The sequence below is a fragment of the Engystomops pustulosus genome, chromosome 3 (assembly GCF_040894005.1).
Source record: "Engystomops pustulosus chromosome 3, aEngPut4.maternal, whole genome shotgun sequence".
Lineage (NCBI taxonomy): Eukaryota > Metazoa > Chordata > Amphibia > Anura > Leptodactylidae > Engystomops > Engystomops pustulosus.
In genome coordinates this window covers 226,013,280-226,085,368 of record NC_092413.1, presented here as the reverse complement: position 1 = coordinate 226,085,368, position 72,089 = coordinate 226,013,280, and the positions used below count along the sequence as shown (strand labels likewise).

At 46.6% G+C, this 72,089-nt stretch overlaps 1 protein-coding gene across 1 annotated transcript; it reads left to right on the top strand.

Annotated features, from left to right (window-relative positions):
* Positions 1-33,829: 33,829 nt before the first annotated feature.
* Positions 33,830-59,039, top strand: LOC140122988 (vomeronasal type-2 receptor 26-like). The gene is made up of 4 exons (XM_072144237.1): positions 33,830-34,603; positions 41,019-41,249; positions 56,472-56,595; positions 58,002-59,039. Exons 1-4 carry the CDS (start codon positions 33,830-33,832, stop codon positions 58,907-58,909), a joined length of 2,037 nt encoding a protein of 678 aa, XP_072000338.1. The 3' UTR covers positions 58,910-59,039.
* The last annotated feature ends 13,050 nt before the right edge of the window (positions 59,040-72,089 follow it).

Sequence of the window (72,089 nt, the reverse complement as noted above, 5' to 3'; positions counted from 1 at the left end):
AGAGTTCTCCTTTTCAGCAGGCCCTGATGCATACTCAGAGTCTTCCTCTGATGCCACAATTGTGACAATTCCCCGCGGGCTCTTCTCCAACGAATCCGTTCAGGCACTCGCTTACTAGAGAGATAGTCCATCATTTCTCCTATGGCGCGGCTATCAGCCTGCAGACTCATTCAGAGGTCTTTCTCTGCCAGTGGCGCAGACTCTTCTGGTGGGATAGCTGATACTGCTTCTGCGGGAAAGGAGTAAACTCTCTGGGCCTCTGTGCACAAACGGGGCATAGAACGCTGGCATCTCCACGTCTTCCCACTGAGCATCTGTGGAGGGTACCTCCCACTGGTCAGCGAGTTGGGACAGAGCATAAGCATTGTCGTTGGTCTTGCCAGCCCGGTACTTGATCGTAAAGTTGAAGTTGGCCAGCCTGGAAGCCCATCGCTGCTCCAGGGCTACAAGCCGGGCGGTGTTCAGATGAGCCAAGGAGTTGTTGTCTGTGAAGACAGTGAAGAAGGAGGCAGCCAGGTAGTCCTTGAACTTGTCAGTCACAGCCCAGACTAAAGCCAGAAATTCCAACTTGAATGAGCTGTAATTCTGGTCGTTCTGTTCCGGTTCTTGGAGGGAACAACTGGCGTAGGCTATGACCCTTTCAGTTCCATTCTGAAGCTGGGATAGCACAACTCCTAATCCCTGCTTGCTGGCATCGGTGTAGAGTATGAAGGGTAGATTTTAATCTGGGTATCCTAACACCGAAGGCTCAGTCATTCTTTGCTTCAGCATTTGGAAGGCCGCTTCTCGTTCTGCTGTCCATTCCATGGCCGCTCGGGACCGTTGGCCATCCTTAGGCAGTCCCCTTAGAAGTTCTTGTAGGGGAACAGCCAGCTGGGCAAACTTCGAGATGAATCTCCTATAGTAGCTGGCAAATCCCAGGAAGCTTTTGATGTCCAGGTTGGTGGACGGGGTAGGCCAGTCATGGACAGCTGCAACCTTCTCTGGGTCTGGTTCAATTCCATCCGCACTCACTACATGCCCCAGGTACTTTACGCTGGGCTGTAAAACTTGGCACTTTGATGGCTTGACCACCAACCCATGCTGGGTCAGGATTTGGAAGACTTCAGCCAAATGTTGGAGATGGTCCTCATAAGTCTTGGAGTAGATGATGATGTCATCTAGATATAACAGGACGGTCTCAAAGTTTCGATGACCCAAGCATCTCACCATTAACCGCTGGAACGTGCCCGGGGCATTGCATAGGCCGAAGAGCATGTTGTTGAACTCGAACCGGCCCATTGGGGTGGTGAAGGCCGTATTCTCTCTGTCTTCGGGTGCCATGGCCACTTGCCAGTAGCCACTGGTCAGATCCAGAGTAGAGAAGTATGCAGCTGACCCCAGGGCTGCGAGGGATTCCTTGATTCGAGGCAGCAGATAGGCATCCTTGTGGGTGATATTGTTGATCTTCCTATAGTCAGCACAGAAGCGAAGGTTTCCATCCTTCTTTTTCACAAGGACCAGTGGGGCAGCCCATGGGCTGTGACTCTCCCGGATAACATTGGCTGTCTTCATCTTTTGCACTTGCTTCTTCACCTCTTAGTAACGGGCTGGAGGTATGGGCCGGTATCTCTCCTTGATAGGAGGATGAGAGCCAGTAGGGATGGTATGTTGAATCAGCGTAGTCTGCCCAAAATCGAGCGGGTGTTTGCTGAAGGCCTGGTGGTGCTTCATGACAACATCCAGTACGCCTTGTACTTGGTCTGCCGGAGTAATATCGTCGTCTCCAATATTGAGCTCAAGCCACCAGGACTGCTCGGTAGGCTCATCATCATCTCTTTGTTTCACCTCCAGCTGTTGGGAGGCAGACATTGAGGTCTCCAGTAAGTCCTCAGGGTGGACGCTGAAGAGGGTGGCTACGGCTTGGTATCTTCTCAGATCCACGGGGGTGGCTAGAATGGGTAGGTCTTTGTCTGCTGGTAGGGATTCTACCATAGCCTGGTAGTCTTGACCTTGAACACCCATGCAGGCTCGGCACCATACCAGCGTCTCAGTCCCCAGTTAAAGACGGACAGGTTGTGGATCCTTGATCCGGACTCTGCAGATTTCTCCATTGGGGCCAGCAAACTTCTGTTGCGCCGCTAGGACTTGCAAGGTCTCCTGAATTACCTTCCGGGAATCACTGGGCACTGTTGGTAGAGAGATGTGAAGAGCCTTCAGCACTTCAGGGTAGCAGTTGCGGAGGACATTGGTACCCAGTACCAGGGAGAAGTTACCGTCTTTAGGCACTTGTGTCACCACTAGCCCTGTCTGGTTAACTCGGTGTCTCTGATGGTGAGTGTGGGTTCCCAGTATCCACGGATCGGTACAGTCTTCCCATTAGGAGCAATTATATTCAGATAAGCCTTGGGAGGCTGCGACAGGGATGCTCCTTTACGGCACTTCTCAAAGGTGGCACTGCGGATTGTGGACACTTGAGAGCCGGTATCTATTAAGGCTGGTAGGGTTACTCCATTTATGGTCACATGAACCATGGGGCGAGTCCCCACGAACCTTGGCATCCAGTTAGAGTCTCTGGGAGCTTCAAGGGTTTGTCGTTTAACCGACGACACTCATTCTCTTCATGCCCGTATCTACGGCAGTAATTGCACCACAGTCTTGGTTCTCTTTGGCTCCAGGTGTCCAGAGATTTCGCCATGGCTGGGCGTTGTTTGGCCCAGGAGTCTCGGGGATTAGCTGGCTGTAAGGAGCTATCAGGCGGCTTCTTCTTCTTGGAGTGCGCAGCCACTTCCAGCTGAGACATTCGCTCGAGCAGTTCGCTCATGGTGTCTGCCAGGGTGGTGACCTGCTCTGCTAGGATAGCAACTTCTGCTGACACTGGTGGCAGTGTTGCTGGTTGTGATAGAGGAAAGGGCAGAGCAGTATCTTCCAAATCCACAGGTTCAGACTCCTCCTGTGGTTCGGCAGGCAGGCGTTCTCCCAGGATGTCAATGGCAATCTCCTTTAACCCAAGAAAAGAAGCCTGGGCATGTTGAAGAGACAGCATTTTTAACTGGCATTTGTGATTTTTATCCAGAAGCCCATTAATGAATTGTTCCCACGGGGTTTGTTTGGAATCTTCCCACACTTTATGGTCAAGGTGGATGATAGCCTTCCATGTCTCCTGTAAGTAGAGGGCAAAGTCTCTGAGGGATTCTTGGGGCTTCTGTCTTTTCCCAAAGAACTTCTGCTTCAGCTCAGAGGCAGTACATTTTTCAAAGGTGGTGCGCAGCCTATTAAGGGATTGGGCCACATTCTGGCATTCTACTCGGGGCCAGGACTTGACTTTCCGGAGAGTGGGTCCCTTTAACTGCCCGGTTAGGATGCCCACTTTCTGTTGCTCTGTGAGTGGAAACAGGGTGAAGGTAGCTAGCATCTTGGCCCTGAATTCAGAAAAAGTGTGCAACTTTGCTTCATAGTAGGGTAACCAGGGAGCCCCAAAATGGTAGGGCATAGTCAGGGGCATAATGGTGGTGGCATTGGCTGCAATAGGACTGGACGGGCTCTCTGGAGGATTCAGCATGCTCCGATACCCTGATGAGGGCCCAAGGGATTACACAAGGTCCGTTGCTATGGGCGATGGGTAGATTGGAACGTGGGTACTTTAAGACACAGTCACTATTCCCTGGGAGGTGAGCCAATACCCTAGCGTCGGAAACAATCACTACCCCGCTTTAACTTCCCCAGCGGACTCACTCAGGATCAGCCGCGGTGATGGGACAGCTGCGGTACACGATGACCTCCTTTCCCGATGTCCGGCAGGCAGTAGAGGATCGGCGGCGGTCAGCGGTGCTCTCCTGCTGCAGGACACGTGCGTCGGCACCCCGGATTATGCACACGCAGCTGGCGGATTCAGATGCGGCCTGCGCCGAAAATTCAAGATGGCCGATTAACCCTCTTCGTTGCCGAGCTGCGATCACTCCGGCTCCTCCTCTACGGGACATCGCGCCACACACGACGGGGCGGAGTTCAGTGCATCTCTTGTATTTTTGGCAGGTTTTGGCAGGCTGGAGTTCCATGCTGCGCCACAATACGCTGAGGTAAAATGCTCCAGGCGCTGCAGCGCCGGATGTAGCAGAGCTGGTGAAGTTTAGTTGCAGAGATTAACCTCCAGAGTGCTGGAGCGGGGCTCGACAGCACGTGGCAGCAGTATAATACAGTCACAAAGTCACTTGGGCCTAAACCCGAATGGCAGCAGGGTTAGGCAGCACAGTAGTTTTGTAATAAAGGACAGTCTATAGTGCCAGCATAAGGCACAGAAGTAGAGATCCTGTTCGTGACGCCACTTGCAACATCCCCCACCGGGGCCTAGCATTTTCTTGGGACCTGGAGTTAGCCTGGGCCCAGGATACTGGAGTGGCTGGCGGTTGCAGCCTAGGCACGCTAGTGTCACAGTGCTTTGTATGGGGACCGGAGGGCTGTCCCACAGCCTGGCAGGTCTCCACCAGGTGGTGAGTGCAAGAAATTAGATGAGGGAGAGGCGGTGGTACTGGTTCTCTCTGGGGCAACCCTTAGAGTCTGTAGTATGTGTCCCTGGATGGTGGATGAGGGAGCCCTTAATGGTGATACAGCCGTAGAAGGGACCAGACGGAGGCAATGTTGTGCATAAAAGTAACTTACAGTTCTTTACTCGAACCAACAGCAGCAACAGGCCAAACGATTCTGTACAGAGGCAGATTACTGGAGTGATCTCGGAGATCTTAGAGAGGGAACCTCAGGAGTTTGGTCACCAGCCTGGATGCAGGTGCAGGCTGGGATGTAGCTGTGTCCAATGCTGGAAGCTTCAGCTTTAACCCTGAGTATTGTTCAGTACCAGCCCTGAAGGTGGACTGATACCAGGTCCCTCACTCTTCCCTCCTCTTCTCAGGAGGTTCTGGAACTCTCCTCTCTTCACTCTGTCTCTTCTAATTCCTCTCCTGACTAAGGGTTTTGTTAATCCCTGGTCAGGTGATCACACTCTCCAATCACACTCCAGTTACAATGGTGGAACATCATTGCCTGATAACATTAAATAATATTAACCCTTGCCTTTCCAGGCAGTATCTACCGCTGCACAATTACCTCTGTATGTACTAAATGGTACAAGGGGCTTATTCGCAACTACTCCTCTGCCCATGCATTGGCAGGGATGTTGCAGGTGTCAGGCTCCTGTGATGTCTGGGTGAGGGGTGTCAGGTCCTTTGATGTCTGGGTAAGAGGTGTCAGGTCCTGTGATGTCTGGGTGAGGGGTGTCAGGCTCCTGTGATGTCTGGGTGAGGGGTGTCAGGTCCTGTGATGTCTGGGTGAGGGGTGTCAGGTCCTGTGATGTCTGGGTGGGGGGTGTCTGGTCCTCAGAGTTCACCTTTTTCCTGGTGCATGTAAGTGCATTGTCCGTGTATAATGCACTGTGCTGGGAGTCACTAAGATCGTGCGTCCGATATCCTGCATATGTCGCTTCCCCGCTCAGGTCCCTGGAGTTCAACTTCTTCCTGGTGCATGTAAGTGCATTGTCCGTCTATATTGCGCTGTGTGGGGAGTCACTTAGATCCTGCGCCCAATATCCTGCATGTGTCTCTTCCCCGCTCAGGTCCCCGGGGTTCACCTTCTTCCTGGTGCATGTAAGTGCATTGTCCGTCTATAATGCGCTGTGTGGGGAGTCACTAAGATCGTGTGCCTGATATCCTGCATGTGTCGCTTCCCCACTCAGGTCCCTTGAGTCCACCTTCTTCTTCCTGGTGCATGTAAGTGCATTGTCCGTGTATAATTCCCTGTGCGGGGAGTCACTAAGATCGTGCACCCGATATCCTGCATGTGTAGCTTCCTCACTCAGGTCCCCGGAGTTCATCTTCTTCTTCCTGGTGCAGGTAAGTGCATTGTCCGTGTATAAGCGTGACACTTAGAAAATGAGACCCAATATATTAGAAAGTTCTCATAGTTTCTGTTGGTTCTTGGTGTTCACTTGATACACGGCATCTGCTACGTTTTGGAGTCGCGGCTCCTTCTTCAGGACACACCTGACTCCACACTGTGAGGCCGATTGGTTTTCTGGTTATGTCACACGTGATGTGAGATTATAAAAGCCTCGGTACTAATAGAAGCCAATATTCTTCTCTGTGGCCAAGAAAATAAGGAAGCGCTTATGTCCGGCCATGTCTGGTGTCCGGGTGTCCGGGACATTCAACGCTGGAGGTACTAATGCACTTTCCATGTATACAGACGTATTATCAGGAAGCGTCAGCACTGGTCTCCTTGGAATCTGTATGTGCAGGAGATATCAGTGTGAAAGCCGCTCATTGAGGTAGAGAAGCCACGTGACTCATGTATCATAAATCCATGTTGTGTTCTCTCTTCCATTAGGACGAAGAATGAGAAGATCTGTGTTTTTTCTTCTCCTGATACATATAATTTCAGCCGTTGTACTTTCGGAGGTTCCTCAGTGCAGCCTGAAGCTGATCAGTGATGTGGAGTCTACCTCAGGTCCAGGAGATGTGACCATTGGAGGGATCATAGAACTGTCCACCTCCGCAAAGGCTTCTAATATTTCTCACTCCTCGCAGGAAGTATTACAGTGTGACTGGTAAGTCTCCCTTAACCCCTTGAGAACACGGCCAGTGGATATGGAGTTTAATATAAAGGGGGGGGGGGTTATGTTTTTAAATGGATATTTTATGTCTTATTCCTACAAATATTTATGCAGATAAATCCACAATGGGATCACATGACTATATCACACATTAGGGCTTATTTACTAAGGGTCCCGCAGCCGCATTTTCGTTGGGTTTTATGACTTTTCGGGCATGGAGCTGGGGATTGTGTCGCACGCAAGTGGTGCATCAGTGCCAGCTTTCATGTGACAGAAATCTGGGGGGGGGGGGAATTAACTTTGAATTTGTGTCGCAAGATTAAGCACTCCGGGACCTGAGCGGGGAAGTGACACATGCAGGATATCGGGCGCAGGATCTTAATGACTCCCCGCACAGTGCATTATACACGGACAATGCACTTACATGCACCGGGAAGAAGAAGGTGAACTCCGGGGACCTGAGCGGGGAAGCGACACATGCAGGATATCAGGCGCAGGATCTTAGTGACTCCCCGCACAGCACATTATACACGGACAATGCACTTACATGCACCAGGAAGAAGGTGAATTCCGGGGACCTGAGCGGGGAAGCGACACATGCAGGATATCGGGTGCAGGATCTTAGTGACTCCCCGCACAGCACATTATACACAGACAATGCACTTACATGCACCAAGAAGAAGAAGGGGAACTCTGGGGACCTGAGCGGAGAAGCAACACATGCAGGATATCGGGTGCAGGATCTTAGTGACTCCCCGCACAGCGCATTATACACGGACAATGCACTTACATGCACCAGGAAGAAGAAGGTGAACTCCGGGACCTGAGCGGGGAAGTGACACATGCAGGATTTCGGGGGCACAATCTTAGTGAATCGCGGCAGCTGTGCATTGGAGTTGGGAACGATAAGTAAATCTGCCCCGTTATGTTACCCTGGCTAGGACGTTAATGTTGTGTGATAATTTTATACATTTGTCACCCTGGCCCACACATAATTCCGATGTTACCAGACCAAAAATGGTTCTAGCACAGCTGCAGAAAGCCAAGGACAGCACTTCCAATGATACCAGTATCATCCTGCTTGCTTCTTCCTAGCTAGAGATCTGGCTTTCCCTCACTCCCCTTAATACAAGGTGCTCTTACATGTATTACAAGTAGCAATCCCAGCCAATCAGGACACAGAATCTCAGGCTGCAGCATCTCCTCAGCAACACACATGTGACCATAACCTGAAGTCATTTCCACATCCTCACATCCATCCTAACAAGCATTTCAGCTACACTGACCTGTCCACACACATACTTCCCCCTCACCCAGACATCACAGGAGCCCGACACACATATCTACCTATGCACTGTTATACAGATGGACTAGTTATCAATTAGTCTTATGACTATTATAAACACTTACCTGCTAGGCTGCCCGGCAGGTGCCATCACTCTCCCCTTATCCCAGGACAGTGCGCGAGGGGAAGTACAGAGAACAGAGGAGACAGAGCACACACACAGGTAAATAGGCTGCATCCTGTGTACCATACAGCTGTTAAAGGGGTTATCCGGGTGTTTAAAATTACTTATGGCCAGGCTGGGGTGGGCTATTTAAACATAATAAACATGTACTTACCTCCCCTGGCACCACTGCGGTCCGTTTGATCTGTGCCCCTGCAAACAAGCCGGGCACAGGGAACTTCCGGTCTGCGATGTGCCCGGCTCCTCCCATCCGTCCCTATCTCTCAGTGTTGTAAGCACTGAGAGATGGTGTCGGATGGGAGCTTCTGGCCGGCCAGAAGCTCCCTGTGTGTCCTTGTAAACAAACCTGGGCACGGAGGAGAGGGACCGCAGCACGGGACATCAGCAGCGCCGGATGAGGCAAGTAGATGTTTATTATTTTTAAATAGCCCTCCCCATCCCAACCATAAGTAATTTTTAACACCCGGATAACCCCTTTAATAACAATTAGGCACTAACAAACTATCACATCTGGAACAGTCCGTACGATCAGTCATATTCTCACTATAATATCTCCATACTAGAGCACATTTGGCGATACTTAGTATAAGCCACACACTACTCAGCATAAGATATACACTGATATTGGTAACTCCTGACGTCCCGACATGGGCAGTCCTCGAATTACTCAGGTTGTGTGCGCAGGCGCCGAGCACTCGCCCCCTCTCAGCACACACATATAAATCAGACACGACTGGCAGAGACGATGATGTCCAGAACTTGTGCAACATGCCTGAGTTTAACCCTGTAACTAACAAGTAACATTTTCTTATTCCCTTCCCAATGATAACAAAAGTCCTTATTATGACATATCTTTTACACCGTCTGACCTCACCATGGAGAGACCTCATCACTACATGTACACACGCGCAATACGGCCCGATAGCTCAATACAGCTGCTATGAATTATCTCACTATGATTTTTTCTGACTACTTCTAGAATATGATTATAAGTGTATTATTAGCTTTTGGATTTTAATATGAATTGGAGCTTTTTATAAATAACAGTTTTACTACATTTACATATTTTTTACAAGCTATAACTACTGTATATACTTGAGTATAAGCCAACCCCGAAAACCTATTGACTTGCGTATAAGCCGAGGGTGGGAAATGCATTGGTCACAGCCTCCCAGTATATTGCCAGCCGGCCCCTAGTAGTATATAGCCAGCTAGCCGCCAGTAGTATACAGCCAGCCCCCTTTAGTATATAGCCATCCAGCCCCCAGTAGTATACAGCCATCCAGCCCCCAGTAGTATACAGCCAGCCCCCTTTAGTATATTTCCAGCCAGTCCTCTTCAGTATATAGCCTGCCCCCTGTAGTATACAGCCATCCAGCCCACAGCCAGCCCGCTTTAGTATATAGCCAGCCAGCCCTCTTTAGTATATAGCCATCCCCCTGTGGTATACAGCCAGCCAGTACCCAGTTTGAGCAGCACTTATAAAAAATAAAGTTATATAATCACCTTTAGGTGGTCCCGATGCTCGGAGCTACTGCTCTTTTGTCTTCTCTGCGATGCTCTGGTTCTCATGGCTCCTCTTCTGTCTAAGGTAACAGCCGGCAGAGCGCATGGACAGACGACAGAAAAGGAGCCGCAGGGACCGGAGAATCGCAGAGAAGACAGAAGAGGAGCCGCACCGACATCGGGGAGCCGCGCCAGGCATCGAGGGCACAAGGTGAGTGTGTACTTTTATTTTTTTATTGACTCGTGTATAAGCCGAGGTGAGGATTTTCAGCACATTTTTTGTGCTGAAAAACTCGGCCTATACACGAGTATTTAAGGTATTTTAATCCGATCGCATGCGCCAAAATCCCGGCAGAATTTGGCGCAAAATGGAAAAAATTAGGAAACCTGGCGAAAGTGCGGCCGCGGAGCCCTTAATAAATGAGCCACTATAATTTCTGTTGGTCTAGCTCTTAGGTTACACGGATATTCGTCTCTGTACATTTTTATCTTATACACAGGCCAATAGTCCTTATCTGTTTTCCATTTAAGGCATCTGTACTGATTTGTATTTCATAGTTTCATAGTTTATACAGTTGAAAGAAGACGCTTGTCTGTCAAGTTCAACCAAGGAAGGGATTGGATAAGGAAGGAATATAGGGAGAACGGTTCTATATAACATAACCATCAATGTTATTTAGGTCTGAAGAGGAATCTTAGTTATCGCTTGTAATTATTTTATTTATTTAGATATCACTTTTAGCCTGTACATTTATTTTGTATTTTGGACCTGACAAAGGCGGCTGCCAGCTCCCAAAATGCGGTGTCCATTATTTATTGAGAAATTAAACATCATATGAAATGACCAGATAGTGCGTCCGTATATTTCTGGCATTTTCTTTCTTGTCTATATAAGATTAGTTAGAGTAGACACTTAAGGCAAAACAGCCCCTTTTCTATAGTAGGCACTGTGAGGGCACCATTATTATATTTGCTACTGTGGGGGCACTGTGATTATATTGACTACTTTGGGGACACTGTGAATATATTGACTACTCTGGGGCACTGATATCATATTAGCTACTGTGGGGGAACTGATACTATGTTGGATACCGTTAGGGCACTGTTACTTTATTGGCTGCTGTTGGGCACTATGACTAAATAGGCTGCTGTAGGGGCACTATGACTATATTGATTACTTTGGGGACACTGTGAATATATTGACTACTCTGATGGCACTGATATCATATTAGCTACTGTGGGGGAACTGATATTATGTTGGATACTGTGAGGGCACTGTTACTTTATTGGCTGCTGTGGGGCACTATGACTAAATAGGCTACTGTAGACACTGGGTATATTGACTACTCTGGGTGCATTCCGGTGCTCAGTGGATCCTCAAGGACACTACACGTGTGTAGTATGGATCAAAGGATTTTTATTTCAAGCATAAAACATATAGGTGCAACGTGTTTCGGCTCAGTATGTATGCCTGACGAAGGCTCACATACTGAGCCGAATGTGTTTCACCTATATGTTTTATGCTTACAATAAAAATCCTTTGGTCCATACTACAAACATGTAGTGTCCTTGAGGATCCACTGAGCGCCGGAATGCCCCCTATCTCACTTGTTGGGTGCCTCCATTGAATCTCTGCAACCCCGTTGACTGGAACGGGACCTGCAGACTCCAGGGGACCACTGGCTGCCGGTGTGCACATCAGTCTACTTTACATGCGCATATGCTCATGTTTTCAAGGTGAGCACTTTTCCTGCTTTATCACTTTACACCACGCCAGCAAGACGTACCTCACCAGGTCAGCGCACCTGTCTCTCTCTCTTTTTTGTCTCCTCTATACATCTCTTTGGCCGATTGGAGACATTCTGATAATCTCAGAAAGCAGCATCCCTCCAGACCCTCTAATCAATATGTTGGACACCGTGAAGGCACTGTTACTATGTTGGCTACTGTGGGGACACTATGACTATATAGGCTACTGTCGGGGCTCTGTGACTGTATTGGTTACTGTGGGGACACTATGACTACATAGGCTATTGTGAGGGCACTATGACTGTATAGGCTACTCTGGGGACACTATGACTATATAGGATATTGTGAGGGCACTATGACTATATAGGCTACTGTTGGGGCACTGTGACTATATTGGTTACTATGGGGGTATTGTTATACATGGGCGATGTTATTATATTGGATTCTGAGGGGACATGATAGTGATCACTACCTGAGCAACAGAACAGTCATAAATTTATGTTAAGAAGGTGTGAAAAATTTTGGTTGCTATGTAGAGATGAGCGAGCACTAAAATGCTCGGGTACTCGTTATTCGAGACGAACTTTTCCCGATGCTTTTTCGAGTAACGAGCCCCATTGAAGTCAATGGGAGACTCGAGCATTTTTCAAGGGGACCAAGGCTCTGCACAGGGAAGCTTGGCCAAACACCTGGGAACCTCAGAAAAGGATGGAAACACCACGGAAATGGACAGGAAACAGCAGGGGCAGCATGCATGGATGCCTCTGAGGCTGCTTAATCGCACCATTATGCCAAAATTATGGGCAACAGCATGGCCATGACAGAGTGACAGAATGAAGCTAGATAGCATCTAAAACATCCAATAATTGACCCTGACACTATAGGGGACGGCATGCAGAGGCAGCGGCAGCAGCGGCAGGCTAGAGAGTGGCATGGCGACATACCCTAAATGGACTCAGGCTTCAAACCAATGGGTGGCAGAGAGGAACCAAAGGAGGTGAGCAAGAAGCGCTCAAATAATATCGGTACATGATAAAAGTTTGCCAGTATATTTTGTGGATTACACAGCAGGGTGGCGACAAAGTTAACATGGAAGCCATGAAAACAACCCAAAATTCTGCCTGACACAGCTCGTTTGATAAGGGGACCATGTATGGAGGCAGTGAACTAGTAGTAGATTAAAGGTGCTGCAGTTCAAACTATGTTAGTTGGATCTTGGCATGGAGCTGGCGCTCCGCTGCCAGGCGAGCTTTCGCCAATCCAAGCCCCTGTCTCTAGGCTACTCCCCAAACAGCACTTCTAAGAACCTTTTGTATAAGATCAAGTGTAGTAGCGTTCTTATAAGTTTGGGATATGGCGGGTGAGGGGAATGTAAACATCTGCGCAAGAAGCGCTGAAATAATATCCGTAAATGAAAAAAGTTTTCCAGTATATTTTGTGGCTTACACAGCACGGTGGCGACAAAGTTAACAAGTTTGATGTGGAATGCCCTGTAATAGCTCTTGGGCGGTGTGCCTTTTATCACCTAGGCTCAGCAGTTTGAGCACCGCCTGCTGTCGCTTAGCGACGGCACTGCTGCTGTGCCTAGAGCTACCGACTGATGGCGCCATGCCCACGGATGGTAATTCGGAGGAGGAGGAGGTGGAGGAGGGGTGGGAGGAGGAGGAGGCATAGTAGGCCTGAAACACCTGGACCGAGGTAGGCCCCGCAATCCTCGGCGTCGGCAGTATATGACCAGCCCCAGGGTCAGACTCGGTCCCAGCCTGCACCAAGTTAAGTGTAGTAGCGTTCTTATAAGTTTGGAATATGGCGGGTGAGGGGAATGTAAACAGATGCGCAAGAAGCGCTGAAATAATATCCGTAAATGGTAAAAGTTTGCCAGTATATTTTGAGGATTACACAGCAGGGTGGCGACAAAGTTAACAAGTTTGTTGTGGAAGCCATGAAAACAACCCAAAATTCTGCCTGACACAGCACGTTTGATAAGGCGGCCATGTATGGAGGCAGTGAACTAGTAGTAGATTAAAGGTGCTGCAGTTAAAACTATGTTAGTTGGTTCTTGGCATGGACCTGGCGCTCCGCTGCCAGGCGAGCTTTCGCCAATCCAAGCCCCTGTCTCTAGGCTACTCCCCAAACAGCACTTCTAAGAACCTTTTGTATAAGATCAAGTGTAGTAGCGTTCTTATAAGTTTAGGATATGGCGGGTGAGGGGAATGTAAACATCTGCGCAAGAAGCGCTGAAATAATATCCGTAAATGGTAAAAGTTTGCCAGTGTATTTTGTGGATAACACAGCAGGGTGGCGACAAAGTTAACAACTTTGATGTGGAATCCATGAAAACAACCCAAATTTCGGCCTGACACACCTCGTTTGATAAAGGGACGATGTATGGAGGCAGCTATATGGACGACTTTTGGAGGTAGCAATGGAGACAACGTGTGGAGACTGCTATGGAGACAATTCAATTTGGATAGTGCCTGTATGTGGCAGTCCAAAAAAGTTTTCAAACCAGAGGAGCAGGTAGGTGGCCCTCCATAAAAATGGAATAGATTGAGTGCCTGTATGTGGCAGTCCAAAAAAGTTTTCAAACCAGAGGAGCAGGTAGGTGGCCCTCCAGAAAAATGGAATAGATTGAGTGCCTGTATGTGGCAGTCCAAAAAAGTTTTCAAACCAGAGGAGCAGGTAGGTGGCCCTCCAGAAAAATGGAATAGATTGAGTGCCTGTATGTGGCAGTCCAAAAAAGTTTTCAAACCAGAGGAGCAGGTAGGTGGCCCTCCAGAAAAATTGAATAGATTGAGTGCCTGTATGTGGCACTCCCAAAAATTGTTTAAAACAGAGGACCGGGTCGGTGGCCCTCCAGAAAAATTAAATGCATAAAGTACTATAGCTAGAGCCAGTGGGCCCTGTCAAAAAATAGCCAGTTTCCTCTGCTTTACTGTACAAAGAGGAGGAGAAGGAGGAAAATGAGGAGGAGGAGGAGTGGATAAATTATTCAGGTTGAGCTTCCTTCACCTGGTGGAGATTGGAAATTAGGAGAAATCCAGGCTTTATTCTTCTTGATAAGCGTCAGCCTGTCAGCGCTGTCAGTCGACAGGCGTGTACGCTTATCGGTGATGATGCCACCAGCTGCACTGAAAACCCGCTCGGACAAGACGCTAGCGGCAGGGCAGGCAAGAACCTCCAAGGCGTACAGCGCCAGTTCGTGCCACATGTCCAGCTTTGAAACCCAGTAGTTGTAGGGAGCTGTGTGATCATTTAGGACGATGGTATGGTCAGCTACGTACTCCCTCACCATCTTTCTGTAAAGATCAGCCCTACTCTGCCGAGACTGGGGACAGGTGACAGTGTCTTGCTGGGGTGACATAAAGCTGGCAAAAGCCTTGTAAAGCGTACCCTTGCCAGTGCTGGACAAGCTGCTTGCTCGCCTACTCTCCCTCGCTACTTATCCCGCAGAACTACGCCCTCTGCCGCTAGCGCTGTCAGAAGGGAAATACTGTTTCAGCTTGTGCACCAGGGCCTGCTGGTATTCATGCATTCTCACACTCCTTTCCTCTCCAGGGATGAGAGTGGAAAGATTTTGCTTGTACCGTGGGTCCAGGAGAGTGAACACCCAGTAATCGGTGCTGGAATAAATTCTTTGAACGCGAGGGTCACGGGATAGGCAGCCTAGCATGAAATCTGCCATATGCGCCAGAGTACCAACGCGTAAGAATTCACTCCCCTCACTGGCCTGACTGCCCATTTCCTCCTCCTCCAACTCCTCCAACTCCTCTTCTTCTGCCCATACACGCTCAACAGTGAAGGACTCAACAATGGTCCCCTCTTGTGTCTCGCCAACATTCTCCTCCTCTTCCTCCTCATCCTCCTCCACCTCCACCTCCTCCGATATGCGCTGAGAAACAGACCTAAGGGTGCTTTGGCTATCAACAAGGGAATCTTCTTCCCCCGTCTCTTGTGAGGAGCGCAAAGCTTCCGACTTCATGCTGACCAGAGAGTTTTTCAACAGGCCAAGCAGCGGGATGGTGAGGCTGATGATGGCGGCATCGCCACTGACCATCTGTGTTGACTCCTCAAAGTTACTCAGCACCTGACAGATATCAGACATCCACGTCCACTCCTCATTGTAGACTTGAGGAAGCTGACTGACCTGACTACCAGTTCTGGTGGAACTTGACATCTGGCAGTCTACAATCGCTCTGCGCTGCTGGTAAACTCTGGATAACATGGTCAGTGTTGAATTCCACCTCGTGGGCACGTCGCACAACAGTCGGTGAGCGGGCAGTTGGAGGCGGCGCTGCGCTGCCCTGAGAGTGGCAGCATCTGTGCTGGACTTCCTGAAATGCGCACAGATGCGGCGCACCTTCGTGAGCAAATCAGACAGATTGGGGTATGTCTTGAGGAAACGCTGAACTATCAGATTTAACACATGGGCCAGGCATGGCACATGTGTCAGTCTGCCGAGTTGCAGAGCCGCCACCAGGTTACGGCCGTTGTCACACACAACCATGCCTGGCTTCAGGTTCAGCGGTGCCAGCCACAGATCAGTCTGCGCCGTGATGCCCTGTAATAGTTCTTGGGCGGTGTGCCTTTTATCGCCTAGGCTCAGCAGTTTGAGCACCGCCTGCTGTCGCTTAGCGACGGCACTGCTGCTGTGCCTAGAGCTACCGACTGATGGCGCCATGCCCACGGATGGTCGTTCGGAGGAGGAGGTGGAGGAGGGGTGGGAGGAGGAGGAGGCATAGTAGGCCTGAAACACCTGGACCGAGGTAGGCCCCGCAATCCTCGGCGTCGGCAGTATATGACCAGCCGCAGGGTCAGACTCGGTCCCAGCCTGCACCAAGTTAACCCAATGTGCCGTCAGCGATATATAGTGGCCCTGCCCGGCAGCACTCGTCCACGTGTCCGTGGTCAGGTGGACCTTGTCAGAAACGGCGTTGGTCAGGGCATGGATTATGTTGTCTGACACGTGCTGGTGCAGGGCTGGGACGGCACATCGGGAAAAGTAGTGGCGGCTGGGGACCGAATACCGAGGGGCGGCCGCCGCCATGAGGCTGCGAAAGGCCTCGGTCTCTACTAGCCTATAGGGCAGCATCTCCAGGTTTAGCAATCTGGAGATGTGCACATTAAGGGCTTGGGCGTGCGGGTGGGTTGCACTATATTTGCGTTTCCGCTCCAGCGTCTGGGGTATGGAGAGCTGAACGCTGGTGGATGCTGTGGAGGATCGTGGAGGCGACGATGGGGTTTTTGTGGCAGGGTCCTGGGCAGGGGGCTGACTATCAGCTGACACAGGGGAAGGAGCAGTGGTGTGCACGGCCGGAGGTGAACGTGCTTGTTGCCACTAAGTGGGGTGTTTAGCATTCATATGCCTGCGCATACTGGTGGTAGTTAAGCTATTAGTGGTGGAACCCCTGCTGATCCTGGTTTGGCAAATGTGGCACACCACAGTCCGTCGGTCATCCGGTGTTTCCTTAAAGAACCTCCAGACTTCTGAAAATCTAGCCCTCGCCGCAGGAGCCCTCGCCACGGGAGCTTCACTAGTTGACACATTTGGCGCTGATGCACCAGCTCTGGCCCTGCCTCTCCGTCTGGCCCCACCACTGCCTCTTCCAACCTGTTCTGGTCGAGGACTCTCCTCCGTCTCAGAAGCACTGTGTTCACCCGGCCTCTCAACCCAGCTTGGGTCTGTCACCTCATCATCCTCCGATCCCTCAGTCTGCTCCCCCCTCGGACTTCCTGCCCTGACAACAACTTCCCCACTGTCTGACAACCGTGTCTCCTCATCGTCGGACACCTCTTTACACACTTCTTCCAGTACGTCAACAAGGTCATCATCACCCACAGACTGCGACTGGTGGAAAACCTGGGCATCGGAAAATTGCTCATCAGCAACCGGACAAGTGGTTTGTGACTGTGGGAAGGGTCCAGAAAACAGTTCCTCAGAGTATGCCGGTTCAAATGGCAAATTTTGCTGGGAGGGGGCAGACTGGGGGGGAAGGAGGCTGAGGTGCAGGAGCTGGAGGAGTGCCGATTTCGGTGACATGGGTGGACTGCGTGGAAGACTGACTGGTGGACAAATTGCTCGAAGCATTGTCGGCAATCCACGACATCACCTGTTCGCACTGTTCTGGCCTCAACAGTGCTCTACCACGAGTCCCAGTAACTTCAGACATGAACCTAGGGAGTGTAGCTCTGCGGCGTTCCCCTGCTCCCTCATCAGCAGGTGGTGTCTCACCCAGCCCAGGACCACGGCCTCTGACCCCTGCAGTAGTTGGACGCCCACGTCCCCGCCCTCGTCCTCTACCCCTAGCCCTCGGGTTAAACATTTTGAAAATGAGAGTTATAACTTTAATTTTTTTTTTTACTTTTTTTCGTGTTTTTTTTTTTTTGTGTGTTTTTTAGTTTTTAAAACCAAACGATGCAATCCTATTGCTATGGCTATTTTCTAGCCAAGTATGAAAGCACACTGCTATGCCAGATGAGATGACACCGAGTTATTAAAAAAATAAACGTAAAATAAAAAAGGAAATGGCAGACTGTGCCTAATTGAAATCCAACCCCGGGCCCTAATAAATTTTCCCACTTCGGTCTTTGCGATGGATATGTGCGTCACTAAGCGCAAAACACAGTGGTCGCAAGTCTCACTCCAAATTGCTCACAATTTGCTAGTAGATGCACTGCAGCAACTACAGCCACCAGCAGATCAACCAGAAATCAAATATATATAACGCTACTGTAGGCGTAAGTAAGCCGTTTGGATTCTCCTATGGCTATTTTCTAGCCAAGTATGAAAGCACACTACTATGCAAGATGAGATGACACTGAGTTATGAAAAAATAAACGTAAAATAAAAAGGAAATGGCAGACTGTGCCTAATTGAAATACAACCCCTAATAAATTTTCCCACTTTGGTGTTTGAGGTGGATATGTGTGTCACTAAGAGCTAAACACAATGGTAGCAAGTCCCCCTGCAAATTCCTCACAATATGGTACTAGCTGCACTACTAGTGCCAGCAAGCCCAGCCACAAGCAAATAAAAAAAAAAAGTATAACGTTATTGTAGCCCTAAGAAGGGCTGTTGGGTTCTTGTAGAATCACTCCTGCCTAACACTATTCTAATAGAACAGCCTAACGCTTTCCCTGACCAGCAGCAGCTCTCTCCCTAGCGGCATCCAGACACAGAATGATCCGAGCAGCGCGGGCAGCGGCTAGTCTATTCCAGGGTCACCTGATCTGGCCAGCCAACCACTGCTATCGACGTGTAAGGGTACCACGTCATGCTGGGTGGAGTGCAGAGTCTCCTGGCTTGTGATTGGCTCTGTTTCTGGCCGCCAAAAAGCAAAACGGCGGGAGCTGCCATTTTCTCGAGCGGGCGAAATACTCGTCCGAGCAACGAGCAGTTACGAGTACGCTATTGCTCGATCGAGCATCAAGCTCGGACGAGTATGTTCGCTCATCTCTATTGCTATGTCTGCAGAGAAAAATCATAGCTGGAAGAATCTGACATGACAGCAAGGGGGGAAAAATGCTGACTCATCATCTTCTCCTATGAGAGGAGCTACATGGAGACGGTGTAGTGCTGTGTCTGATTTATCACCTAACATCAGCATCATAAATCTGGGGCAGTATAAGGCTGTCTGTCTCACTCTGCTTGTTTCTGGTGCTGTTATTATGAAGTAACCTTGTTTCTGGTAAGGTTTCTGGTAACATGTATTAAGCTTGGTTCTTGTTCTCTATCTATGTAGTGATCTTGGTTCTGGTAAGGTATTCGTGTGGTAAGCTTGGTTCTTGTCTTGTATTTATGTAGTTATCTTGGTTCTGGTAAGGTATTCTTGTGGTAAGCTTGGTTCTTGTCCTGTATCTATGTAATGATCTTGGTTCTCGTAAGGTATTCGTGTGGCAAGCCTGGTTCTTGTCCTGTATCTATGTAGTTATCTTGGTTCTGGTAAGGTACTCTTTTTGGTAAGCTTGGTTCTTGTCCTGTAACTATGTAGTTATCTTGGTTCTGGTAAGGTATTCTTGTGGTAAGTTTGGTTCCACTGGTGTATCTATGTAGTAAGGTTGGTTTTGATGGTATATGTATGTAGTAGGATTGGTTGTGGTACTGTCCTAATGTTTAGTTATGTTATAGTTAATACACAATTTTTGTTATATTACTGTTTTTATGTACTAAACCTATTGGGGGTGGGTACAATCTATATAGCCCGGGGTCTGTGATAGTCATAAACTTATTCTACAACTACCACTACTACCACTACTACTACTACTACTACTACTACTACTACTACTACTACACATCATCAACATAAGATGTTATATTACTGTGTGCGGGGAAGTAAGGCCCAACATAATGTGCCACTAAGGGGGCCCTGAAATTCCTAATTGTTGCCTTGACAATGGAAAGCCACCACAATCATCACGTAGGAAGATGGGGGTGGCAAGGGTTAGCTCTTTGGGCTCGCTATCCAGAATGGCGTCCTCTATGCTCGCATACTGGCACTGCGTATGCGGGCAGCCATGCGTCTAGACCCACCAAATCAAGCCAACATGGGGGACTGTTTTTCACATGGTGAAAGCAGGGAGATGTTTATTTGCTTCTAAGAAAAACTACTAAAGTAGTAGCGATACAGATAACACTGACCCATCATTACATCACTACTGACAATAGATGAGGTCACAGCTTATCTCCTCCTCCCTGTACAATGACCTCTATATAGATAACACTGACCCATCATTACATCACTACTGACAATAGATGAGGTCACAGCTTATCTCCTCCCCCTCCCTGTACAATGACCTCTATATAGATAACACTGACCCATCATTACATCACTACTGACAATAGATGAGGTCACAGCTTATCTCCTCCCCCTCCCTGTACAATGACCTCTATATAGATAACACTGACCCATCATTACATCACTACTGACAATAGATTATGTCACAGCTTATCCCCTCCCTGTACAATGACCTCTATATAGATAACACTGACCCATCATTACATCACTACTGACAATAGATGATGTCACAGCTTATCTCCTCCGCCTCCCTGTACAATGACCTCTATATAGATAACACTGGCCCATCATTACACCACTACTGACAATAGATGATGTCACAGCTTATCTCCTCCTCATCCCTGTACAATGACCTCTATATAGATAACACTGACCCATCATTACATCACTACTGACAATAGATGATGTCACAGCTTATCTCCTCCCCTCCCTGTACAATGACCTCTATATAGATAACACTGACCCATCATTACATCACTACTGACAATAGATGATGTCACAGCTTATCTCCTCCCCTCCCTGTACAATGACCTCTATATAGATAACACTGACCCATCATTACATCACTACTGACAATAGATGATGTCACAGCTTATCTCCTCCCCTCCCTGTACAATGACCTCTATATAGATAACACTGACCCATCATTACATCACTACTGACAATAGATGATGTCACAGCTTATCTCCTCCCCTCCCTGTACAATGATCTCTATATAGATAACACTGACCCATCACTACATCACTACTGACAATAGATGATATCTGTAGAGTTCAATATGTATGGGAGACTCTAAAATGAAAAGGTCATAACAGGATCTCCCCTGGGTTTATAGATGATGAATAAATATTTGTCTGTGAATATGGTTCAGTTGGATGTAGAGGAACTGAGGTCCCGGTTTCTTTCACTCTCAGCAGTGTTTGGGTTTCTGTTCTGCTCATTTGTCTTTTTTAGTAAATCTTATCATTTGTAATAAGTCATATGTATAACTCCTTCATAGGAAATCTCTCCACTTAGCGAGACATCTCCTGGTCTTCATGTTTGCCATAGAAGAAATAAACAGAAGATCTGACGTCCTACCCAATATTACCCTGGGATATAAGATCTATGACTCCTGTGTATTAGAGCATAAAGCTGTACAGAGTGCACTGAGTATACTGTCAGGAGCAGGAGAAGCCGTCCCCAACTACAACTGTGATGACAACAACAATGTGGTGGCTTTTATTGGACACTTAATGTCTTCCTCCAGCCTGTCCATAGCGGAGATAACTGGGATCTATGGATATCCTCAGGTAAGATACATCTCCAGCCTGTCCATAGTGGAGATAACTGGGATCTATGGATATCCTCAGGTAAGATACATCTCCAGCCTGTCCATAGCGGAGATAACTGGGATCTATGGATATCCTCAGGTAAGATACATCTCCAGCCTGTCCATAGCAGAGATAACTGGGATCTATGGATATCCTCAGGTAAGATACATCTCCAGCCTGTCCATAGCGGAGGTAACTGGGATCTATGGATATCCTCAGGTAAGATACATCTCCAGCCTGTCCATAGCGGAGATAACTGGGATCTATGGATATCCTCAGGTAAGATACATCTCCAGCCTGTCCATAGCGGAGATAACTGGGATCTATGGATATCCTCAGGTAAGATACATCTCCAGCCTGTCCATAGCGGAGATAACTGGGATCTATGGATATCCTCAGGTAAGATACATCTCCAGCCTGTCCATAGCGGAGATAACTGGGATCTATGGATATCCTCAGGTAAGATACATCTCCAGCCTGTCCATAGCGGAGATAACTGGGATCTATGGATATCCTCAGGTAAGATACATCTCCAGCCTGTCCATAGCGGAGATAACTGGGATCTATGGATATCCTCAGGTAAGATACATCCCCAGCCTGTCCATAGCGTAGGGTTCCGGGATCTATGGATATCCTCAGATAAGATACATCTCCAGCCTGTGCAACATCCCTGCCAATGCGCATGGCAGAGGAGTAGTTGCGAATAAGCCCTTTTTGACACCCAGTACAGATGGAGGTAATTGAGTAGCGGTAGATACTGTCTGGATAGGCCGGGGTTAAGCTGATTTGACTGTTAATGTTTTTGTCCAATGATATGCCTCAATGCACTTAATTGTGAACTGGAGTGTGATTGGGGAGTGAACCACCACCTGACCAGAGGGAGGAACAAAACCCCTGGACAGGAAATGACACGCGGTCTTAGGTTCCAGCTTCTGTCAGGGGGGAATCATCTCTTAGAGCACATGCTCTTACTACAGGCCTCCTAGGCCTCAGCTCTCACTACAGAGTGTCAGTCCACCTTCAGGGCTGTTATTGAAGATACTCAGGATTAAAAGCTGCAGCTTCCAGCATTGGACACAGCTACATCCCAGCCTGCCCCTGCATCCATACTGGTGAACAGACTCCAGTGGTTCCCTCTCCAAGAGCACTCCCAGTATCCTAAACCTGTAAGGAATAGTTTGGCACGTTGCCTGCTGTTGTTGTTGGATCAAATAAAGAACTGTAAGTTATTTTTGCACAACGTTGCCTCCGGCTGGTCCCTGCTACAGCTGTAACATCAAGGGTGCCCCATCCACCAGGGACACATTCTACAGACTCTAAGGGCTGATCCAGGGCGAACCAGTACATCAGCCTCTCCCTCTACATCATTTCTTGCCAACACCACTTGTTGCAGACCTGCCAGGCTGTAGGACAGCCCTCCGGTCCCCATACCAAGCACGGTGACACTAGCATGTCTAGGCCGCAACCGCCAGCCACTCCGGTATTCTGGGCCCCCGCTGCCTCCAGGCCCCAAGGAAAGGCTAGGCCCTGGTGGGGGATGGTGCAAATGGCGTCACGAACAGGATTTCTACTTCTGTGCCTTATGCTGGCACTATAAACTGTCCTTTATTGAAAAACTACTGTGCTGCCTAACCCTGCTGCCATCCGGGTTTAGGCCTAAGTGGCTTTGTGCTATTTTTGACATTTACTGCGTTATTCTGCTGCCACATGCTGTTGAGCTCCGCTCCAGCACTCAGGATGTTAATCCCTGCAACGTGCTCTGCTACATCTGGCCCTGCAGTGCCTGAAGCGTTTACCTCAGGATATTGTGGCGCAGCAAGTAATTCCAGCCAGCCAAAACCTTCACTGGCGGGAAATCCAGATGACTCTTCAAGCTCCACCCATGCAAGGATGCCGCCTCCTGAGGTGCAGGAGAAAATAGAGCCCACTACAGCTCCTGGTGGGAAAGGCTTGGACTCCACACTGTGGCGAAAAGCGGACTGCCCTGCCTCATCGAAGTTCTTTGGACTTTGAACACAGAGGTCAACACCATGTTCGGTCCTAGGCCTCTGCCCTCAGCTGAGGCACCGGAGTTCTTAGAAGCCTTGGAGACTGTCATCATGGTCTCCGCACAGGACCTACCTACAGTCAGTGACGGAGCGCCATGCTCCACTCGGGTGGTTCCTGCTGCCTCTCCCAGCTACAATGCTGGTACCGCAGGCCCACGTGGAGGCGCCACGGGGGGAGGCCCCGACTCCTGCCGGGCCAGCGTCTGAGCCTACTACAACTCCCGCCAAGTCAGTGCCTGGGCCTATTACAGCTTCCGAACATCCTGAGGTTCCTGTTATGGTTCCCACTCCTCCAGCTGCTCCTGTTCCAGTTCCGGCACCTGGCCGACCACCTGCGAAGCCTGAGCCTGCTCCGGAGAGATGACCTCCGCCGGCATCTCCGAGACACTGACTCGGAACAGAGACGTTTGGAGAAGGAGGCCCCGCGGTTCATGGCAGGCCGATCCAAGGAAGGCGCTTGGGTCAAGCAGAACCGGACCACTGGGATGGTCTGTTACTTAGACCGGCAGCGGGGCTTCGGCTTTGCCACCCAGGACTACACCGGGCGGGAGGTCTTCATTCCCCGCCAGTCCATTAAGAGGCCTGATCTACCGGAGTGGCTTCACAACTTGAAGCCAGAGGAGTATATTGAATTTTCCCTGCAGAAAGGACCCCGCGGAGCCTGTGCTGCTGGTGTCATCCGGATCCCGCATCCAGAGGAGGACCGCTACCAGCCATGTGAGGATTTTTTTGAGGATGATGAGTGGCCAGAGTCTCCGACTTCCTCTTCTTCACCTGTGGTAAGCCCCCAGGCTGTGTTAATGCTCCGTCCACTGTCATCGTGAACACGGATCCCATTGCTATCCACGAGCCGGGCATGGTACAGGGGAGCACCCCCACCACATCTTCTGCAGGGAGTGCAGCTGGATCCAGAAGGGTCCTCCTTGGCGGAGGATGGTCCGGCTGATGAGCTTTACCTGGAAGCTCCGAATGAAACATCACCAAGGGCAGCCACCTACCAGCAGGGTGATGACCCGGCCCCAGAAGATCTGGAGCTGGAGGGAGGTGCGGCACTGTCGCAGGCTCCTATCTACTTGTTCTTTGACCCCTCAATGGTCCCAGGCTCTGCGGAGCCCCCGGCTGGAACAGCCGACATCCCGGAGGACAGTGCCCCTCCCCCTGAATGTCAGGAGGACTAAGAGCCTGTAGTTCCTGAAGCTGCCACCGGGTGTCCCCAGCCAGCTCCTGTTGATTCCCCTACACAAAATCTTGCTCTGATTCAAGATCCTGCAGTTGCCAAACAGGAAGATACAAAGTAACACCTGATGGGCTGTAGCCCTTACCAGGTACCAGGTATCTATTGTAGATATTGTATATATATGACATTTTCTGCTACTCCTAGTAGGGCTGAGTGCACCCATATACCTCATAGAACCAGAGACTTTCCTGAGACTCTTTCCCTTATTTATTATACAGTTAAGAGACTTTCCTTCAACTGCTCATCATTGTTATATGCTATGTCTAGCTGATGCAGAGATCATCCACAAAGGATTCTGTCCCTCCACGGAAGAGGAGACCCTGTGTTTATCTGCACTTTTCCCCACATCAAAGGCTGTGCTCAGAAGATGGACCATACGCTACAAGGAGAAGTTGCCATTTACTTTATTTTGCACTGGATGCTCTTCATTTGCAGGAATGGACATTTTGTTTGCATACCCTATGCCTTTTTCTCCACAGGAAAAGGGACATTTTGGCACTTTGCTTATGCTACCATGAGTAGTCAGTTTCAGTAATGTTTGTGACATTCAAGCAATTTACCCATTGGGCTGCAAAAGCCGATGTGTATTAACATGTTTGCACAACTGTTATTTATTGCCAGTGAGTTTGCACTTAACCATTTTCATAGGCTTTGCAGGACTGTAGTGAGACTGTGTTGGACCGTCTTATTTGAAAATCCTGACCGCAAGCTCACACCTAGAATTGGAGCTCCGTACAGTGTGGTAATCTGTAAACCGTGGGTCTTTAGGGTACCGGGGGTGTTCAACTTAGAAACACCTGGATGCCATACACACAGGGTAAGACTGTCAGACTGCAGGTAAAATGTAATGTATGTATTGCGTGTACTTAAGTGTATTACTATTTGTTGCCAAGGAAGAGGAGTTTTCGAACAAATGATCAGGCCTTGGAGACTGGAGATTACCCGTGACAGTACCCCCCCTCCCTCCCTACAGCCTCCCCCTCTTCCTGGGCCTGAGAAATCGCTGAAGCAGGCTTTTGTCCAGGATGTTATCCGCTGGCTCCCACAATCTCTCCTCAGGACCAAATCCTTTGCAGTCTACAAGAAAGAACTGTCTACCTCTCAACGTCTTCATATCCAGGGTCTCCTTGACCTTGAAGACATTGGTGGAATCTGCCTGTAGTGCTGGAGGAACTTGCTGGGTGAAGCGGTTGAAGATGACTGGTTTGAGGAAAGAAACGTGGAAGGAGTTGGGTATGCGTATGCCAGGAGGCAGCTGCAATTTGTAAGTGATTTGTTTATGCTACTGAGGACCTCAAATGGACCCAAGAACCGGGGTTCCAATTTGTAGCTAGGGATCTTTAGCTGGACGTATTTGGAGGATAACAAGACCCTGCCACCAGAAGCTAAGACAGGAAATGGTCTGCGTTTTTTGTCCGCTTGACGCCTGGTCTGAGCAGAAGCTTGGAACAATTAGGTACAGACTTGTTCCCAGATAGCTTTTAGATCCTGTACCAAGTCCTTCACAGCAGGAACATCACGAGACACGGGTAACGGAAGAGGAGGCTGTTGGTGGAGTCCATAATTAATAAAGAAAGGAGGAGAGCTGGCAGAAGAGGAGTCTAGGGAATTGTATATGAATTTCACCCATGGCAGAAGAGAAGCCCAGTTGTCCTGACGGGCGGACACAAAGTAGCGGAGGTAACAACCCAAAGTCTGATTCACCCTCTCCACTTGGCCGTTGTGGGTGATAGGAAGAAAAGTCCAATTTCACCTGCAGTTGGCTGCACAGAGATGTCCAGAATTTGGACATGAACTGAACACCTTGATCTAAAACAATGTGCTGGGGAAGACCATGAAGACAGAAGATGTGCTGGAAGAAGAGACTGGCAAGACGGGGAGCAGAAGGCAAACCTGGTAGAGGGACAAAATGGGATATCTTAGAAAAGCGGTCAGTTACCACCGAGATGACGGTATTACCAGATGATGGTGGCAGATCTGTAATAAAGTCCATAGCCACATGAGACCACGGGCAGGTAGGCATGGGTAACGACAACAGAAGACCAGCAGGTTTTTGTCGTGAGGGCTTATTGCGAAAACAAGAGGCACAGGAATCCACAAAATCCTGAATGTCCTTGACCAAGTCAGGTCTCCACTAGAATCAGGAAATGAGGGCCACAGAGCACTGCACCCCAGGGTGCCCAGTCACACGAGAAGAATGTCCCCAGGTCAGGATCCTCTTTCGAAGACCAGGTCACGCATAAGTCTTGCTGAGAGATAGTTGCCTGAGGTCCACCGGCACTGCAAGCACAAGCCTCTCTGGAGGAATAATATGTCTTGGAGCAGAGTCCTCCCCCATAACATTGGAAGCACGGGACAAGGTGTCAGCCTTGATGTTTTTCTCGGCAGGACGAAAATGGATCAGAAAGTCAAAGCGAGAAAAGAAGAGGGACGGGGGTTCAATCGCTGTGCCATCTGTAGATACTGAAGGTTCTTGTGGTCCATGTAAATGCTGACTGGAAATCGGGCTCCATCCAGCAGATGGCCCCATTCCTCCAAGGCAAGATTGATAGCCAGTAGCTCACAATCTAAAATAGATAAATAATTTCTCTCTGCGGAGGAGAAAGTTTTGGAGAAGAAGCCACAGTTGAGCGTTCGGACCTTAGGCCCTTTCTGGGTAAGGACCGCGCCAGCTCCCACGGAGGAGGCATCAACTTCCAGAAGCAACGGATTTTAGGTATCAGGTCGGGTAAGAACTGATGAAGAGGAAAAGGCAGTCTTTGATCTCATAAAGGCCTCCTCTGCTGCTGGAGAACAGACACAAGAATTGGCCTTGTTAGCGCCACCATTGGAGCTACCAGAGACGAGAAATGTGGGATAAATTGTATATAATAATTTGAAAATAACGACCTGGGAGAAATGGAGAATAGGATGGTTTGTAGACCCTCATTTCCTATCTCTCCACTGATAGTCAGAGAGAGAAACACAAAAGGAACACAGGGGCACCTTCCTCATGTAATACCGTTAGCAATGATTTTGGAATAGGTAAAACAATTTTAAGTGCTCACCTGGTGGCACAATATCATGTGCATAACATAGATATCCCTGGCGTCAATCTTCGTTGTCTTCCTACCTATTTCCGTCCAGGTGGATCGGCAGGTAGTGAGGTATACAAGGTTGTGGTTCTGAGCTCCAGAACGGAGTGGCTCGAAGATGCGCTCAAGGGAATTAAGTCCGCATAGGATTTAAAAGTTCTTTTTATTAGTTGCTACATGTTTCAGTACAGGACTTCATCAGGCAGGTTCAAGTCCTGAACCAAAACGCGTAGCAACTACGGTATTAAAAAGAATTTTTAAATCCTATGCGGACTTAATTCCCTTGAGCGCATCTTCAAGCCACTCCGGTCTGGAGCTCAGTACAACAACCTTCTATAATAATTTGCAAAGCCCAGAAATCTTTGAATAGCACGCAGTCCCACTGGGCATGGCCTCTGACGAACTGCAGATAAAGGCTTGCAGATGTATCAGAAATTATGTAGCCGAGGAATAGAAGGCTCTTCTGGCATTTCTCCAGTTTGGCGTAGAGATGGTTAACCCTGAGGCGGCTAAGCACTTGCCGTACGTGGGACTGGTGGGACTCGAGATCAGCAGAATACACAAGGATGTCATCCATGTATAGCACAACACAACTGTATAACAAGTCCCTAAAGACATCATTAACAAACTCCTGGAAAACTGCTGGCGCATTGCAAAGTCCAAAAGGCATAACTAAGTATTCAAAATGCCCATCATGGGTGTTAAAGGCGATCTTCCACTTGTCACCCTTCCTGATGCGGATGAGATTGTAGGCCCCACAAAGATCCAATGGAAAAGACATAAAAAAGTTACAGAGAGTCAGTTTATCTGGACATCAAGATTTGTTCAGGATCTTTTCAGCAGTTTGCAGCGGATAACCCGGGTCTAGGGGAGGCAACATAAGAAATGAAAAAAGAAAACCAGCTCCCGCTTTTAGTAAAAATACTTATCTTCCAGCTTTATTTCTCAGTTAAAAAGCAGATACATGGTAGGCAGAAGCACAGGGAAAAATAGGGAAACAGAGCGCAAGACTACTGCGAGCCTACGCGTTTCGATAGAAATATCTTACTCATGGCTTGGTGTGCATCACACCTAGCAGAGATTTAAAAGACCCGCCTATGGGAACACTTGAGATCCATAACCAATCAGCTTGGATCATCGAGTCTCATGTTTTCCTTTGGATCAACTTCTGTGGTTCCCCAAAACACCAATACACTTATTCAAAATACAGTGAAAAATAATTTATGCACTTTTTATCAAAATATTACCAATGTGTATAGGTGGTGTTAGGAATAGAACTTACCATAATGCACATGTAAGTAAACGTGCCCCAACATGTTTAATAAAAACAAATCACATCTTTTTTTTTATTTAAATATGTGGGATACAAGTTTTCAAAGAAAAAAATCCAAAAAGTTTCTCTGTTTAAGAGTTTTCTTTTGTGATCGCCTCCTCTGTTTGGTTTCAGTACTCATTTAATTGCACAAACTGTAAGTGAACTGGTATCAACTTTGTGTGCATCGCAAAAATGTTTAGAAGCTGCCGAAATATTAACTGCATTATTGTTTGTAATGTCAGATAAATGTTGCCTGATTCTTGTCTTTCCAATTTAGTTGAATTTGGAAAAGACTCTCGTAGATGGACAAACAGCTCCGTGATCAGCGGCAGAGGATAGCAATTCTTATTGGTGACCTTGTTAAGACCGCGATAGTCTATACAAGGGCAGAGAGAGCCATCCTTCTTGGTGACAAAAATGAAACCTGCGGCCGCTGGAGAGGGGGATTTGCGTATGAAGCCTCTTGGTAGATTCTCCTTGATATACTCAGACATGGCGGTAGTCTCAGGTACCGAGAGCGGTTACACCCGACGCCGTGGAGGAGAAGACCCGGGCAGCAGGTCAATGGGGCAATCATAGGGACAATATGAAGGAAGAGCCTGAGCCTGTTTCTTGGAGAACACATCTGCAAAGTCCAAGTATGGGGCGGGAAGCCCCTCCAGAGGCTTGGGAGACAATGTAGAAGTCCTGACAGGTAACAGATGAGGGATATCCAGTGTGAGGATCAACGCAGGAGAATCTCCCCAGAAGACCAGCCCAGCACAGGGTCATGATGCTGCAACCAGGGGAGACCAAACAGGAGAGCGAAAGTGCTTTGGGGTAGCACAAACAAAGAAAGTCTCTTTATGTAATGCACCAACTTGCAGGAGCAGGGGTTCCTTGAGAAACCAGATGGGCATGGAGAGAATCTGGCCACTGACTGTGGCAATGGACAATGGTTTATCAAGACGACCCACCAGAAAATGATGCTGGGAGACCAGGGCAGCATCCACAAAGTTTGCTGTAGAGCCTGAACCTAGGAAAGCAGAAACCTGGACTTGGGTGCCGCTGCCAATCCCGAGGTCCACAGGAATAGTCAGACGTGGTGAAGCTTGGCTCACACCTAGGGGCGCTTCTCCCAAGAACTCTAGGTGCTGGAGTTTCCCAGACGTTGGGGACTGACAGGACAAGTCCCGATAAAGTGCTCTGGACTGGCACAGTACAGGCAGAGGTTCTCGTGACGTCATCTGGAATGCTCTTGTAGAGAGAGACGAATTCTGTCCACTTGCATAGGTTCCTCAGCAGATGTTACAGGCGGAGGCTGGAGCAGGTTTTGAGAGGCAGGTGCAAGGGAGAAAATGTTTAACACAGGCTTGAGGGTGCTCGGAGCATAGTTCCTTGGCGCGCTTCTTAAACCGTATTTCAATCCGAGTGGACGGTGTGATAAGACCACTCAGAGTTGATGCAGGTCACGAGCCGCTAGAGCATCTTTGACCTGCACAGATAGTCCTTTCTTAAAGGAGACGATGAGGGCTGCATCGTTCCAGGCAAGTTCAGAGGCCAGGGTGAACTGCATACTCTCCCACAAAAAAGTTGCCTTGGCGCAGGTTTAACAATGCAGCCTCAGCAGAGGAGGCCCGTGCAGGTTCTTCAAACACAGACCGGGTCGTCTCTGTCCCACACCAGGTCATTCCACAGGTACGACTTGCTTGCAGTGGCAGCCAGGGTCGAGGTACCTTAGCAGGAGACAGTCTCCTGGTCAGATTCAGGCACAGGGTCAGGGCAGGCAGCAGAGATGCAACGTCAAGTCCAATCCGGGTTCAGCAACGGGAAGTCCAGGCCAGGAACGGGAACACAGGATCAGGAACGCAGGAATTCTGGAGCAGGAACACACAGGAATGCAGGAATATCGCTGGGGAGCTTTCTCTAAGGTGTAGGCATAAAGATCCGGCAGGGAGTGCAGGGAGAGGCAGATTTAAATAGAATCCTGGGAAATGCCCAGCGCCAATTAATTGTTAGCTGGCCCTTTAAATTTTCTGAAGCCGGCGCACGCCCTAGGTATCAGGGATGCATATGCACCGACCGCGGATGAGGATCCGGAACGGGGATAGGTGAGTGGGGGCACACAGTGGGACACGGGTGTACCCACGATCCGAGACAGGGATTGCTGTAGCACCCGTGACAATTTTTATGTTGTGTGTACTGTATTTTGTGTCTGTTGTGCAAATTTGTATGTTGTGTGTACTTTATTTTGTGTGTGTTGTGTGTACATTTGTATGTTGTGTGTAGTGTATGTGAATATACTGTATGAACTGCATAAATGTGCATTAAGTGTATATATTTATAGATCTGTACACATACATATAGTGCAGTGATGGCTAACCTATGGCACGGGTGCCAGAGGTGGCACTCAGAGCCCTTTCTGCGGGCACTCGGGCCATCACCAGAGATGACTCCAGGTATCTTCCTGCAGTCCCAGACAGCCCAGGACTTGCTGGGCACAGAGCTATTTTAAGGTGACAGCTCCACCTGGGACTATTTTCTGCTATATCGGTGCCTCAGGAGCTGGTATCAATGAAAACTGTGACAGAGCAGGGAGTATAAATCACAAATTAAATTTCTGTGTTGGCACTTTGCGATAAATAAACGGGTCTTTGTTGTAGTTTGGGCACTCGGTCTCTAAAAGGTTCGCCATCACTGATATAGTGGGATATTTCATTGTGTTGTTTTTTTCCTTTCCTTTCTGTTTATTGGAATACAGGCGGTCCCCTACTTAAGGACACCCGACTTACAGACAACCCATAGTTACAGACGGACCCCTCTGCCCACTGTGACCTCTGGTGAAGCTCTCTGGATGCTTTAAAATAGTCCCAGATTGCAATAATCAGCTTAAAATTGTCTGCAATGAAGCTTTATTGATAATTCTTGGTCCTATTACAGCAAAAAAATTTGAAACTCCAATTGTCACTGGGGCAAAAAAAAAAAATTGTCGGGAACTACAATGATAAAATATACAGTTTCGACTTACATACAAATTCAACTTAAGAACAAACCTACAGTCCCTATCTTGTATGTAACCCGGGGACTGCCTGTATATAGAAAAAAAACACATCAGGCTGTTTTCACCAGCGGGTGTGTACTGAGAAGCGGGTACTAGTGATTATGGGGGCAATGCACAGGACTGCTGCTGTGGTCCTGCTGGTCCCCGTGTATATGTAAATCAGTACATATGTAAATTAGGGATCTCTGTAAAGAGTATATGAAAGATTTAAAGGGGGAGACCATTAAATATGTAACTTCATTTTAAATATGAAATTGATGTTTCTGATGCGTTTCATGTCGCATTTGCACAAAAGGTTGACTTTATGCACCATTATTTTCAGCAATGAGTGACCCGTTCTTCCATTGCTGTGGATCATAAATCGTCTTCTGGAGATCTTGTAAGGGATTGTCAGACATCTCATACACTAAACTGTTACTGCATTAACTGCAGATTTAGCAGCAGGAAATGCAGGTAATACACTCCATGTGCAGGGATTCTCATGGTTTTGGGGGTGGAGCAGAATTTTGAGTGCAGGGGTCTCAAACACATTTTTGCTATTGGGCCCGACCTTTTCTAGTCATGTCCCTGCACCAGCCTTCTTGTAGGAGAGACTATTAATATGAGATGGGATGTGACATTGGGCACCACTGACGCTGAACTAAGAGAGGCGAGGACAGGGGTGGAATAAGACAGCGCTAACCATTGTGTATGGAGGTCCAGGATCACTGCAGCTCTGCCAGCTGTAACTTCCCCACTCATCGCATATTCATAATCTATGCTACAGAAAGGGTAAACCAAGTTTGTAACCCATAGTTTGTAGTTGGAAACCCCTTTTCACTTCCACCAACTTTATGCTAAGGTTCTGCAGTGCACATGTAATGGCCTCCTGGACGGGATGTTTTTTAATAAAGTAGTTACAGTTGGCTTTCTGGCTAGAAGCTAAGTTGATCCTGGGGGTCACCATTTGCTGCCTAAGCAGCAGAGCCCCTTTTTGGCTCCTAGTCACCAGCCCCTAACCACTGGACCAGGGATGAGGTAGGTTCCCAATGTCAGGATCCACATCCAACCAATCTACAAATGGTAGATGGAGTCTGCCGGGAGAAACGTTTGCACCTCTTACCTGCTGCTTTGTTGGACTGTGTGCCTTTAGACTGATTTTTTGCTGAAGATCCCTGTCACCTCATGTGGCTGCTGCCACTAACACCACGGGCCTCCCCCTCACCACCTGTCCGGGGACCGCTCAATGCTGCTACACCAGGTGTGCCCCAGGAGGATCCCTTCACTACATCCCGACCTCCCCCTCTTCTTCCATCCCCTGACTGGCCCTGACCGGCATGACATGAACCTGGTACTAGTCCACGTTATGAGCAAGGCACTCAACTACCTTGGAATCAAGCACCCACACTGTGGTCAGGCCTCGGTGGGGGTCATTGAACATGTCAGTTATAAGAGGGCTAGAACACTAAGCAAATACCTTTTGAACAAATTTTGATGCAATGACAGATATGTGTAAGGAAGGGAGTCCCATTCAGATGTCTTATATGGGGTCCATCTTAGACTAGTTACGCCCTTGGCCTTGGAAATGATGTAATGTAGAAGGAACACAGCTGAAATAACAATTCAGATAGAAAATTAGTTGGTGATTTTTGTGATGATTTTCTTCTACTATGGTAAAACCATTTTTGTTGATAATTCTCTCCCCACAGATCAGTTATGGAGCGATGGAGTCTATATTTAACGACAAGCTCCGCTTCCCTTATTTCTATCGCACAGTCCCTGAGGAGTCCGCGCAGTATGAAGCCCTGGCTCTTCTTCTGAAGCATTTTGGCTGGAGCTGGGTGGGGATGGTGACAGCAGATGACGAGAGCAGCCGACGCGCCAGCATGGAGCTCTACAACGTCATCACGCGGAGCGGCGTCTGCGTAGCTTTCAGAGATTTCGTGAAAGATTTTGATTCTTATTTTACATGGAATACATTACATCACATCCAGAAGACGGATTGTGATGTGGTTATATTTATTGGTAACTCGTACGGCCTACGGTCATTGTTCATTATGTTGAATGATATTAACAATCCGAGGAAAGTTATTATCGTAATCTCACTCATCTTTCCAGAAGATTTACTGTTTATGATCACAATGCACGGATCTCTGCAGCTCACCCTCCAAAAAGGAAGAATTCCCGCATTTCAAAAACATTTAAACACAGCCGGTCCATTCAAATACCCGAACATGACGATACTCTATGATGTATGGGAGGACTATCTGTCTTGTTGCTTTGTACATTGTAAACGTTCACTGAAACCATGTGGTAAAAGAGACGACCTCGGTAGGTTGTATCACTCTCTCTTTGAGGTAGACAATTTCCGTCACACCTTCCGAGTTTATTCTGCAGTGTATATTGTGGCTTACGCCCTACATGATCTCATAGATTTATACAAAGGGCAAGAACGACCCGAATTATCTAGAACCCAAATCTCAACAAATGCCTGGAAGGTGAGATCTCCGGACGCTTCACATTGCAAAACTTCACTGAAGTTATAGTGTATAAAAGTAACTGATGGAGATAAAATGGTGATTGCCGAATTATGTCCAACCCTCCAAAAAACAATTCCGTGTATACTTGAGTATATGTCAACCCGAGTATAATCCGAGGCCCCTAAATAACTGGAAAAACTTATTGACTCAAGGAAAAGCCTAGGGTGTGAAATACATTGGTCACAGCCTCCCCGAGTAATGAAATGCCCTGCAGTGACCCCCCCCCCCCACTTTTGGAACTCCCTGCATCCAGCTGCCCCTATTGATGAATGATCCTGCAGCCTATAGGGTATAAAAAAATACTATACTCACCTTCCAGTGATGCCCGATGCTCCCTGCGTCTCCTCTTCCTTCAGCTCTTCTTCAGTAAAAAAGCGGACACAGAGGCGTCCCTGAGCTCTACCTGCCGGCGCACAGTATGGACGCGTCTATGAGCGCTTTGTTACAGATGAAGAGCTGAAGGAAGAGGAGCCGTGGGGAGCATCAGGCAGGCAATTATAGAAGTTTCTTTTTTATACCCTCGCGTATAACCCGAGGTGTAACACATTTTTTTGTGCTGAAAAACTCGGCTTATACACGAGTATATACGGTAAGTATATACGGTAAGTAGGTATTATATACCTATATACCTATATTCTTTATATTCCATGCAGTGTCCTGGGAAGCTAGAATGATGAGGCATGGAGTATGATGGAGCTAATACCACCTTGGCTACAAGATTCTCACCTGTCCCTAGGGCAAATGTTTCCTCCACCCCCTCTGTGTTTCCTCCGTGTCCCCAGATCCCTCTGTGTGTGTATTTTATGTATACTTCATAGCCAGGCTTGTCATAAATCAGGAATTTCGATTTCTTGTCACTGAATCTATGATCAGAATCCTCCGAGGTTCCTAGGGTTTCAAGCACCATGGATTCTGGAGTCAGGAAGCCAACAAAATAGGTGTCAGACAATGAGCTCAGGATTTCATGGGGGTGTTTGGTATTATTGGACCTCATGCTGAAAGTATCTTCTTACATGACCCCTGGTAGAACATATGGCATGATTAGGAAATATGTCCCCATCTTCCCCACCTTGATCCAGGTGCAGCCACGCCCCTTCTCACATGACATAGGGGCGGGTAAGATAGTTATATAAAAAGAGCCTTCACCAGAATTCACTAGGGGTCAGTTTCAGAAAATGCAACCAAGCTTTGCAGAGCTGTCCGAGGACTTATTCGGTTTCTCCTCCGGGGATCACTTTGCCAGGCTGTTATTTTATCCCTATTTATTTTTACTGTTTTGCTTTTATGTATGTCTGTTTATTTCACTATTTATTGTAACCTATAAACATTGCACTTTTGTATATTAAATTGTCCTATAGTAAGTTTTACCTTGTGGCTCTACACATCCCCAGTACTTTTGGAGAGTTGGATTCCCACTAAGCTGTGTAACCCTGTGAATGACTGTGTAGCTATAAGCTGTATGTGTCCAGGTACGGCACATAGAGGAGTCTGTATCTGGGGGTATGTGGGCAGTCCTGGTGCAGACGCCGCGTTACCACATAATTTCGGTTGGTGGCAGCTCTGTGTAGTAGCGTTCCATAAGCAGGTAAGTGGCAGGGAGATACAAAGGGGCACATTTACTTACCCAATCCAGCGAGTTCCCCGAAAGTGCAGTGTCCAACAATAATGCACTGTGCGGCGATTACTCGATATCCTGCATGTGTTGCTTCCCCGCTCAGGTCTGACAGAGTTCACCTTCTTCTTTCTGGTGCATGTAAGTACTTGATCTTGTGACACAATTTGAAAGTTAAATCCCACGCTCAGTCAGAATTAATCGGATCGTCCGACAGCCGCCCCTCCCGCCACTGATATGTGTCGCATGGAAGCAGCGCAGCTGTGCCAAAAACCGATCATGTGCGGCCAAATCCCAGCGCAGACACTTCTTATATATCTATTCAAGCCGTGTAATCCCCAAAAATGGTGCACAGTCTGGTGAAACTGCACAGCGCGACCCTTAGTAAATGAGCCCCACAATCTAAAGTCACTTATAATTATAGGCCCACTACAAAAAAAAACATTTGTACCACACAATTAGGAAATAAACCAGCAGTGGTGAGCATCAGGAAGTGCCCAGTCCAGTAGGTGAGGATGGACACAGGAGTCTGATGAATATAGGTGGTCACTGACCCTATTGTGCCTTATACAGGAACTGGTCCCAAAGGTGGTACCTAATTAGACTTTGTACTGCCCTGGTAAGCGTAGGAGCTATCACCAAGGCCATGGCCAGCCCTATGCTATCTCTTTCACTACACAGTGGTGTATACAGGGTAAAAAGCAGCAGCTGTTCATCATACCGCCGGGACTATTACTAATAATCATCATACTGGGGGCACTATTGCTAATAATCATCATACTAGGGGCATTATTACTAATAATCATCATACTGGGGGCACTATTACTAATAGTCATCATACTGGGGGCACTATTACTAATAGTCATCATACTGGGGGCTATATTACTAATAATCATCATACTGGGGACATTATTACCGATAATCATCATAATGGGGGCAGAATTACTAATAATCATCACACTGGGGGCACTAATACTAATAATCATCATACTGGGGACACTATTGCTAATAATCATCATACTAGGGGCAATATTACTAATAATCATCATACTGGGGGAACTATTACTAAAAATGATCATACTGGAGGCAATGTTAATAATAATCAGCATACTGGGGGCACTATTACTGATAATCATCATACTTGGGACATTATTACTGATAATCATCATAATGGGGGCAGTATAACTAATAATCTGCATACTGGGGGCACTATTACAAATAATAATCATACTGGGGGGCACTATTACTAATAATCATCATACTGGGTGCAGTATTAATAATAATCATCATACTGGGGGCACAATTACTAATAATCAGCATTCCGGGAGCACTATTACTAATAATCATCATACTGGGGGCACTATTACTAACAATCATCATACTGGGGGCACTATTACTAATAATCAGCATTCCGGGAGCACTATTACTAATAATCATCATACTGGGGGCACTATAACTAATAAATATCATACTGGGGGCACTATTTCTAATAATCAGCATCCTGGAGGTACTATTTCTAATAAAAAGCACACCGGGGGCACTATTACTAATCATCATACTGGGGGCTATATTACTAATAATCATCATACTGGAGGTACTATTTCTAATAATAAGCACACTGGGGGCACTATTACTAATAATCATCATACTGGGGGCACTATTACTAATAATAATCATACTGGGGGCACTATTACTAATAATCAGCATTATGGGGGTACTATTACTAATATTCAGCATACTGCAGGCACTATTACTAATAATCAGCATACTGGGGGCACTATTACTAATAATCAGCATTATGGGGGTCACTATTACTAATAATCAGAATACGGGGGTACTATTAATAATAATCAGCATTCTGGGGGCACTATTATTAATAATCATCATACTGGAGGGCACTATTATTAAAAATCATCATACTGGGGACACTATTACTAATAATCATCATACTGGGGGGCACTATTACTAATAATCAGCATATTGTGGGCACTATTAATAATAATCATCATACTGGGGGGCACTATTACTAATAATCAGCATATTGTGGGCACTATTAATAATAATCATCATACTGGGGGGCACTATTACTAATAATCAGCATACTGGGAAGCACTATTGCTAATAATCATCATATTGGGGGGCACTATTACTAATAATCATCATACTGGGGGGCACTATTATTAAAAATCATCATACTGGGGGCACTATTACTAATAATCATCATACTGGGGGGCACTATTACTAATAATCAGCATATTGTGGGCACTATTACTAATAATCATCATACTGGGGGTACTATTACTAATAATCATGATGCTGGGGGCACTATTACTAATAATCATCATACTGGGGGCACTATTACTGATAATCATCATAATGGGGGCAGTATTACTAATAATCTGCATACTGGGGGCACTATTACAAATAATAATCATACTGGGGGGCACTATTACTAATAGTCATCATACTGGGTGCAGTATTAATAATAATCATCATACAGGGGGCACAATTACTAATAATCAGCATTCCGGGAGCACTATTACTGATAATCATCATACTTGGGACATTATTACTGATAATCATCATAATGGGGGCAGTATTACTAATAATCTGCATACTGGGGGCACTATTACAAATAATAATCATACTGGGGGGCACTATTACTAATAGTCATCATACTGGGTGCAGTATTAATAATAATCATCATACAGGGGGCACAATTACTAATAATCAGCATTCCGGGAGCACTATTACTAATAATCATCATACTGGGGGCACTATTACTAATAAATATCATACTGGGGGCACTATTTCTAATAATCAACATCCTGGAGGTACTATTTCTAATAAAAAGCACACCGGGGGCACTATTACTAATAATTATCATACTGGGGGCACTATTAATAATAATAATCATACTGGAGGTACTATTTCTAATAATAAGCACACTGGGGGCACTATTACTAATAATCATCATACTGGGGGCACTATTACTAATAATAATCATACTGGGGGCACTATTACTAATAATCAGCATTATGGGGGTACTATTACTAATAATCAGCATACTGCAGGCACTATTACTAATAATCAGCATTATGGGGGTCACTATTACTAATAATCAGAATACTGGGGGTACTATTAATAATAATCAGCATTCTGGGGGCACTATTATTAATAATCATCATACTGGGGGGCACTATTATTAAAAATCATCATACTGGGGACACTATTACTAATAATCATCATACTGGGGGCACTATTACTAATAATCAGCATACTGGAGGGCACTATTACTAATAATCAGCATTATGGGGGTACTATTACTAATAATCATCATACTGAGGGGCACTATTACTAATAATCATCATACTGGGAAGCACTATTGCTAATAATCATCATATTGGGGGGCACTATTATTAATAATCAGCACACTGGGGGCACTATTACAAATACTCATCATACTGGGGGAACTATTACTAATAATCATCATACTGGGGGCATTATTACTACTAATCATCATACTGGGGGGCACTATTAATAATAATCATACTGGGGGGCACTATTACTAATAATCATCATACTGGGGGGGGGGCATTATTACTAATAATCATCATACTGGTGTGGGGCATTATTACTAATAATCATCATACTGGTGAGGGCTCTATTACTAATAATCATCATACTGGGGGCACTATTACTAATAATCATCATACTGGGGGCAATATTACTAATAATCATCATACTGAGGACACTATTACTAATAATCATCATACTGGGGGCACTATAACTAATAATCATCATACTGGGTGGCACTATTACTAATAATCATCATACTGGGGGCACTATTACTAATAATCAGCATACTGGGGGGGCACTATTACTAATAATCAGCATACTGGGAAGCACTATTGCTAATAATCATATTGGGGGGCACTATTATTAATAATCAGCACACTGGGGGCACTATTGCTAATAATCATCATACTGGGGGGAACTATTACTAATAATCATCATACTGGGGGTATTATTACTAATAATCATCATACTGGGGGGCACTATTACTAATAATCATCATACTGGGGTGGCATTATTACTAATAATCATCATACTGGGGGGGGGGGCATTATTACTAATAATCATCATACTGGTGGGGGCACTATTACTAATAATCATCATACTGGGGGCTATATTACTAATAATCATCATACTGAGGACACTATTACTAATAATCATCATACTGGGGGCACTATTACTAATAATCATCATCATACTGGGGGCTATATTACTAATAATCATCATACTGGGGGCTATATTACTAATAATCATCATACTGGGGGCACTATTACTAATAATCATCATCATACTGGGGGCACAATTACTAATAATCATCATACTGGGGGCTATATTACTAATAATCATCATACTGGGGGCTATATTACTAATAATCATCATACTGGGGGCACTATTACTAATAATCATCATACTGGGGGCACTATTACTAATAATCATCATGCAGGGAGCACTATTAGCATCTAGGGTTTTGGATGATTACTATGTGGTGAAAGTAATAGTTTTTGCCAAACTCCTAGTAATTTTTGTTTTTTTTCAGTGATTGCTCCTCTGGTTACTGATATCACCTGGTAAACCCTTTATCTTGTCCTGGACCATTTCTACATATAATATGATTAACCCCATGGATCTCCGTCCATATTTTCTATATTTTTCAGCTTTTTCTAATTTGTTTGCTCTCCCTTTTAGCTCAATAAATATATAAGAAGAGTTCATTTTACAACTACTGGAGGAGAATCCATTTACTTTGATGCTAAAGGAAACTTTCCCTCTGGATTTGACCTGGTAAATTATTACATATACGCGAACCATTCAGTGAGGGAGCGCACGGTCGGACATTTCTATGAAGACAACGGTCGCCACCAGTTTTCTATAAATGAACGTTCAATTATCTGGAATTGGAACTATCAGTATTTGCAGGTGAATAAGGTTTATTACACTCTGCAGTCTAGAGGATTCTTCATGTAGACGCGTCTTCTAGTCTTCTTTATTATTATTTATGTAATAAGAAGTACCGTATATACTCGAGTATAAGCGACCCAAGTATAAGCCAAGGCCCCTAATTTTACCACAAAAACCTGGTTAAACCTAGATTTTTTTTACCCGAGTATAAGGCGAGTTTGGGTTTTCAGCACATTTATTTGTTTTTTGTGCTGAAAAACTAGGCTTATACTCGAGTATGTATGGTAGATGACATAATGTGGAGTCCTGGCCGCAGCTTCCGCTGGGTGAGAAATACTCTGCAGCTTTACAACTTGTCAATCTTAATGCTAAAAAGTAATTGAAAAGGAATGAAAATGGCCCCAATGTTACAAAAATAAAAACTTCTCTGTTTAATTATTTAGGACTTTGTACCTGGTGCCAGGTTTTACCAAATTCTACCCATACACATGGAGGTTACACCTTAGTCAGCTCTACCGCTATGTTATTTCATGTACATTGAAATGGTTTAGTTAGAAGAAGACATCAGTCCAATAAGTCCAACCTACATCTTATTTTGTGTTAATCCAGGAGAAGGCAAAAATAAAAAATGATAGGTCATGGGAGGCTGCGAAAAAGGTGCAGTATAGGTCATGGGAGGCTGCGAAAAAGGTGCAGGATAAGGTCATGGGAGGCTGGGGAAAGGTGCAGGATAGGTCATGGGAGGCTGGAAAAAATGTGCAGGATAGGTCATGGGAGGCTGGGAAAATGTGCAGTATAGGTCATGGGAGGCTGGGAAAAAGGTGCAGGATAGGTCATGGGAGGCTGGGAAAAAGGTGCAGGATAGGTCATGGGAGGCTGAGAAAATGGTGAAGGATAGGTCATGGGAGGCTGGGAAAAAGGTTTAGGATAGGTCATGGGAGGCTGGGAAAAAGGTGCAGGATAGGTCATGGGAAGCGGCAGAACAGGTGCAGGAAAGATCATAAAAGGCTGGAAAAAATGTGCAGGATAGGTCATGGGAGGCTGGGAAAAAGGTGCAGGAAAGGTCATGGGAGGCTGGGAAAAAGGTGCAGGATAGGTCATGGGAGGCTTGGGAAAGGTGCAGGATAGGTCATGGGGGAATGGGAAAAGGTGCAGGATAGGTCATGGTAGGTTGGGAAAAAGTTGCAGGATAGGTCTATATTACTAATAATGGGAGGCTGGGAAAAAGGTGCAGTATAGGTCATGGGACGATGGGAAAAAGGTGCAGGATAGGTCATGGGAGGCTGGGAAAAAGGTGCAGGAAAGGTCATGGGAGGCTGGGAAAAAGGTGCAGGATAAGTCATGGGAGGCTTGGGAAAGGTGCAGGATAGGTCATTGGAGGCTGGAAAAAGGTGCAGGATAGGTCATGGAAGGTTGGTAAAAAGTTGCAGGATAGGTCATGGGAGGCTGGGAAAAAGGTGCAGTATAGGTCATGGGACGATGGGAAAAAGGTGCAGGATAGTTCATGGGAGGCTGAGGAAAGGTGCAGGATAGGTCATGGAAGGCGGGGAAAGGTGCAGGATGGGTCATGGGAGTCTGGGAAAAAGGTGCAGTTTAGGTCATGGGAGGATAAGAAAAAGGTGCAGGATAGGTCATGGGAGGCTGAGGAAAGGTGCAAGATAGGTCATGGGAGGCTTGGGAAAGTTGTAGGATAGGTCATGGGAGGCTGGGAAAAAGGTTCAGGATAAGTCATGGAAGGCTGGAAAAAAGTTGCAGGATAGATCATAAAAGGCTGGAAAAAATGTGCAGGATAGGTCATGGGAGGCTGCGAAAAAGTTGCTGGATAGGTCATGGGAGGCTGCGAAAAATGTGCAGGATAGGTCATGGGAGGCTGCGAAAAAGTTGCTGGATAGGTCATGGGAGGCTGCGAAAAAGTTTCTGGATAGGTCATGGGAGGCTGCGAAAAAGGTGCAGGAAAGGTCATGGGAGGCTTGGGAAAGGTGCAGGATAGGTCATGGGGGAATGGGAAAAGGTGCAGGATAGGTCATGGAAGGTTGGAAAAAAGTTGCAGGATAGGTCATGGGAGGCTGGGAAAAAGGTGCAGTATAGGTCATGGGAGGCTGGAAAAAAGGTGCAGGATAGGTCATGGGAGGCTGGGAAAAAGGTGCAGGATAGGTCATGGGAGGCTTGGGTAAGGTGCAGGATAGGTCATGGGAGGCTGGAAAAAGGTGCAGGATAGGTCATGGAAGGTTGGGAAAAAGTTGCAGGATAGGTCATGGGAGGCTGGGAAAAAGGTGCAGTATAGGTCATGGGACGATGGGAAAAAGGTGCAGGATAGGTCATGGGAGGCTGAGGAAAGGTGAAGGATAGGTCATGGAAGGCGGGGAAAGGTGCAGGATGGGTCATGGGAGTCTGGGAAAAAGGTGCAGTTTAGGTCATGGGAGGATAAGAAAAAGGTGCAGGATAGGTCATGGGAGGCTGAGGAAAGGTGCAAGATAGGTCATGGGAGGCTTGGGAAAGTTGTAGGATAGGTCATGGGAGGCTGGGAAAAAGGTTCAGGATAAGTCATGGAAGGCTGGAAAAAAGTTGCAGGATAGATCATAAAAGGCTGGAAAAAATGTGCAGGATAGGTCATGGGAGGCTGCGAAAAAGTTGCTGGATAGGTCATGGGAGGCTGCGAAAAATGTGCAGGATAGGTCATGGGAGGCTGCGAAAAAGTTGCTGGATAGGTCATGGGAGGCTGCGAAAAAGTTGCTGGATAGGTCATGGGAGGCTGCGAAAAAGGTGCAGGAAAGGTCATGGGAGGCTTGGGAAAGGTGCAGTATAGGTCATGGGAGGCTGGGAAAAAAGTTCATGATAGGTCTGGGAGCATGGGTAAAAGGTGCAGGATAGGTCATGGGAAGCTGGGAATAAGTTGCAGGATAGGTCATGGGAGGCAGGGAATAGGTTGCAGGATAGGTCATGGGAGGCTGGGAAAAAGGTGCATGATAGGTCATGGGAGGCTGAGAAAAAGGCGCAGGATAGGTCATGGGAGGCTAGGAAAAAGGTGCAGGATAGGTCATGGGAGGCTTGGGAAAGGTGCAGGATAGGTCATGGGAGGCTGGGAAAAAGGTTCAGGATAGGTCATGGGAGGCTGGGATTAGGTTGCAGGATAGGTCATGGAAGGATGGGAAAAAGGTGGAGGATAGGTCATGGGAGGCTGAGGAAAGGTGCAGGATAGGTCATGGGAGGTGGGAAAGGTGCAGGATGGGTCTTGGGGTCTGGGAAAGAGGTGCAGTATAGGTCATGGGAGGATGGGAAAATGGTGCAGGATAGGTCATGGGAGGCTGAGGAAAGGTGCAGGATAGGTCATGGGAGGCTGGGAAAAGGGTGCAGTATAGGTCATGGGAGGCTGGGAAAAAGGTTCAGGATAGGTCAAGGGAGGCTAAGGAAAGCTGCAGGATGGGTCATGGGAGGCTGGGAAAAAGTTGCAGGATAGGTCTTGGGAGGCTGGGAAAAGGTGCAGGATAGGTCATGGGAGGCTGAGGAAAGCTGCAGTATAGGTCATGGGAGGCTGGGAAAAAGTTGCAGGATAGGTCTTGGGAGGCTGGGAAAAGGTGCAGGATAGGTCATGGGAGTCTGGGAAAAAGGTATAGTATAGGTCATGGGAGGATGGGAAAAAAGTGCAGGATAGGTCATGGGAGGCTGAGGAAAGGTGCAGGATAGGTCATGGGAGGCTGGGAAAAAGGTGCAGTATAGGTCATGCGAGGATGGTAAAAAAAAGTGCAGGATAGGTCATGGGAGGCTGAGGAAAGGTGCAGGATGGGTTATGGGAGGCTAGGAAAAAGGTGCGAGATAGGTCATGGGAGGTTCGGGAAAGGTGCAGCATAGGTCATGGGAGGCTGGGAAAAAGGTTCAGGATAGGTCATGGGAGGGTGGGATTAGGTTGCAGGATAGGTCATGGGAGGCTGGGAAAAAGTTGCAGGATAGGTCATGGGAGGCTGGGAAAAAGGTGCAGGATAGGTCATGGGATGCTGTAAAAAAGGTGCAGGAAAGGTCATGGGAGGCTGTAAAAAAGGTGCAGGATAGGTCATTTGAGGCTGGGAAAAAGGTGCAGGATAGGTCATTTGAGGCTGGGGAAAGGAGCAGGATAGGTCATGGAAGACTGGAAAAAAGGTGCAGGATATGTCATGGAAGACTAGGAATAAGTTGCAGGATAGGTCATGGGAGGCTGGGGAAAGGTGCAAGATAGGTCATGGGAGTCTTGGAAAAAGGTGCAGTAAAGGTCATGGGAGGATGGGAAAAAGGTGCAGGATAGGTCATGGGAGGCTGGGGAAAGGTGCAGGATAGGTCATAGGAGGCTGGGAAAAAGTTGCAGGATAGGTCATGGGAGGCTGGGGAAAGGTGCAAGATAGGTCATGGGAGTCTTGGAAAAATGTGCAGTAAAGGTCATGGGAGGATGGGAAAAAGGTGCAGGATAGGTCATGGGAGGCTGGGGAAAGGTGCAGGATAGGTCATAGGAGGCTGGGAAAAAGTTGCAGGATAGGTCATGGGAGGCTGGTAGAGATGAGCGAACACTAAAATGCTCGGGTACTCGTTATTCGAGACGAACTTTTCCCGATGCTCGAGTGCTCGTCTCGAATAACGAACCCCATTGAAGTCAATGGGAGACTCGAGCATTTTTCAAGGGGACCAAGGCTCTGCACAGGGAAGCTTGGCCAAACACCTGGGAACCTCAGAAAAGGATGGAAACACCACGGAAATGGACAGGAAACAGCAGGGGCAGCATGCATGGATGCCTCTGAGGCTGCATAATCGCACCATTATGCCAAAATTATGGGCAACAGCATGGCCATGACAGAGTGACAGAATGAAGCTAGATAGCATCTAAAACATCCAATAATTGACCCTGACACTATAGGGGACGGCATGCAGAGGCAGCGGCAGCAGCGGCAGGCATGGCAACATACCCTAAATGGACTCAGGCTTCAAACCAATGGGTAGCAGAGAGGAACCAAAGGAGGTGAGCAAGAAGCGCTCAAATAATATCGGTACATGATAAAAGTTTGCCAGTATATTTTGTGGATTACACAGCAGGGTGGCGACAAAGTTAACATGGAAGCCATGAAAACAACCCAAAATTCTGCCTGACACAGCTCGTTTGATAAGGGGACCATGTATGGAGGCAGTGAACTAGTAGTAGATTAAAGGTGCTGCAGTTAAAACTATGTTAGTTGGATCTTGGCATGGAGCTGGCGCTCCGCTGCCAGGCGAGCTTTCGCCAATCCAAGCCCGTGTCTCTAGGCTACTCCCCAAACAGCACTTCTAAGAACCTTTTGTATAAGATCAAGTGTAGTAGCGTTCTTATAAGTTTAGGATATGCCGGGTGAGGGGAATGTAAACAGATGCGCAAGAAGCGCTGAAATAATATCCCTAAATGGTAAAAGTTTGCAAGTATATTTTGGGGATTACACAGCAGGGTGGCGACAAAGTTAACAACTTTGATGTGGAATGCCCTGTAATAGCTCTTGGGCGGTGTGCCTTTTATCGCCTAGGCTCAGCAGTTTCAGCACCGCCTGCTGTCGCTTAGCGACGGCACTGCTGCTGTGCCTAGAGCTACCGACTGATGGCGCCATGCCCACGGATGGTAATTCGGAGGAGGAGGAGGTGGAGGAGGGGTGGGAGGAGGTATAGTAGGCCTTTGAGACCTGGACCGAGGTAGGCCCCGCAATTCTCTGCGTCGGCAGTATATGACCAGCCCCAGGGTCAGACTCGGTCCCAGCCTGCACCAAGTTAAGTGTAGTAGCGTTCTCATAAGTTTGGGATATGGCGGGTGAGGGGAATGTAAACAGATGCGCAAGAAGCGCATGATGCGCATGGAGCTGGCGTTCCGCTGCCAGGCGAGCTTTCGCCAATCCAAGCCCCTGTCTCTAGGCTACTCCCCAAACAGCACTTCTAAGAACCTTTTGTATAAGATCAAGTGTAGTAGCGTTCTTATAAGTTTAGGATATGCCGGGTGAGGGGAATGTAAACATCTGCGCAAGAAGCGCTGAAATAATATCCGTAAATGGTAAAAGTTTGCCAGTATATTTTGTGGATAACACAGCAGGGTGGCGACAAAGTTAACAACTTTGATGTGGAATCCATGAAAACAACCCAAATTTCTGCCTGACACACCTCGTTTGATAAAGGGACGATGTATGGAGGCAGCTATATGGACGACTTTTGGAGGTAGCAATGGAGACAACGTGTGGAGGCTGCTATGGAGACAATTTAATTTGGATAGTGCCTGTATGTGGCAGTCCCAAACATTTTTCAAACCAGAGGAGCAGGTAGGTGGCCCTCCAGTAAAATGGGATAGATTGAGTGCCTGTATGTGGCAGTCCCAAAAATGTTTCAAACCAGAGGAGCAGGTAGGTGGCCCTGCAGTAAAATGGAATAGATTGAGTGCCTGTATGTGGCAGTCCCAAAAATGTTTCAAACCAGAGGAGCAGGTAGGTGGCCCTGCAGTAAAATGGAATAGATTGAGTGCCTGTATGTGGCAGTCCCAAAAATTGTTCAAACCAGAGGAGCAGGTAGGTGGCCCTGCAGTAAAATGGAATAGATTGAGTGCCTGTATGTGGCAGTCCCAAAAATGTTTCAAACCAGAGGAGCAGGTAGGTGGCCCTCCAGTAAAATGGAATAGATTGAGTGCCTGTATGTGGCAGTCCCAAAAATTGTTCAAACCAGAGGAGCAGGTAGGTGGCCCTCCAGTAAAATGGAATAGATTGAGTGCCTGTATGTGGCAGTCCCAAAAATTGTTCAAACCAGAGGAGCAGGTAGGTGGCCCTGCAGTAAAATGGAATAGATTGAGTGCCTGTATGTGGCAGTCCCAAAAATGTTTCAAACCAGAGGAGCAGGTAGGTGGCCCTCCAGTAAAATGGAATAGATTGAGTGCCTGTATGTGGCAGTCCCAAAAATTGTTCAAACCAGAGGAGCAGGTAGGTGGCCCTGCAGTAAAATGGAATAGATTGAGTGCCTGTATGTGGCACTCACAAAAATTGTTTCAAACAGAGGACCGGGTAGGTGGCCCTCCAGAAAAATTAAATGCATGAAGTACTATAGCAAGAGCCAGTGGGCCCTGTCAAAAAATAGCCAGTTTCCTCTGCTTTACTGTACAAAGAGGAGGAGAAGGAGGAAAATGAGGAGGAGGAGGAGGAGTGGATCAATTATTCAGGTTGAGCTTCCTTCACCTGGTGGAGATTGGAAATTCTGAGAAATCCAGCCTTTATTCATTTTAATAAGCGTCAGCCTGTCAGCGCTGTCAGTCGACAGGCGTGTACGCTTATCGGTGATGATGCCACCAGCTGCACTGAAAACCCGCTCGGACAAGACGCTAGCGGCAGGGCAGGCAAGAACCTCCAAGGCGTACAGCGCCAGTTCGTGCCACATGTTTAGCTTTGAAACCCAGTAGTTGTAGGGAGCTGTGTGATCATTTAGGACGATGGTATGGTCAGCTACGTACTCCCTCACCATCTTTCTGTAAAGATCAGCCCTACTCTGCCGAGACTGGGGACAGGTGACAGTGTCTTGCTGGGGTGACATAAAGCTGGCAAAAGCCTTGTAAAGCGTACCCTTGCCAGTGCTGGACAAGCTGCCTGCTCGCCTACTCTCCCTCGCTACTTGTCCCGCAGAACTACGCACTCTGCCGCTAGCGCTGTCAGAAGGGAAATACTGTTTCAGCTTGTGCACCAGGGCCTGCTGGTATTCATGCATTCTCACACTCCTTTCCTCTCCAGGGATGAGAGTGGGAAGATTTTGCTTGTACCGTGGGTCCAGGAGAGTGAACACCCAGTAATCGGTGCTGGAATAAATTCTTTGAACGCGAGGGTCACGGGATAGGCAGCCTAGCATGAAATCTGCCATATGCGCCAGAGTACCAACGCGTAAGAATTCACTCCCCTCACTGGCCTGACTGTCCATTTCCTCCTCCTCCAACTCCTCCAACTCCTCTTCTTCTGCCCATACACGCTGAACAGTGAAGGACTCAACAATGGTCCCCTCTTGTGTCTCGCCAACATTCTCCTCCTCTTCCTCCTCATCCTCCTCCACCTCCACCTCCTCCGATATGCGCTGAGAAACAGACCTCAGGGTGCTTTGGCTATCAACAAGGGAATATTCTTCCCCCGTCTCTTGTGACGAGCGCAAAGCTTCCGACTTCATGCTGACCAGAGAGTTTTTCAACAGGCCAAGCAGCGGGATGGTGAGGCTGATGATGGCGGCATCGCCACTGACCATCTGTGTTGACTCCTCAAAGTTACTCAGCACCTGACAGATATCAGACATCCACGTCCACTCCTCATTGTAGACTTGAGGAAGCTGACTGACCTGACTACCAGTTCTGGTGGAAGTTGACATCTGGCAGTCTACAATCGCTCTGCGCTGCTGGTAAACTCTGGATAACATGGTCAGTGTTGAATTCCACCTCGTGGGCACGTCGCACAACAGTCGGTGAGCGGGCAGTTGGAGGCGGCGCTGCGCTGCCCTGAGAGTGGCAGCATCTGGGCTGGACTTCCTGAAATGCGCACAGATGCGGCGCACCTTCGTGAGCAAATCAGACAGATTGGGGTATGTCTTGAGGAAACGCTGCACTATCAGATTTAACACATGGGCCAGGCATGGCACATGTGTCAGTCTGCCGAGTTGCAGAGCCGCCACCAGGTTACGGCCGTTGTCACACACAACCATTCCCGGCTTGAGGTTCAGCGGTGCCAGCCACAGATCAGTCTGCGCCGTGATGCCCTGTAATAGCTCTTGGGCGGTGTGCCTTTTGTCGCCTAGGCTCAGCAGTTTGAGCACCGCCTGCTGTCGCTTAGCGACGGCACTGCTGCTGTGCCTAGAGCTACCGACTGATGGCGCCGTGCCCACGGATGGTAGTTCGGAGGAGGAGGTGGAGGAGGGGTGGGAGGAGGAGGAGGCATAGTAGGCCTGAAACACCTGGACCGAGGTAGGCCCCGCAATCCTCGGCGTCGGCAGTATATGAGCAGCCCCAGGGTCAGACTCGGTCCCAGCCTCCACCAAGTTAACCCAATGTGCCGTCAGCGATATATAGTGGCCCTGCCCGGCAGCACTCGTCCACGTGTCCGTGGTCAGGTGGACCTTGTCAGAAACGGCGTTGGTCAGGGCACGGATGATGTTGTCTGACACGTGCTGGTGCAGGGCTGGGACGGCACATCGGGAAAAGTAGTGGCGGCTGGGGACCGAATACCGAGGGGCGGCCGCCGCCATGAGGTTGCGAAAGGCCTCGGTCTCTACTAGCCTATAGGGCAGCATCTCCAGGCTAAGCAATCTGGAGATGTGCACATTAAGGGCTTGGGCGTGCGGGTGGGTTGCACTATATTTGCGTTTCCGCTCCAGCGTCTGGGGTATGGAGAGCTGAACGCTGGTGGATGCTGTGGAGGATCGTGGAGGCGACGATGGGGTTTTTGTGGCAGGGTCCTGGGCAGGGGGCTGACTAGCAGCTGACACAGGGGAAGGAGCAGTGGTGTGCACGGCCGGAGGTGAACGGGCTTGTTGCCACTGAGTGGGGTGCTTAGCATTCATATGCCTGCGCATACTGGTGGTAGTTAAGCTAGTAGTGGTGGAACCCCTGCTGAGCCTGGTTTGGCAAATGTTGCACACCACAGTCCGTCGGTCATCCGGTGTTTCCTTAAAGAACCTCCACACTTCTGAAGATCTAGCCCTCGCCGCAAGAGCCCTCACCACGGGAGCTTCACTAGTTGACAGTGGCGCTGATGCACCAGCTCTGGCCCTGCCTCTCCGTCTGGCCCCACCACTGCCTCTTCCAACCTGTTCAGGTCGAGGACTCTCCTCCGTCTCAGAAGCACTGTGTTCACCCGGCCTCTCAACCCAGCTTGGGTCTGTCACCTCATCATCCTCCGATCCCTCAGTCTGCTCCCCCCTCGGACTTCCTGCCCTGACAACAACTTCCCCACTGTCTGACAACCGTGTCTCCTCATCGTCGGACACCTCTTTACACACTTCCACTACGTCAAGAAGGTCATCATCACCCACAGACTGTGACTGGTGGAAAACCTGGGCATCGGAAAATTGCTCAGCAGCAACCGGACAAGTGGTTTGTGACTGTGGGAAGGGTCCAGAAAACAGTTCCTCAGAGTATGCCGGTTCAAATGCCAAATTTTCCTGGGAGGGGGCAGACTGGGGGGGAGGAGGCTGAGGTGCAGGAGCTGGAGGAGTGGCGATTTCGGTGACATGGGTGGACTGCGTGGAAGACTGACTGGTGGTGGACAAATTGCTCGAAGCATTGTCAGCAATCCACGACATCACCTGTTCGCACTGTTCTGGCCTCAACAGTGCTCTACCACGAGTCCCAGTAACTTCAGACATGAACCTAGGGAGTGTAGCTCTGCGGCGTTCCCCTGCTCCCTCATCAGCAGGTGGTGTCTCACCCCGCCCAGGACCACGGCCTCTGACCCCTGCAGTAGTTGGACGCCCACGTCCCCGCCCTCGTCCTCTACCCCTAGCCCTCGGGTTAAACATTTTTAAAATGAGAGTTATAACTTTATTTTTTTTTTTACTTTTTTTTGTTTTTTTTTGTGTTTTTTTTTTTTTTTTTGTGTTTTTTGTTTTTTTTTTGAGTTTTTAAAACCAAACAATGCTATCCTATTGCTATGGCTATTTTCTAGCCAAGTATCAAAGGAAGCACAGTACTATGCCAGATGAGATGACACTGAGTTCTTGCCTAATAGAAATCCAACCCCTACTGAATTTTGCCACTTCAGCCTTTGCTATGGATATGTGCGCCACTAAGCGCAGAACACAGCGGTCGCAAGTCCCACTACAAATTGCTCAGAATTGGCAAGTACATGCACTGCAGAAACTACAGTCACCAGCAGATCAACCAGAAATCAAATATATAGAACGCTACTGTAGGCTTCAAGAAGCTGTTTGTATTCTCCTATGGCTATTTTCTAGCCAAGTATCAAAGGAAGCACAGTACTATGCCAGATGAGATGACACTGAGTTATTGCCTAATAGAAATCCAACCCCTACTGAATTTTGCCACTTCAGCCTTTGCTATGGATATGTGCGCCACTAAGCGCAGAACACAGCGGTCGCAAGTCTCACTACAAATTGCTCAGAATTGGCAAGTACATGCACTGCAGAAACTACAGCCACCAGCAGATCAACCAGAAATCAAATATATAGAACGCTACTGTAGGCTTCAAGAAGCTGTTTGTATTCTCCTATGGCTATTTTCTAGCCAAGTATCAAAGGAAGCACAGTACTATGCCAGATGAGATGACACTGAGTTATTGCCTAATAGAAATCCAACCCCTACTGAATTTTGCCACTTCAGCCTTTGCTATGGATATGTGCGCCACTAAGCGCAGAACACAGCGGTCGCAAGTCTCACTACAAATTGCTCAGAATTGGCTAGTACATGCACTGCAGAAACTACAGTCACCAGCAGATCAACCAGAAATCAAATATATAGAACGCTACTGTAGGCTTCAAGAAGCTGTTTGTATTCTCCTATGGCTATTTTCTAGCCAAGTATCAAAGGAAGCACAGTACTATGCCAGATGAGATGACACTGAGTTATTGCCTAATAGAAATCCAACCCCTACTGAATTTTGCCACTTCAGCCTTTGCTATGGATATGTGCGCCACTAAGCGCAGAACACAGCGGTCGCAAGTCCCACTACAAATTGCTCAGAATTGGCAAGTACATGCACTGCAGAAACTACAGTCACCAGCAGATCAACCAGAAATCAAATATATAGAACGCTACTGTAGGCTTCAAGAAGCTGTTTGTATTCTCCTATGGCTATTTTCTAGCCAAGTATCAAAGGAAGCACAGTACTATGCCAGATGAGATGACACTGAGTTATTGCCTAATAGAAATCCAACCCCTACTGAATTTTGCCACTTCAGCCTTTGCTATGGATATGTGCGCCACTAAGCGCAGAACACAGCGGTCGCAAGTCTCACTACAAATTGCTCAGAATTGGCAAGTACATGCACTGCAGAAACTACAGCCACCAGCAGATCAACCAGAAATCAAATATATAGAACGCTACTGTAGGCTTCAAGAAGCTGTTTGTATTCTCCTATGGCTATTTTCTAGCCAAGTATCAAAGGAAGCACAGTACTATGCCAGATGAGATGACACTGAGTTATTGCCTAATAGAAATCCAACCCCTACTGAATTTTGCCACTTCAGCCTTTGCTATGGATATGTGCGCCACTAAGCGCAGAACACAGCGGTCGCAAGTCCCACTACAAATTGCTCAGAATTGGCAAGTACATGCACTGCAGAAACTACAGTCACCAGCAGATCAACCAGAAATCAAATATATAGAACGCTACTGTAGGCTTCAAGAAGCTGTTTGTATTCTCCTATGGCTATTTTCTAGCCAAGTATCAAAGGAAGCACAGTACTATGCCAGATGAGATGACACTGAGTTATTGCCTAATAGAAATCCAACCCCTACTGAATTTTCCCACTTCGGTCTTTGCTATGGATATGTGTGCCACTAAGAGCTAAACACAACGGTAGCAAGTCCCCCTGCTAATTCCTCACAAAATGGTAAAAGATGCAAATTAAAATAAAAAAAGTAGAACGTTATTGTAGCCCTAAGAAGGGCTGTTGGGTTCTTTGAGAATCACTCCTGCCTAACAGTAAGCTAATAGAACACCCTAACGCTTTCCCTGAGCAGCAGCAGCTCTCTCCCTAGCGGCATCCAGAGACAGAATGATCCGAGCAGCGCGGCCAGCGGCTAGTCTATCCCAGGGTCACCTGATCTGGCCAGCCAACCACTGCTATCGACGTGTAAGGGTACCACGTCATGCTGGGTGGAGTGCAGAGTCTCCTGGCTTGTGATTGGCTCTGTTTCTGGCCGCCAAAAAGCAAAACGGCGGGAGCTGCCATTTTCTCGAGCGGGCGAAGTATTCGTCCGAGTAACGAGCAGTTTCGAGTACCCTAATGCTCGACCGAGCATCAAGCTCGGACGAGCATGTACGCTCATCTCTAGAGGCTGGGGAAAGGTGCAAGATAGGTCATGGGAGTCTTGGAAAAAGGTGCAGTAAAGGTCATGGGAGGATGGGAAAAAGGTGCAGGATAGGTCATGGGAGGCTTGGAAAAAGGTGCAGGATAGGTCATGGGAGCCTGGGAAAAAGGTGCGATAGGTATTGGGAGGCTGGGAAAAAGGTGCAGGATAGGTCATGGGAGGCTTGGAAAAAAGGTGCGAAAGGTATTGGGAGGCTGGCAAAAAGGTGCAGGATAGGTCATGGGAGGCTAGGAAAAAGGATAGGTATTAGGAGGCTGGGAAAAGGTGCAGGATAGGTAATGGGAGGCTGGCAAAAAGGTACATGATAGGTCATGGGAGGCTGGGAAAAGGGTGCAGGATAAGTCAGGGGAGGCTGGGAAAAACGTGTAGGATAGGTCATGGGAGGCTGGGGAAAGGAGCAGGATAGGTTATGGGAGGCTTTGAAAAAGGTGCAGGATAGGTCATGGGAGCCTGGGAAAAAGTTGCGATAGGTATTGGGAGGCTGACAAAAAGGTGCAGGATAGCTCATGGGAGGCTGAGGAAAGGTGCAGGATAGGTCATGGGAGCCTGGGAAAAAGTTGCGATAGGTATTGGGAGGCTGGCAAAAAGGTGCAGGATAGCTCATGGGAGGCTAGGAAAAAGGTGCAGGATAGGTATTGGGAGGCTGGGAAAAAGGTGAAGGATATGTCATGGGATCCTGGCAAAAAGGTACAGGATAGGCCATGGGAGGCTGGGAAAAGGGTGCAGGATAAGTCATGGGAGGATGGAAAAAAGGTGCCGGATAGGTCATGGGAGGCTGGGAAAAAGGTGCCGGATAGGTCATGGGAGGCTGGGGAAAGGTGCAGGATATGTCATGGGAGACTGGGAAAGAGGTGCAGGATAGGTCATGGGAGGCTGGGGAAAAGGTGAAATTCATCGGACAGCATCAGTTCTCAGTTCTCTATACAGTGCTGAGAGATAGGGATGGGTGGAAGTGGCCGGCCACCTCGGCCAGCCGTAAACTCCCTGTAGCACAGCTTCCGTGTCCCTTTAAATAAATGGGAGCATGGGTCAGATAGGTGGCTGGTGGGACATCGGAAGCAATGGAAGAGGTTAATTCTTTAAAAAAAACTCGTAATTTTTTTGATCTCTCTCAGTTTTGAGGCAGGTGTTCGTTGCACAATAGGGAAGTCAGTCGCAGGAGATAAGGAGACAAGCTAGACTACAGGCTGGAAGCACAATAATATCGCAAGGAAGTATAATCAAGGCTGGATTTAAATAGGAAATCCAATAATGGAAGGGGTGTAGTAAAGACAGAGAAACAGGAACTAGGAACTGGAAGATCATGAACTAGGCCAAGGATCAGCACTGGAGCTGTCCAGAGAGTTGCATAGTTTATCTATACAACAAAGAAAAGGAGCTCCTTTTCTTTGTGGTATAGATTATGTTTTAGGAGTGGTTCCTTATTTAAGGTGGAGGGCTTGACGCCCGGTCCTATTATGTAGCATAATGAAGATGTGGGTTTTGAGTTGCTTAGCTCAGTTGGTAGATATTCTGGTGTAGATTATCGATAACCAAGGAAGAAAATAGTCGCCACAAGTCTGGACAAGCAATAGACTGAGCAAAATCTCTCTTGCAATTTAAGTATAAGATTGTTATAGGACCACATGCTGTAAAAAAAAATGAAAGTTGACGTCTTTCCACGGGTAATTTGTATAACTACAAAAAATAATCTGAATGAAGTTGTGATGAGAGTAGTACCCTACCGAAATCTAGGGGCCTGCTGATTTACAGTCTTCCATGGCAGTACCTGTCCCTCCTCACCAATTGATAGTCCAAGTGACCGGCAGCAGCTCTTTGGTGAGTGCTCTTTACATGTTACTACTGCAGATTTTTGGATATTCCTTGTCCACCCTGGCGCCTCTTCTTCTCCTACTTCTCATATCATTACTATTTTTGTCCTAAATCAAACATTAGAACCCAAAGCTCTACCCTTGAGCTTTCCTTCTCACCTTCCCCTTTCTGTAAAGATCTCAGTTTATCGCTTCCTTGATTTTTGGTGTCCCTGTACATTTGATTGACTTGGGTGAGGCCACTCTTCCGTTTATTGCTCTGGATTATGCTGGTTCTTATGTTCTGGCAGATTCCTGCTAACCCCGGGATAGATGAGCTCTCTGCACCAGAGTTTGCATGACATTATTACATAGTAGATAAAAAACATCACAGTGACGCCGGACTGTATGTATTCCAGACCCCGCGCTCCGTCTGTTGTGAGAGTTGTCTCCCCGGATACAAGAAAGTCCCACAGGAAGGAAAACAGAAATGCTGCTACGACTGCGCCCCCTGTGCAGAAGGCGAGATCTCCAACCAGACCGGTGAGTGCCGGACATTTACCGAATTGTCTAAACTATCTTTGTCTAACTGTTAAATAAAAATAGCTTTGTGGAACTCACTGATTTGAGATCTTTTCTCTGTCATTCACATTTACTTCTCTACGATTGACAGCATAATGGCCATAAAAAACATTGAGGCTCATTTACTTACCCATCCCGTTGACACCGCAGATTCGGAATGTCCGACGAGGATTCTGAGCTGCCACGATTCACTAAGATCGAGCGTCCAATTTCCTGCATGTGTCGCTTCCCCCGCTCAGGTCCGCCGGATTTCACCTTTTGAGTGAGTGCTGATCTTGCGACACAATTTTGAAAGTTAAATTCGGAGGTTAGTCCGAGTCAGTCGGGTTGTCCGACGGCAACGTCCCCGATTTGTGTTGCATGGAAGCAGGCGCCAATGCGCCACAATCCGATCGCATGCAATTCAGAGCAAATCGGAAAAAAGTAAATGTGTCTGATTAGGTTCCCTGATAACCTGACATTAGTAGCTAAACAGTAGCATTGCATCTCATTTTAGCCAATACAGAAACCGACCGCCACAGTAGCCAATATAATAACCATTACCCCAAGTTGTAGTCAAAACTCTTTCCTTTTGTTTGTTTTTTTTGGAGTTTAGGAGCATCCATGAAATGCGGATAGAAATTATTAGCATCTTGTTTGTGCACATCTATCCCAAGAGTATTAGTCTTCTGCGACAAAATGAGTGGGTTCTTAGTGTCTAATAATCATCTGTCAAACAGAGGCAGATACCTGACACTTTATAATAAATTGTGAGTAGAGATGAGCAAGCATTAAAATGCTCAAGTGCTCGTTACTTGGGTCGAACTTTTCCCGATGCTCGAGTGCTCGTATCAAATAACGAGCCCCATTGAAGTTAATGGGAGACTCGAGCATTTTTCACTGAAAGAACATATTGAAAGAACACTAAAGAAGAACACATTGCAGATGTTTGCAGATGATTTCACTGAAAGAACACATTGTAAGAACACAGTGAAGAACACATTGTAAGAACACAGTGAAGAACAGATTGCAGATGTACCGTACATCTGCTAACTTATCGGAAGACACGTGCCCGAACGATGTTCTTCACAATAGTATGTGAAGAACAATATGTGTTCTTCATTATAATGTTCTTCACATACTAACTGTGCAGAGCTTTGTGGATGAGGGTGATTAATTTGAATTGAATATGGAAGATGATGGGCAGCCAGTGCAGTGTCACAGACTGGAGGTATCCATGTAGCGTTGGCATTGAGAGACCATTCTGGCTGCTGCATTAAGAATAAAATGTAGAGGAGAGAGTTTAGTGGAAGACCGATGAGTAGGGAGTTAGAGTAGTGAAGACGAGAGTGAAATGATAAAATACAAACTGATTTTCTTTCCTGTAGACATGGAGAGATGTGTGGAGTGTCCTGAAGACCACTGGTCTAATGATGGAAGAGACGCCTGTGTCCCGCGACCACTTGAGTTCCTGTCCTATGAAGATATTTTGGGATTATCTCTCAGTATCATCAATCTCTTCTTCTGTTTTGTGACTCTCGTTGTGTTGGGGATATTTATAAAACACAAGAACACAGCAATTGTCAAAGCCAATAACCGAACCCCAAGTTACATCCTTCTCCTCTCTCTACTCCTGTCATTCCTATGTCCTCTGTTATTCATAGGACGTCCCACCAGGATGTCATGTCTGCTCCGACAAGTGACATTTGAAGTCATTTTTAGTCTTGCAGTTTCTACAATTTTAGCAAAAACAGTCACCGTAGTCTTGGCCTTTCACACCATCCAACCAGGCAGAACAATGCGGCAGTGGATGGGGAGACACCTGTCCACATCTTTACTTGTTATCGGTATAATAGGAGAAGTTGTGATCTGTGTCTCCTGGTTGATCTGTTCCCCTCCATTCCCTGATTATAACACTGAGATAGAGGTTGGGAAGATAATCTTACAATGTGATGAGGGATCTGCCGTAGCTTTCTTCCTGTCCATTGGCTACATTGGATTCCTGGCGGTGTTGAGCTTTATTGTAGCATTTTTGGCCCGGAAACTTCCAGATGCCTTCAACGAGGCTCAGTACATCACCTTCAGCATGCTGGTCTTCTGCAGTGTGTGGATCTCCTTCATCCCGGCCTATCTCAGCACCAAGGGGAAGTACATGGTGGCCGTGGAGGTTTTCGCCATCTCAGCTTCTAGTGCAGGACTTCTGGGCTGCATCTTCATCCCCAAATGTTACATAATTCTACTGAGACCAGAACTGAACAAAAAGTCAAAGTTGATTAAAATTAATTATGATGAATAACTGTATCTATAACCATTTTTAAAGTCTCACTTATCATTATCCATCGACTGTGGTCTGAGTTTTTCTTCTCTTTTGTTTTTAATCTTTCTTAATTGTAGACGTCCAGGCGATTGTGTGTAGACCAAGACATATGAGTGAGACCTACACGGAGGTGCAGGAGGCCTTGGTTTTATGACGTTACAACTTAAGAGCTGAGTTGTTTGCACTGAAGTGTCCATTTTGGCAATTTTTTTTTTCTAACTGATGAATCAGTTTATTATTGTTAAAACCCATAGAAAATCTACAACACGAGCCAGAACCGTGGCCCACACGAGGAGAGAGTGGAAATGTAGGGGCCTTTTGCCCTAAATTTTTAAAGCGTTAATTAAAAAAAGCTTCAAGACTGGCCCTTTGTTCACACTATGGATCCACAATTGTGTCCGTAAGGGACTGTACCAATGGCCTACTTAAATCAATATAGCATCGCAAGGTGAATAATGTAAAACTTAACATTTATTTCATTGATAAAATTTATAAAAACCACTATTACCACAAATATTGCACCAACACCTATTAGCCACTGTATTGTACTGACAAAGAGTACATACTTTAGTACCAAGGTACACAGAGAGGTGCCATCATGACCACTGATAACAGGGGGAATCCCCAAAGATAGATAAATATTGGAAAAAAAATCTATACAAATATTAACAGTATGTACACGCAATGTATCATGAACGGACAGCTCAAATATATGCACTGGTTGAGGACAGGTAAGTGACAATCAATCCTAGATATACGTCAACTAACTTGTATTCGTATGAACCCAATGCATGGAGGGAAAAGGTGTATGCTACAACAATAATAGCAGTATGCAAAGGGAAAAAAAGGAAATTTCTTACCAATCATGGGCGCAGGATTCCGACCATCAGATTCATACAGATAGTGAAGAACCTAAGAACCTTACATACTGATATGTCACCTACTTTCGTCCATAAACTCCCGTCCTAACAAGGACGGTCCACAGCTTTCTCTAACGTGTAACTCGCCCTTACTGTTGAAACCCTACGTTATCAGATGGTCCCATAGCAGGAAATTGTCCCAACGCGTTTCTTCCACAATCCCGCGGATTCATCAGGGGATACATATGTCACAAATGTCGGTGACTGATCGAACTTTTGAATCTTTAGTTGTAGAGAACAGGCAGTGGCTCCATTGGTCTCCAAACTGTCCGGCTTAGTGAAGCCCAGACATGCGACTGGCGTGTGCAGCGTTTTACTGCGCATAACCAGCTGTCTTTTAAAGCAGCCGGCTAAAGCACGCCGTCAAACCGCCTAGTTCCAGATGGTGCCGATCACGTGACTGGTCATGTGATCAGTCACATGACACCGGGGAGGCGGCGCAATATGCCGTGACGTCAGATGGGAAGGGAAAACACACCCCTCCATCTGATACGCTGTTACACAAGATAATTACGGCTGTATGTAACACTGTACCACTTACAGGTAATCGCTAAAGGCATACAGCGGGCCTGTCATGTTTGTACATGTTTAGTGGCTCTAACACTGCAGGCTAGCCTAGCGATAAGTATAGACAGTGTACAATATAAATGGTACTTTATATGATATTTCCGGCAGTGTCATGATTGTTACTACAACAGCAAGGGCGAGTTACACGTTAGGGATAGCTGTGGACCGTCCTTGTTAGGACGGGAGTTTATGGACGAAAGTAGGTGACATATCAGTATGTAAGGTTCTTAGGTTCTTCACTATCTGTATGAATCTGATGGTCGGAATCCTGCGCCCAGGATTGGTAAGAAATTTCCTTTTTTCCCTTTGCATACTGCTATAATTGTTGTAGCATACACCTTTTCCCTCCATGCATTGGGTTCATACGAATACAAGTTAGTTGACGTATATCTAGGATTGATTGTCACTTACCTGTCCTCAACCAGTGCATATATTTGAGCTGTCCGTCCATGATACATTGCGTGTACATACTGTTAATATTTGTATAGATTTTTTTTCCAATATTTATCTATCTTTGGGGATTCCCCCTGTTATCAATGGTCATGATGGCACCTCTCTGTGTACCTTGGTACTAAAGTATGTACTCTTTGTCAGTACAATACAGTGGCTAATAGGTGTTGGTGCAATATTTGTGGTAATAGTGGTTTTTATAAATTTCATCAATGAAATAAATGTTAAGTTTTACATTATTCACCTTGCAATATGTTAATTAAAAAGAGGCCAAAGCCAACCACATGTGAAGCGGCCGTTGTTTGGTTTATTTATGTGACTTGTGTTTTTGTATTTCCTTTTACTGTTTCCAGATCACAAAGGACTGTTAATGGCCGACTGATGATTATAAAATAAAATGGTTAACAATTGTTGTGTTGGATAATGTTTAATGTAATAAAGTGTTTCTAGGCCAGAGACGAGCCGTAGCCAGAGACGAGCTTCAGCCAGAGATGAGCTTCAGCCAGAGACGAGCCGACAGCCAGAGACAAACCGGCGGCCAGAGACAAACCGGCGGCAAGAGACGAGCCAACAGCCGGATATGAGCCAGCAGCCACAGACGAGCCGCAGCCAGAGACTAGCCGGCAGCCAGAGACGAGCCGGCAGCCAGAGACGAGCCGGCAGCCAGAGACGAGCCGGCAGCCAGAGACGAGCCGGCAGCCAGAGACGAGCCGCAGCCAGAGACGAGCCGGCAGCCAGAGACGAGCCGGCAGCCAGAGACGAGCCGGCAGCCAGAGCCTTGTGTAGTCTGTAGGCTGATGATCATTGACCCAGGAGTAATTGTGTCCATAGTGGGGTTCAAGTTTCTTTTATACTTTATTTTTTGGGTCATTGGGTCCTTAATGTCCAGGTCAATTTTTGCTGTTCCATTCTGCTCCTCTTTAACCCCTTTTTGCTTTCCATTTTTACCTCCCCACTTTCAAAATTCCATTACTTTTTTATTTTTCTGCATACAGAGCTGTGTATAGGTGTATAGTTTTCTGTGTAACAAATTGCACTTTCTGGTGACCGTATTTAATATTCCTTTCCCTGTACTGGAAAACTGGAGAAAACTTCCAAATGCGGTGAAATTGCGCCATTTTCTTTTGCTTTCACTGTGCACTCCAAATGACACCTCCCCTTAATTTTTGAGTCGATAGAATCCCAGAGATACCACATTTATATCGCTTTTATTATGATTTAGTACATTTTAAAAAATTAATGTCTTTTGTACAAAATAAAATTCTTTATTTTGCCATATTTTGAGACTGATAACTTTTTCATACTTCAGGGTGCGGAGCTGTACATGGCATCATTATTTTGCCAAATGAGATAATCTTTTCATTGCTACCACGACGAGGACTGGACGACCTTTTTATCACTTTTTATTACAATTTTTATGTGTCCCAAAATGGCAAAAAAGTGCTGTTTTGGACATTTGGCCTCTAATTTTCTGTTACGGGGTTCACCGATGGGAATAACCCTTTTTTAATATTGAGTGATCGGGACTTTTGGGACGTGACGATACTAAACATGTTTATGATTTTTAATGTTTATTTTTATATCAGTTCTGGGGAAAGGGGATGTTTTGAACTTTTAAGTTTTAAAAAAATTGTATATTTTTTCTTTATTTTTTTTTTATTTGACTATTTTTTAGACCCCCTGGGTACTTTAATTCTAGGTAGTGTGATCGATCCTACCATATACTCCCATACTACAGTAGTGGTTTTTGTACATTATTCATCAGACACCCAGCGGCCCACAACTGTTAAAGCCCCTGCAACAGTTTTTTGTCTGCCTTTGCACATTCGTATAAGTGAAATCTCCTTGTACATGTGTTTGTGTCAGTGGCCTCACTATACCTGACGGAACACAATTTGCTGCACTGAAAGGGGTCGGACTGTGCACCTCATTTATCACGGCAGAAGTGAGTTATGTTAAAGGTGCACCCGTTGGGCAATGTCATGGTGCGGCAATCATTGGAACCACAGTCCACCAAGACACCACAGTCTGTGTTTAACCGTGGTGTCTAAGGGGTTAAATGCCGGGGCTGAGCAGTGTTAACACAGCTGAACCCTGGCAGAAGCAGGACCCGATGTCCCGCAAACTTCCTCTGATGCACTGCCGTAGAAAGGCGTCGCGTCAGAAGAAGTTTCCTTAATGACCAGGCATAAAAAAGCTGATACGGTGGTCATTAGGGGGTTAAGGTCACCTGTAAAAAATGTGACTTATTTCAAATTTTCCCCATATAACTAATATTTTTTATAAATAAATTGTAACGTCCATGCCAAGATCTTACTCTGTCCCTGGATGGCAGATTTGGTCGGTGTCTTTCTGTTTGTGTTTCCTATGTGTGAAATGTGACCTGGTTTGGTTGGCTAAGCAGGTCCATGCCATGAGCCACATTCTGCTGCAGCACCTCTTGCAGTCCCAAACCAAAAGGTATAAATGTTGCGCCTGGATCATTTCTCAGGTGACTGTGAGAGATTCGAAACCTTCCGGGAATCATGTTTTCTGCACTTCCGAGTTAATCCACTGGCCACCCAAGCCCAGATGATAGCGATAGTAGTCTCTCTACAGGATGACCCCCAGGCCTGGATGCTGAAACTTGCTACCTGGATACATTTTTTGATCCTTGGGGTCCATTTATGCTGAACCAGACCATGTTGTGCTTGCAGAGTCCCAGCTCCTATCAGTACGACAGGGCAAACTCTCTGCTGTGGAGTTGTGGATGGAGTTCTGTTAGTGCTGGGTTATACAGATCTGGTGTAACCCTCCCTGGAGGCTCTTTACTTTAGCTCTTTCAGACTCAGTTATCGATGCCTGAGTTGGTCACCGTGATCCCAGTTCTTTAGCACAGACAAAGACTCTAGCAGTACATATTTATCACGGACTCAGAGATAGATGCAAGGCCAGAACTGACTCTGCTCAGCCCTCTGTGTTACCTCTTCTGTCCTCTAAATAAATCTGCCCCTCCGGTTACTATATCTAAACCTGAACCTTTGCCACTGGGAACCATGGATGCTAAAGTCAGAAGAGAACATCATTTCAAGAACGCCGTGTGTTTCTACTGTGGAAGTCCGGTCCATTCCGGCAGAACTGCACCTCCAGGCCCAGTGTGATTGGAGAGGTGCTACCACCTGACCAGGGGGATTATAAAACCCCTGCTGGCCCACAAGAAAAGGCCAGGCCCCGGTGGGGGATGTTGCACATTTGTTTCGCTTTAGGCCTGAAGTTGATTAAACTGGATCCGCCATACCTGGTTACCGGAGCAGATTCTGTCCCTTTAAACAAGGGTAAAGTTTATTTCAAGACTCCCCAGATTTCTGTGCAGGTTAACTCAGTTCATACTGAGCAGATGGAGTCTTTTGTGTTGAATAATATGACCTCTGATGTCATTTTGGGTCTCCCAGGGTGCACTCAATAACCCTGTCTACGATCGGGGTTCTGGGAAGTTACATGACTGGGACTGAAGTGTTCGGGTCATTGTACTTCACGGCTTGTTTTCACCCTCTAGATAAAGGAAAATGTTTCCTAAGGATATTTTGGATTGTGTCAGTGTAATTACCCTCGCATAGGCCTCTTAACTGTCAGACTGATATCTCCCTGGGGTCTAAGTGCCCTAAGAAAGTGGATTCCAGCTCATCTCACCCAGTGCATGAGGCCATGCGAGATAATGCTCTCACACCGTGACCTCTGAGAGTTCCCCTGAAAAGATCTTATGTCCTGATAATGTTCTTGCTACCATTGATAATGTCCTTTCTATTTGTATTGAAAAGTGTCAAGACCTGGCACCTAGAGACACCCCTGCTGATAGGTGACAAGTGACCCCATTTTGCAAACTATACCCCCAAATGAATTTATAAATGGGTATACTGAGCATTTTTTACCTTTTGATTTTTTGCAGAATTAGACTACAAAAAGGAAAGAAACATTTTTTTCCCCAAAAAAGCTATTGCAAAGGCTGGGAGACGAAATTTTTTAAAAAAAATTCCCCATTGAATGACCATGTTATTAAAACTACACCCTTGTGTAATTTTATCAAGAGGTGCAGTTAATTTTACTGAATATGTGCTTTTCAAAAATCAATGTGAAAGAAATTATGCACATTAAAAATGTTTCAGTAATGGCACAATTTCAGAGCACAGCCTGTCGTGCACATATAGTATTCATCAAGGGGTATAAGGGATATTTGGAATTTTTTAAAAATGATAAATTTCTGCCACAATTCAAATTTGCCAATGCACCCAAAAAACTTTAACTCTCCCTAAAAGTAAACGGTGATTAAACATTTATAATAATGTGGGACAGTGTGCTAAACTTTATAGCAGGGATAGTTGCAGAGACTTGGATTAGAGGGGCAGGTAGGGCACTAAAATCGTCTCTCCCTTCGTGTGCCATTCTTGCTGCATACTCTACTGCGCTTTTGCAGATATTTCATATGCGGAGTTGTTGGCACAGGGTGCATAAAATGAAGCTCCACAAGACGTCGGACGTCTTCTGACTCATGGCTGACAGTGGGCTCCGGAGACTGAAATAAAAGGTTCTCAACCACATTTTCTAGAAATCTAAAAAATGATTCCTGACCTTCGATTTTTTATACAGCACATAAGAATTATATGCAGCCACTTGCATCAAGTAGATAGCAACCTTTTTGAACCAGGCGCATGATTTTCTTTCCTCCAGGTATGGCTGTAGCGCCTGATCAGCCAAATCGACCGCCCCCCCCCCCCCCATATGTTTATTGTATGCTGTGACGCAGACCGGCTTTTCTTTATCAGAGGTGGAACCACGTTCTCTCACTGTCACTTTTGTGTCTGGGTGGAGGGTGGACAGGAGAAAGACATCCTTGCGGTCATTATATTTAATTGCAAGGATGTTGTCACTGCAAAGACAACTTGATTCCCCTCTTCTTAGGCGCTTTCTCAAAAGCTCTTGCGGCAAGCCCCTTCTATTTTTGCGGACTGTTCCACAAGCCCCTGTAACAGCAGAATGCAGGTGCTTGTACAAGGGGACACTGGTGTAAAAATTATCAGTGTATAGATGATACCCCTTATTTAACAGAGGCCGCATCAACTCCCATACAATTTTTCCGCTACAACCTATGTCACTGGGGCATCCTGGGGGGGTTTATATTGCGGTCTTTGCCTTGATATATGCGGAAGGCACAGGTGTACCCAGTACCGCTTTCACATAATTTATAAACTTTAATCCCATATTTCGCCCTTTTGGATGGGATAAACTGGTGAAATGAGAGCCTGCCCTTATAACTCATGAGGGATTTTTCTACCGCCACATTTTTATCTTGGATACACGCCATCTTAAATGACTCCTCCAGAAAAGTTATAAGGGGACGCATTTTAAACAAGTGATCACGGCCAGGGGCGGGGGGTGGTTATCGCTGAAATGGAGAAAGCGCATAAACACCTCAAATCTGCTTCTGGGTATTACCGCAGCAAAAATTGGTGTCGCACGTGTAGGGTTTGTTGCCCAGTAAGATCGAACTGAGGGTTTTTTTTACCAAACCCATATTCAGTATAAGCCCCAACAATTTTCTGATTTCTTCAATCCTTGTGGGGATCCAGTTACTTGCATAGGAGGGAGCTGGATTTTCGGTCAGGAACTGCCGAGCATAAAGATTCGTTTGGATGACAATATGCTCCAAAACTTCGTCCGTTATAAACGTTTTGTAAAATTCTAGGGGGGTAAAATTTTCTACATTTATATTTATCCCTGGTGTGGATGTAAAATCAGGGATATTAGGGGAAAAGGACTCGGTGGGTAGCCACTCCATATATTGTGAAGAGCGATCTGTGTTTTGCGTCTCTCCTCCAACACGCCCTGTGCTTGTGGATGCTACAGTGGCGCTAGCAGTTAGAGAGAGCGTATCACTGTCATCACTGTCACTGCTAAAAATCATTTCCACCTCAGACGCCGTTTCTGTGTCGCTCTCAGAGTCTGAACATAACATGGCGTATGCTTGCTCCACCTTTTTGTCACAAAAAAACTGATATGTAACTACACACAAAAAAACTGCAGTCACAAGAACGGAAAAAATGACACTTATGACACTACCTAACTATATATGGGTTTTTTTTAGTTTTTCTTTTTTTAGTTTTTTGTATTTTTTAAACCAAAAAATTACACGTAAAAAACACCGAAAAAACAAGTAGTGTAACACTACACAAAAAACAGCCATCAAAATGCAACAGTAAGGACAAAGCTAGGGTTGGGTTACAGCTAGGGTTAGTGTTTCAGCTAGGGTTAGGGTTTCAACAAGGATTAGGGTTTCAGCAAGGATTAGGGTTTCAGCTAAGGTTACGGTTAGGGTAAAGGTTACAGTTAAGGTTAGGGTTAAAGTTACAGTTAGGAGTGCTAACTGTAAGCGTAACCCTAATCCTAACTGTAACCCTAACCCTAACTGTAACCCTACCAGTAACCCTAAACCTACCTATTACAAGGGGCGTTACTAGGGTAGCAAAAGATCCAGGGCACGGGCCCCAATGCATATGTAAAAATTTACTGAAGTGTCCACTGCCGTACATAACCCCCTTACATGTTCCTGCACCAACAATAACTGCACCTATACAGTTACAGGAAACACAGGAAAAATTCCTACCGATTCCATTGACTGAATGCCGGTGACATGTCCTCGCATTGTACCTGTTCTCTATCTTCTCCATCAGGCCCGGCATATCCATATCTCCACTTTCAGAAACACGCCGTCCCTGTGTGGTTTACAACAAACACATCTTATGTTATTCAGTTTCCTCTTGTCCCTACATGTCGGTCCCCCACAGTGTCATCCTGCTGCTGCCCCTAAAACTCTGTAACAGTATTTATCAGTACCAGTATACAAATAATGCTTCCTACGGTAGTATAACACGCTGTAAAATTACCCCCATTCCAGGCCCTACACCATAAAAAGCCCTCTTTACGATTCTTGAGCTGTATGGCCCCCACAATTTATAATGCGGGACATTGTGGCAGTATACTGTCCTGATATTGGCTCCCAAACTTAGTAATGACCCACAAGCATTAAACTCCACATTCACGTTTAGGCACTGTACATTAGCCACATTTTATAATGAACCATCTAATATCCTAGTATATGGTCCCATACATTGCATTATCCCTCTCTGTTTTGTCACTTATACTTAATAATGACACCCATTGTGCCACCCACCCAATAAATGTTACATAAGTGTGGCCTATGTGCTATAATGCCACCACTTAATCTCTGTATACCCCACTAATTCCCTCTTACTGTGACTCCTAACACTAAAGAATGCCCCCCCCCTCAAAGACCCTATACATTACACCCCATAATTGTGGCCCCCTGCCCAATTCTCCTTCCTAATAATTCCTCTTCCCCGACTGTGGCTCCTGTCCTAACATTGCCCACTGAAAGAAACCCCTACCTAAAAGTGCCTTCCCTCTAAATAAGTCCCCATTCCTTAGTGATGCCCCCAAACTCCCCAGTAATGCCCGGATTATTGCCCACAGTCAACATATAATGCCCACAGTAATTCCCTGTATTACCCACGCTCTACATTAATGCCCCCCAGTCCAATTATGCCCCCTCTATAAAGAAATGTCCCCCTAATAAAGTAAAGCCCCCAGTCCACAGTAATTCCCCCTTTACATAGAAATTCCCCCGTCCACAGTAATACCCCCTTTATATAGAAATGCTCCCTTTATAAAGTAATGTTCCTAGTCATAGTAATTCCCCCAGTCCATCATAATGTCCCCAGTCCAAATAATGCCCCCTGTTCACAGTAATGCCCCCATATAAAGTTATATCCTCAGTCCAAATAATGCCCCCTGTTCACAGTTATACCCTTTATAAAGTAATGCCCACACTGTTTACTAATTAACAAAAAAAATCACTAATACTCCCCTCTGTCTTCCCTTCGTATCCTTTCAGTCTTCTGTGCAGGACGATCGGCGGTGACGTCATCACATCGCGTCTCCTGCTCCCGGCTGCTGTATTGAGCTGCATGAAGCGGGAGACGCGATGTAGTCACAATTATCGCGTCTCCTGCTCTGTGTAGCGCTGCAGGGACCTGACGGCTCCGTGCACCATTACACTATCCATCTCTATCTGTGTCCTGATGACACAGATAGAGATGAGAGTGAAAAAATCTCCCCAGACAGTGGGACCAGGGACCAGCTGATCTGGGGAGATCCGGGGCTCCGGTCAAAAGATCCGGGGCACGAGCTCCGGATCTTTTGACCTAGCGACGCCCCTGCCTGTAACCCTAACCCAACCTGTAACCCTAACCCTACCTGTAACCCTAACCCTAACTGTAACCCTAACCCTACCTGTAACCCTAACCCTAACTGTAACCTAACTGTAGCACTAGTTAGCTAACAAAAAAGGGGGAATATGTGTCTGTTTTGGGGTGACTTTCTTCTGTCGCTGTATACGCTTCTCTCTCTCCTCAGAGAAAGTAACAACTGCGAGGAGAGACAGAGCTCTGGAAAGCAACAAGGTTGCTGTGACCACTGTGATTGGTTTTCACAGTGGTCACATGGTCGGAGACCAATTTCATTGGTCTCCCTTATTTGAATAGAATATTCAGTGATGCCAGCACCCTGCGATCCATATGGCAGGGTGCTGGTAGTTAGCAGAGGGATTGTTCTCCCTCAGCATCTAAAATAAAATGTACATCAGCACCCTGCGATCCATGCAGGGTGCCGATCGTTAGCAGAGGGAGCGCGCTCCCTCTGCATACACTAAGACACCGCGGTCTGTTTATGACCGCGGTGTCTAAGGGGTTAAAATGGGGCTGAAGCCCCCTGTTAGACATTGGCACCCTGCAATCTATGCAGGGTGCCTCTTATTCATTCGGCATTCAGCCGATCGTTGGCAGAGGGAGCGCGCTCCCTCTGCATACACTAAGACACCGCGGTCTGTGTGTGACCGCGGTGTCTAATGAGTTAAAATGGGGCGGAAGCCCCCTGTTATAAATCGGCACCCTGCGGTCCATGCAGGGTGCCTCTGACTCACTCGGCAGGGTGCCGATTCATTCGGCAGGATGCCGATAGCTAGCAGAGGGAGCGCGGTGTTCAAGGGGTTAAACACCCGGGATCGGAACTTTTCCGATCCCGGGTGTTAGCCTTGGGGCTTGGCTGTGTTAACACAGCTGAACCCCGGCAGAAGCAGGACCCGATGTCCTGCAAACGTCTTCCGTAGAAAGGCGTCGCATCCGAAGAAGTACCCTTAATGACTGCCGTAGAATCCCGATAGGGCGGTCATTAAGGGGTTAATAAGTAAAAGTCCTCTGGATCTTCCGCATCAGAGGAACAACATTTGAAAAGTCCAGCAGCACCAAGATTGCCAAATAACTTTGTGGGCACAAACCCCAATATCCTGGTCTTGACACACCCGATGAATATATCCAAGAAAGAAATGAGACTGCACTCCAAGGTAAATGTGAAAAAACGGATGGGAGCTTTATGAGCCCAAGTGCAACGTTTCAGACCCTGCTCCGGATCCTTTTTCAAGCAATGTGATAAATCCAACACTCCATATATATGGACAACATCATAAGTCATGTGATCATATCAGGGGCATTTATACAACAAGATTACACTTCAAAGCATCCATATATGTGACACAGTGAGCGGCCTCCATTGATATATCAAGAACCATCAGTAAATAACCCTGTGTAATAACCCCATTTCTTTACCTTTTGTAACTTGGTGACAATAATACTATCTCCCTCGGCGTTCGGAAGTACAAAGGGCGCATGTGCACGTGTCCCCATCAATTAGCAATCACTATATACACCTCCCCCATTAATCACTATATCCAGCTCCCCCAGCAATCACTATATACAGCCACTATAATAACTATATACAACCCCCTATAATAACTATATACAACCCCCTATAATAACTATATACAGCCCCCTATAATAACTATATACAGTCCCCCTATAATAACTACATACCGCCCCCTATAATAACTATATACAGTCCCCTATAATAACTATATACAGTCCCCCTATAATAACTACATACCGCCCCCTAAAATAACTATATACAGTCCCCTTATAATAACTATATACACCCCCTATAATAACTACATAGTCCCCCTATAATATCTATATACACCCCCTATAAGAACTATATACAGCTCCTATAAGAACTATATACAGTGCCCCTATAACTATATACAGCCCCCTGCAATAACTATATACAGTCCCCTATAATAACTACATACAGTCCCCCTATAATAACTATAAACAGCCACCCTATTATAACAATATATAACCTTCCTATAATAACTACATACAGCCCCCTATAACTATATACAGTCCCCTTATAACTATATACATTCCACCATATAATAACTATATACAGTCCCCCTATAACAACTATATACAGCCTTCCTATAATAAATAACTATATGCAGACTACTATTATTTCTATATACACCACCCATAATAAATATATGCAATCCCCCTATAATAACTATACTTTAATTATACTCGCCTTCCTTCGATTCCCCGATGTGCGCCGTCCTCTTATTCCCTCGCGGTGTCAGGGTGGATATCGGATGTAAACAGAGAAGGCACCCCCCTGCTACTGGCAGCGCGGCCATCTTTATTTACATCTGATTGTCTACGGCAGAGCAGGGAACTTAATGTTCCCTCGCTCTGCCATAGACTAAAGTCAGGCCCACAGCCTGATTATTAGTAATTGTGTCCCCGGTATTATGATTAATAGTAGTAATAGTGCCCACAGTATGATGATTATTAATAATAGTGCTCCCTGCATGATGATTATTAGAAATAGCACCCCAGTACGATGATTATTAGTAATAGTGTCCTCAGTATGATGATTATTAGTAATAGTGCCCCCAGTATGATGATTATTAGTAATAGTGCCCCCAGTATGATGATTATTAGTAATAGTGTCCTCAGTACGATGATTATTAGTAATAGTGCCCCCAGTATGATGATTATTAGTAATAGTGCCCCCAATATGATGATTATTAGTAATAGTGTCCTCAGTACGATGATTATTAGTAATAGTGCCCCCAGTATGATGATTATTAGTAATGGGCCCCCCAGTATGATGATTATTAGTAATAGTGTCCTCAGTATGATGATTATTAGTAATAGTGTCCTCAGTATGATGATTATTAGTAATAGTGCCCCCCCGTATGATGATTATTAGTAATATAGCCCCCA

What these genes read in the sequence shown, in the direction of transcription:
- LOC140122988 (XM_072144237.1), top strand. Translation starts at nt 33,830, where the DNA reads ATGGAGTCTATATTTAACGACAAGCTCCGCTTCCCTTATTTCTATCGC. An exon ending in GGAACTATCAGTATTTGCAG is followed by an intron (nt 41,250 to 56,471) that starts GTGAATAAGGTT and finishes TATGTATTCCAG; the next exon opens with ACCCCGCGCTCCGTCTGTTG. An exon ending in CGAGATCTCCAACCAGACCG is followed by an intron (nt 56,596 to 58,001) that starts GTGAGTGCCGGA and finishes TCTTTCCTGTAG; the next exon opens with ACATGGAGAGATGTGTGGAG.